This window comes from Phyllopteryx taeniolatus, chromosome 10, assembly GCF_024500385.1.
Source record: "Phyllopteryx taeniolatus isolate TA_2022b chromosome 10, UOR_Ptae_1.2, whole genome shotgun sequence".
Lineage (NCBI taxonomy): Eukaryota > Metazoa > Chordata > Actinopteri > Syngnathiformes > Syngnathidae > Phyllopteryx > Phyllopteryx taeniolatus.
Window position 1 is genome coordinate 2,427,489 of NC_084511.1, and position 72,089 is coordinate 2,499,577.

The following is a 72,089-nucleotide window of genomic DNA, read 5'->3' on the forward strand; positions in this document are numbered from 1 at the left end:
ATTCCTTGGTTTTGCTCTCATACTATCGGCCATTATTCTGCTAATGGTTTGTGTTATTTGGAGACTCCAGTGCATACTTTTTCAAAACTTTTTGACTTGTGACAGAGATTAGTGTCAAGTGGAGGTCAAACATAATAGCTTCTATTTCAAAAGAAAAGAAAGATATGATAATTCTGCACTTGCTCTCTGTACGTTTGTCCTCAATCTGGACGGTGCAGCTCTGATTGCTGTGCCCTCATTAGGCAGTGACAAAAGGGCTTAGGCTGCCGGTTCACGGAGCTGCTCCGTGCTAGTTTCCAAACATCAGAAGCTGAAAACCCATCCATCCATTTCTGTAACGCTTCTCCTCAGTGGGGTCGCGGGCGTGCTGGAGCCCGTCCCAGCTATCTTCGGGCGAGACCTGAACCGGTCGCCAGCCAATCGCGGATTTTAGTTACATTTGTTACAAAATAGCCTCAAAAGATCGGACTTCCTCCTTCTAAAGCCGACGCTTGTGATTGACTCTCTCTGGTCAGGTGCCATTCTGCCGTAGTCTCAAACATGACATATTTTTACAAATATGCCACCTTGTGGTGCAATCTATTAGTTTGTCTGAGATTTGGAAAATGTTTGACTCACAGTTGCACTTTTAAACACATAAAAGAAGATTGAGTTTTGAACAGTTTCCTCTTGATAATTACGGACTTTCTTTATGGAACATTAACTTATCTGGGTTGTCATATGAAGCGACACTGTGTAAACTGTGCACATTTGATATGCTGTACACACGCTGTAAAATGGAAAGAACCCTATGTTCTTAACCCTATGTAAACATTTCATCATGTTTTCTTATCAGTTTGTCATTTGTGTAAAGAAAAAATATGAGGTTAATTCCCCCCAAAATGATCTTTGCTTTCCATCGACTTTTTTAGAGGAAACATCCATGGGTCCTGTTGATGCATTCATTCCAAATTAAGTAATCTAAATGTAATTAGTTATATTACTTTGAGAGGGTAATTGAAATAGTTACACTGCTATTACCTTTTCAACAGGGTAACTTGCAATTGTAACCAACTACATTTCCAAAGTACTCTTCTCATCACTGCCTTTAATTATACAGTCTGTTATTGTTAGCAAATAATGCTATACGTTGATGTGAAGACTGATCATGTTAAAGGTAGGAAACAGATAAATATCAATATTCAACACTTTTTTAAAAAATAAATCTCTGCGAGTTTACATTTTCAAATGATCACTTCTGCAACATTCATAGGAAATCACAATGTCCCATCACTGGTGAGCTATTTTCAGAAGAGGCCCACGGGCTACTCGCGCGGTCCTCAGGAGCTACCTAGTGCCCACGGTCACTGTGTTGGTGAACTTCGAGCTCCTATCGGATATCACGCATTATTAGTTTATCACTATCTGTTAATACCATAATCTACTAGCACAACGTCCATTTCAGACAGATAAAAACACATGATCCCCTAAATCCACAAAACTTGTAAAAAGGAATGAGAGGATTACGGAGTGTGTCAACAGGACAGACGAGACAGCGGAGGACACGAAAGCAGATTTTCTTGATTTGTAATATTCATACCGGCTCTATTGAGGTCACACTTCTCATTATCATATGTTTCTTATAATCATCACCGCAGCTCATTTGAAAGTCACACTAAGCATCTGAAAATCTTGAGTTATCCACAAGGATTGTTTTCTGCTTGAAATAAAAGCAACAATGCACAAAGTTGAGACTATAAAACAAATGCTTCTTCTAGGCCTGGAAAAAAAGACCATAAATAGATTTATCTTTCTGGTTCGGTGAGAAAAGGGCTACAGCTACACCCAGTGAGTGACACAATTCAGATTATTTACTGCACGTCGCAATTTGAATATTCATCATGGGAGCGTGAGAAAAGCAAAACTGCATGTGGTACGAGTACCACTGGTTGTATGCTGGCTCCCTGAAGTGGTACGGGAAGGCACGCCGCATTTAATGTTCATACTGCATAATGTTACAGTGGATTGCATTTTTAGTCTAATATATTTGTTAACTGGTTAGAGTGTCTGCCTCACAGTTCAATCCCCGGCCCCGCCTGTGTGGAGTTTGCACGTTCTCCCCGTGCCTGCGTGGCATTTCTCCGGGTACTCCGGTTTCCTCCCACGTCCCAAAAACATGCACGGTAGGTTAATTGGAGACTCTAAATTGCCCGTAGGTGTGAATGTGAGCGCGAATGGTTGTTTGTTTATGTGTGCCCTGCGATTGGCTGGCGACCAGTTCAGGGTGTACCCCACCTCTCGCCCGAAGATTGCTGGGACAGGCTCCAGCAGGCCCGCGACCCGCGTGAGGAGAAGCGGCTCAGAAAATGGATGGATGGATGGATATTTGTTAAGTACAGTTCAGTTGTATTTAACTTGTAAGTACACTTGCATTTATTCTTTTCAGTCTGTTTGTTTTCAAACATTTCTTGGGGTAAATTGTTTTTAACTTCTATTATATTTCAATTAATATTATCGTGCACTTTTGTATTTTTGTATATTTAAGCACAGTGTTGAAGTTCAAACTCTGCATTACATTACATTGGCTTACAGTAATATTAAGTACAATTGAGTCCCAAGATAAACATGTCTGGGAACAATGAGGCCCAGCCCTGGAACAATTTATCATCAGGGAAGACTGATAGAGTAATCCTCTGCTATTTCACGGCTCTTGCTTCACGGTCCCGCTATATTGCACATTTTTATTCCAGTTACTCTTTTTTTGGTACTGTTTGTGCAATTTTTTCGTGTAATCCATTGCTCTTGCTGTCTCTCAATATATTGGGTTTCGGCCTGCCATGCTAGCAACATTTTTAGGACACTATAAGATTTTCCTAAAAAAATATCACGATAAAGGATAGTGTCGTTGATGTTTTTTTTATGCCACTGGTGTAATGATTCATTCATTCATTCATTCATTCATCTTCCGTACCGCGTATCCTCACTAGGGTCGCTAGGGTGTGCTGGAGCCCATCCCAGCTGTCTCTGAGTGAGAAGCGGGGTACACCCTGAACTGGTCACCAGTGTTGGAGTGATCGGCGTTATAGCCTATGCAAGTTCCCAAGGCCCCAGATTACAAATGAATAAACTACCATCACACTCGCCAGTCTCTGCGTCTTCCTTTTCTCTCAGCAAAGGTAAAACCAATCGAAAACACACACAGATAGTATTTTGAGTCGCAGGCGGAGAGGAAATGGCGCGTCTTTCCCTGGTCGCCCCGCAATTTGTATATTAATTACAACACAAGTAATGGAATCGGATGGCACGGCGACCGACTGGTTACCACAGCCACTTCACAGTTGTGAGGACTGGGGTTCAAATCCCGGCCCCGCCTGTGTGGGTTTTCTCCGGGCACTCCGGTTTCCTCCCACATCCCAAAAACATGCGTGGCAGGTTGATTGACGACTCTAAATTGTCCGTAGGTGTGAATGTGTGCCCTGTGTGTTTGTTTCTATGTACCCTGCGATTGGCTGGCGACCAGTTGAGCGTGTACCCCGCCTCTCGCCCGAAGTTAGCTGGGATAGGCTCCAGCACACCCGCGACCCTAATGAGGAGAAGCGGAACGGAAAATGAATGAATGAATGAATGAATAATGGAAGCGGCGACGTCTTCCAGCAGCTGGGAAGCTTCAGTTGAGTTATGACGAGTATCACACCAGCCAATCGCAAACAATCGTTCGCACTCACAGTCACACCTACGGGCAATTTCAATCAACCTAGCATGCATGTTTTTGGGATGTGGGAGGAAACCGGAGTGCCCGGAGAAAAGCCACGCAGGCACGGGGAGAACATGCAAACTCCACACAGGCGGGGCCGGGGATTGAACCCGGGTCCTCAGAACTGTGAGACAGACGTGCTAACCAGTCGCTCACCGTATCGCCTCGGTGTAATGATAATAGAGCATAATAGTTCAAGTAGATCCATATTAAGAAACAAACAATGGGCAAGGTAATGTAGAACTATAAAACTATATTTTAAGATTTGTGAATGTGAGTGCGAATGGTTGTTTGTTTCTATGTGCCCTGTGATTGGCTGGCGACCAGTTCAGGGTGTACCCCGCCTCTCGCCAGAAGAGAGCTGGGATAGGCTCCGGCACGCCCGCGAACCGAGTGAGGTGAAGCGGCTCAGAAAATGGATAAATAATAAAAAATATTAATAAAACAGACTGGGGCTCTGTTCACAAAAATTGCACTTAAATAAATATTTAACATTTGACACAAAGCCTGCCATATTTGAATGGTTTAAAAATAATAATAATAATAATAATAATAATTCACCATGTCTGTAAAATAAGACCCGGCCTTAAGCTGCAGGTTGGCGAGACCTTCACCCGTGTGTTGGCATCAAATACGTTCGCTGTCGTCAACTACTGGCTGACTATTGATAACGGGAGCTGCTGCTTGTGGTTAATAAACAGTTCATGTTCCCGTGTGTGTGTTTGCGTGCGCGTGTGTTAAATGGCGCACACACACACACACATAGCGCTGATATTTGAAACGATGTCGCCGAGGTCAAGTGAGCTGTTAAGCTCCTGTTAGCTCGTTAGTGGGGCAATAAACAGTTCTCTTTCCCTTACGTGTCGAACGCAAATGAAAAGAGTCCTTTGAGCCATGCTCAGTTTGCGTCCATGGATGAAGATTGATTCTACTTTGTGTCACTGCTCATTTTTGGGTTTCAGACGCGGGAGATCCCTCTGAAAATACCTTTCAGGATCAAAGCCTCCGTCTCATTTTGGCTGAACACTTGGGCCTACTATGCTGCATGATGGTGGTACTTAAAAGGCTCAGTCTTTTTTTTTATGTGGTGCTTTTAAGGTCAAACGCTCGAGAACCACTGGTATGCAACATGACAGAAAAGGAAGCCATAGAATCTATACCTTCATTTTGTCATATGTTGAGTGAACACACACACACACACACACACTCTCCCTTCAATATGGTATGAAATCCTGCTGATTACTGTAATTGTTTCATAATGCAGAACCTGACATAAATGAATAATTATTGACGTGCGGAATTTTGATCTTCGCTCTAAATAACGAACATGAAAAAGAAAAGTACGTAAGATGTTTCCTTGATCGTGTTTCAGTTTATTGTTGACTTATTCGTGTTTCTGTGGTTGTGATGTGTGTAGAAAGAGAACAGCATTGTGTACAGCACATTTAGCATCCCTCTTCTGTTACTTTATAAAATAACCATTTCATCAAAGTTTTGATTACAATGACACAGAATGAACATGAATTTTAATGTCAACTATTATCTCCTTTTTATACACATTTTTTTTTGGATCATATCTAAAAGTGGAAAACAAGTTATGAAATTTGCTAAGGCCATTCAGTCGCTCTCTTTGCGTCTCCCTCTGGGTTGCACAAGCCTTCAGCAGGGGCACTTCAAAAAAAAGTCAAAGCTGAATTCCGAACCGAGGGAACAGATAACATAGCTCCATAAGTAAATACAGATTTATATATAGTTTCATATTGAGCTTGAAAGTTTTTAAGAGTACAGTAAACACTTCTCACACGTGATAGAAACTACTTGATGCTTCGAGAACACAAAAGTGGTGGTGAAAAACAGAGATCCATTTTGTAAACTTTTTTTTTTATCCTCATTAGGTTATCTCGCTCAAAGTCAGCTGTTGAAAACCAACATAAAAGTAATACAAACAACAGCAATAAAAAAACATAAAGATAAAGAATATTCTGGCACCAATATTTTCTGACAAGTTTGAAGCAGATTGGAAGAAAGACCACAAAAACAAAATTGAAAAATTGAAAACAATGGCATTGCATTAAGAAATGCACAAGGAACTTCCTGTACAGTTTGGCGTCTCCGAGTACAATCGCCTCAAGGGCTCAGTGGTGGCCGTCCTTCTTTTGTCTGCTAATGTCTGACTTGAGTTTCCTCCAAGACACACTGTGCATCAGTGCTGTAAACAGGCTCACACAAAATGAAAAAAAATAGATCGATGTCCAATTTTCATCTCTCCACACTGTTGCTATCAGTTTATGTTCAGCTTCTCAGTCCTGCTGAGACAATGAGGTCCTCCCAGTAAGGCCATTCATCAACACTGCCTGCAGCCATTCGTTCAACCCGTCTCGCCTCCTCCGTGTCTTCTTAGCCAAAGGGTGAGTGAGGTTCCCCTGAAGCCTTTTCTCCAATGAATTCCAGGAGATGAAGGGGATGAGAGGGTCATTTAGTCAACCATCCTAATTTGTGTGTGCGCGCGCGTGTGTTCTTTGTTTTCTGGAGGATAGTCTTCATTTGTTGAGTGGATGATTGTGCAAATTCATGCAGTCTCCGGAATGTCGACACGAAAAGAACTAGTAAACCCTTTTCCTCTCTGGAAGAAGCAAAGAAAAACACAAGTCAGGTTAGCTTTGTGCTAGTGGGAGTGTGTTGTGGGGAGGAAGGGGAGTTGCTGTTTAAAGTTAAGGTCTCTTGATACTCGCGCGCCGACCGACTTGCAGGTTTGAAAACTCAAGTCAGACATTAGCAGACTGCACGCGTGTGGGTTGCGCTCGAGTATAAAGGCAAACTACGTGCGGGACGCCGTCCGCGCGAGTATAAAGAAGCCTTTAGTCTGAGGAAGATGAGGGAAAACCAAAAAAAGGAAGAAAAACATGGCCTCATTCACACGGCCCACATGCACAATGAGTGATAGGATTTCTCACATTCCATGATCCTCAGATGGGCTTTTTCAATTCTTGTGAAATGGTTCTTTGATAATAAGTACGCAACTATGCAACGTGACTGGTGTCGGCAAGTGGGGGGGTGGGGGGGGGGGTCTCTGTTAAGGGTACAGTGGCTGGTGAATATTGCATGGCATTTATTTAGGACGCCTACAAAAGAGCTGGGCTCATCTCCCGCAAAGTTGAAAAAGTCTCTTTCACGCCCCCTTCTCCCCACACACCCACCCCCCGCCTCCACGTTGTCTGAATTTTCTGATCGTAATCTCCAAACCCTGTTGACCCCACCCTTAACCAAATCCAGGCCCAGGCGTGCATCTCCCAGCACAAAAGAGTCTGTGTATCACTGACTTGATCAGATTAGAGGGATTCGTTGTCTCGTTATCATCATTCTATCCCTTCCTCCACTCCTCTTCTTGCCTCCCTCCGCCTTCCCCCTCCCTTCCCACTCACCAACGACCGCTGTTGCCTCTTAACCGCGCCACCCACCCACTCTTCCACGACCACACTCATTTGCATAAGGGCTTCTGTGAACCAGTTTGAGAGGGGAATGAGTGGCGGTGTTCGTGGGAAATGTGGCCCTTTGCGGTATTTGCATAAAACGGACATTTCAGCCATTTAAAAAGGAAGAATCGACATGTAATTAATTATATGGCATGGGATTGAAGCACAGGACACTGTTTGCAGTCATCTCTGTGTCTTGTATATGGGTCATTTTCATAGAATTTGATCAATCACGGTTAAGACATGGCCCACTGAATTTCCTTTTGAAAATCAAATCATTTTACTGATAAGACGATTTGAATTATTGCCAGTCGTTATCCATCAAAATGTCAAAGTTGATTTCGAAGAAAAAACAATTCGGAAGAAATAATTTTTCAAACGTTTAATGCCAAAATGTCTTCAACGCTAAATGAAGTTTTATGATTTGCAACATGTTTCCTGAAGTCGCTAATGACATTTTTGGCTCCCATTGCTTAATATCAAAACTAACACAAATGCATCTTAGTGTCCTCTGACTTCCTTTTTTGGGTTATTTTACATGATGTCCTTCTTTGTCACTCAAGCAGTATTTACCGTTAATGCCAGTGGAGAAAGCTTTGTTTATTTATTTGATATTATTATGTTTTTGCAATACACCAGAGACATCTGTGATTTGAAGTGCCAGGATGAGGCAGGCAGTTTGCATTCACACAGTAGCGGGCAGCAAAATAAATTGTTATTTCTGAGATAGGAATAAATAGGGGGGCGGCACGGTGGGCGACCGGTTAGCACATTTGCCGCACAGTTCTGAGGACCGGGGTTCAATACCTGGCCCCGCCTGAGTGGAGTTTGCATGTTCTCCCCGTGCCTGCGTGGGTTTTCTCCGGGCGCTCCGGTTTCTTCCCACATCCCGAAAACATGCCAGCTAGGTAAATAAAAACTTTACAGTCATTTGCCCGTAGGTGTGACTGTGAGTGTGAATGGTTGTTTGTTTGTTTGTTTGTGCCCTGCAATTGGCTGGCGACCGGTTCAGGGTGTACCCCGCCTCTCATCCAGAGTCAGCTGGGATAGGCTACAGCGACCCTAGTGAGGATAAGCAGTGTAAAAAAATGCATGGATGGATGAATTAATATGTATGAATTTGTGAACGTGTCGGAACTATTGCATGTCTTTACCGTTATTATGATTGTATAAAGACAAGTGAAATGGTTTTCATGAGTACTTAGGATAATTTGTGCACTGTATCCGGAGAGTTTGAAAGGCAAAATGTAAATTGTGCAACGCACCATTTTTTTGAAACTGTTTCTGTCTTTACCGTTATGCACTTTTGTTACTGTTATAATAAGAAGTGGGCCACCACCTTTTGCTCTGTAAATAAAGATTGCCTTTACTATGAATACCCATTCTCAACATCTCTTATTCAGTTAAGGGTCGCGGGGTGCTAGAACCTATCCAGCTGACTTCGTGCGAAAAGCGGACTACACCCTGAACTGCTTGCCAGTCAGACGCAGGGTAACTGTGAATACCTAAAATTTTTAGGTGGCATAAACAAAATTGCTCAATTATATATACTGTATATATTTTTGGGAAGTGTCTTTACAGTTATTGATCAACGTACACGAACGAAGCCTAAACATAAGATGTTGTCATCTTCGGTAGCTGTTGAAGACATCTTGTGTTAAAAAAAAAGACGCTGTAGACCTTTAAAGTTCCTATGAGTGATTTGGTCTCCTGCCGTAGGGCTCCGCCATTTAAGGAAGTGCTTCGAACTGTTTTGACGAATGAGAAAGGGGGTTGCGCATAACCCCTGTTGAAGCACAGGACACTGCAGTAATCTGTCTGTCTTGCTATACAGGGTTAAAGTTCCTCATGAAAAACTGTAGTTTATGACTGTTTGCCAACCTCATCATCCATCCATCCAACACTAACAACCGAGGCTCAACATACAGTAGCTCCCCTCGAAGAAAGTCTGAAGTCTCGTAGTCGAGATCTCTTACTTCAACAATACTTCCTTGACACCAATTACTATTTATCTATTAGCCATTTATCTATTAGCCATAGCTTTTGGACCATCTTGTGGAATCTTAGAATGTTAAAGAAAGAGCACAAAAATATGAAAATAGGTGAGCTTTTTCAAGAATCGCTGAGGATAGGTTCAGCAGAAAAAAAAAACAGTAATACTGTCGGTGAATAGACAACCATGAATAGATGGGGGTTCGCTGTATGCACTTATCATCATCACCCATCACACAGTTGATAAAAAAAAGTATATTGTGCTGTGAAAAAGTGTTTGTCCCCTTCCTTATTTCCTTGTTTGTCACACTTAAATGTTTCCCATCATCAAACAAATTTAAATATTAGTCAAAGACAACACAAGTAAACACAAAATGCAGTTTTTAAATGAAGGTCTTTATTAGTAACAGAGAGAAAAATCCAAACCTACATGGCTCTGGGTGAAAAAGTGATGGAAGTGAATGAAGACTTTGGAGTGGCCAAGTCTCCATCCTGACCTGAATCCTATTGAGATGCTGTGCTAAAAAGGCGGTTGATGCTCAAAAATCCTCCAGTGAGGCTGAATTACAACAATTCTGCAAAATTCCTCCACAGGGCTGTAATAGACTCATTGCAAGTTATCGCAAACCCTTGATTGCGTTGTTGCTGCTACGGGTGGCCCAACCTGTTATTAGATGTAGGGTGCAATCACTTATTCACACGAGGGCCATGGAGGTTTGAAGTTTTTCCTCCCTTAACAATAAAAACATCTATTTCATTTTTGTGTACACTTGTGTGGTCTTTGACGAATATTTTAATTTGTTTGATGATGGGAACCAATTAAGTGTGACAAACATGCAAAAAAATAAGAAAAACAAATAAGGGGGCAAACACTTTCACACCATATATATATATATATATATATATATATATAGGGGTCGCCACAGCGTGTCATCCTTTTCCATCTAATCTCCTGCATCCTCCTCTCGAACACCAACTGCCCTCACGTCTTCCCTCACGACATCCATCAACCTTCTCTTTGGTCTTCCTCTCGCTCTCTTGCCTGGCAGCTCCATCCTCATCATCCTTCTACCAATATACTCACTATTTCTCCTCTGGACGTGTCCAAACCATCCAAGTCTGCTCTCTCTAACTTTGTCTCCTCTGATGAGCTCATTTCTAATCCTATCCAACCGGGTCACTTCGAGAGCGAACCTCAACATCTTCATTCCGCCACCTCCAACTCTGCTTCTTGTTGCCTCTTCAGTGCCACTGTCTCTAATCCGTACATCATGGCTGGCCTCACCACTGTTTTATAAACTTTTGCCCTTCATCCGAGCAGAGACTCTTCTGTCACATAACACACCTGACGCCTTCCTCCACCCGTTCCAACCTGCTTGGACCCGTTTCTTCACTTCCTGACCTCACTCACCATTGCTCTGCCCCAAGTATTTAAAGTCCTCCACCCTTACTATCTCTTCTCCCTGTAGCCTCACTCTTCCCCCACCACCCCTCTCATTCATGCACATATATTCTGTCTTACTTCGGCTAATCTTCATTCCTCTGCTTTCCAGTGCATGCCTCCATCTTTCTAACTCTTCCTCCACCTGCTCCCTGCTTTCACTGCAAATCACAATATCATCTGCAAACATCATGGTCCACGGGGATTCCAGTCTAACCTATACGTCAGCCTATCCCTCACCACTGCCAGACTTCCGCATGCAGTACCACAGTTCCTCTCTGGGTACTCTGTCATAGGCTTTCTCTAGATCTACAAAGACACAAGGTAGCTCCTTCTCACTTTCTCTGTACCTTTCCATCAACATCCTCAAGGCAAATAATGCATCTATGGTACTCTTTCTAGGCATGAAACCATATTGTTGTTCGCAAATACTCTCTTCTGTCCTGAGTCTAGCCTCCACTACTCTTTCCCATAACTTCATTGTGTGTGTGGCTCATCAACTTTATTCTTCTGTAATTCCCACAGCTTTGCACATCACCCTTGTTCTTCAAAATGGCCACCAGCACACTTTTCCTCCATTCCTCAGGCATCTTCTCACGCGCTAGAATTCTATTGAACAAGCTGGTCAAAAACTCCACAGCCACCTCTCCTAGATGCTTCCATACCTCCACAGGAATGTCATCAGGACCAACTGCCTTTCCATTTTTCATCCTCTTTAATGCCTTTCTAACTTCCCCCTTACCAATCATTGCCACTTCCTGGTCCACCACACTTGCCTCTTCTACTCTTCCTTTTCTCTCATGTTCCTCATTCATCAACTCCTCAAAGTATTCTTTCCATCTTCTGGAAGCTCCTCCTTTCCACCGAGAGCCTATCTCACCTCTTCCCGAAAAGCCGCACAACACTCTTCCTTTCTCAGCTTCCACCACACAGTTCTCTGCTCTGCCTTTGTGTTCTTAATCTTCTTCCCCACCACCAGAGTCTAGCAACACTCTCCCCTACCACTACCTTACAGTCGGTAACCTCCTTCAGATAAGATGTAATCCACCTGTGTGCTTCTACCTCCGCTCTTGTAGGTCATCCTATGTTCCTGCCTCTTCTGGAAAAAAGTGTTCACTACAGCCATTTGCATCCTTTTTGCAAAGTCTACCACCATCTGTCCATCTAAGTTCCTTTACTGGATGCCGTACGTACCCATCACTTCTTCGTCACCCCTATTTCCTTCACCAACATGTCCATTACAATCTGCACCAATTACAACTCTCTCTCTGTCTGGGATGATCAGAACTACTTCGTCTAGCTCCTTCCAGAATTACTCTTTCACCTCTAGGTCACATCCTACCTGTGGGGCATAGCCACTAATCACATTACACATAACACCCTCAATTTCAAGTTTCAGCCTCATCACTCGATCTGATACTCTTTTACAGACACTCTTCCTTTAAAATAACCCCGACTCCATTTCTCTTCCCATTTACACCATGGTAAAATAATTTAAACCCTGCCCCTAAACTTCTAGCCTTACTGCCTTTCCACCTGGTCTCCTGGACACACAATATATCAACCTTTCTCCTCATCATCATTTCAACCAACTCCCGAGATTTTCCTGTCATAGTCCCAACATTCAAAGTCCTCACATTCAGTTCTAGGCTTTCCTCTTCTCTTTCTGCCAAAGAACCCGCTTTCCACCTCTCCTTCGTCTTCAACCCACAGTGGGTGAATTTTCACCAGCGCCCTGCAGGTTAACAGTGCCGGGGGCGGACGTTGTTAACCAGGGCCACGACCAATCCGGAATTCTTTAGATGAACGCTCATATTTGCTTTTTTTTAAGATTTCCCGACGCATTTCCGGGCTTGGGAGCCGCCTACAGTTTGCACTGGCCTGTGCCCTCCATAGGGCTGCATTTTATATCCATCCATCCATCCATTTTCTGAACCGCTTCTCCTCACCCGCGTCACGGGCGTGCTGGAGCCTATCCCAGCTGTCATCGGGCAGGAGGCGGGGTACACCCTGAACTGGTTGCCAGCCAATCGCAGGGCACATAGAAACAAACAACCATTCGCACTCACAGTCATGCCTACGGGCAATTTAGAGTCTCCAATTAATGCATGTTTTTGGGATGTGGGAGGAAACCAGAGTGCCCGGAGAAAACCCACGCAGGCACGGGGAGAACATGCAAACTCCACACAGGCGGGGCCGGGGATTGAACCCCGCACCTCAGAACTGTGAGGCTGACGCTCTAATGCATTATATATATATATATATCTGCGATTGGCTGGCAACCAGTTCAGGGTGTACCCCGCCTCTTGCCCGAAGGTAGCTGGGATAGGCTCCAGCACGCCCACGACCCTTGTGAGGATAAAGCGGTACGGTAAATATCATGGATGATAAATATGATGGATGGATATATATATATATATATATATATATATATATATATATATATATATATATATATATATATATATATATATATATATATATATATTCTAAGTTTTTGATCCAGGATGGAAAATGGCAGGGAAAGTATAGATCGTGGCTAAAGCATTAATTAAAAGAAATCAGGAAAACATTTTCTGTGCTGTTCTTAACAGCATGCTGTGGTTTTAAATGATAGCACTGGGGAACCAGTGTGGCTCTGACAGTTTTATAATTCCAGCTAACTGTGTCTGCTGATGAGAGAGGGCGGGCTCTTCAGTCACTGCTTGAAAAAATTATAATTAAGCATTATCACCAAATTGCAGTGATTGAGGCTGTATCTCTTTGTGGCCTTATAATGACAGTTTAGAAACAGCAATTCCATAGGAAATGTGCCATTTACTCACCTTTTTTCTCCCCTCAATCATCTTAAAAATATTTTTTTAATTTATTTTTTCCCTTAGCTCCAGAGACGACCACTGAATGACAATGAGATTCTTCAACACTTTTTAAACAGCAATTATTCCTGTCTGGTCTTGCTGACAGTGTGTGTTACATTTACTGCAGCCATTTTCCCAAACGACACAGTGACATATTTAGTTTGAAAATGACTAGCAGCCTCAAAGTACTGCATATAGAATATATTGGAGAGGTCAGGAAGGATGACATCATTAAAGTGGGAGATAACAGAGATACTTTAGGAAGAGGGAAGAGTTAGTTAAACACTTTGACAAGAAGCCAGGACATTGGTCAGAAATTAATTTCACGCTTCCTTCCACCAGCCAATTCAGGGAGAAAATTGAATTTGAATTACTCTCCTTTTCCCCTAATTGGATGGCCAGATCAGAGAGTAGAGGACAAGCACTCAGGCCACAGAAAAATAGGATACTCACTTAAATACCCTGAGGTATAAGCTGATTTGGAGCTAGGCAGAAATGCTTCCAACTCTTTCCTCTCTAGAGTGCCATGATGGTGGTGGCTGAGGTGATGGTTGTGGAGAAGGTGATGATGAAGATGTTTGTATTGGTGACTGACAGGGGTCCCCTTGCCGAATGTGGAGAATGACTTATCGGCCATTTGCTCAGAACTTTGAAATACCTCTATGTCCGGAACTGAGTCCATACCGGGCACATGGAGATTGCTGCGGTAGTCTGGACCCTGCCGCCCATCAGTGGGCATGAGGCTTGGCATCCAGCAGCGATCGGAGTGGCCCAGGGCCTTGCACTCCTCTGTGCAGTTAGAGAACAGATCAGTTCCCCCTAGGCAAGGAGAGCGTGTGCAAAAGTAGAAGGAATGGGAAGAAAAACGTGTTTAGGTTCGTTTGTAAGGAGTATTAACAATGAAATACATGTATCAAAGCTCCCGTGCCTGTGACGGCCATGTTGAATGTGGCAATATTTCCAGGCCATCCATGTCGGCAGGAGTTCTGTCTATTATAGTAGCATTTCTATACTGTTAGACATTACTCTAAATTCTACACTTATTTACCACATACCTTACAGCAAAATACAAAAGTGATTTTACAGTAATTAACTACAGTTGCCACTCCATCATGGTATTTTGGTTGATGTCACACAAAGAGTTACTGTATTTAGCATGTACCAGAATTGTGAAGTTGTATGCTCCCAGCATGCATTACGTCATAAAATGTTGAACTGTTGCCGTAATAAAGACGTTAATCCTTAATGTTCATGAATGATAAAGATTAACGATCGTGTGTTACCTATAGTTAATTTTGGGTTATATGTATTTTGCACTTTTTTTTTCATGAAACCCTGACTGTGGGTTGTGTGCAAGTGACATCCTGGTCAGTCCTGTTGTTTGCTAAGTGAAGCTAAGATAAGTGTTACCTGGCCTACTTCTTTTGCAAGCCAAAAGCGCTCCCATTTACCTTTTGTAACACATCAACCCCACAATGAATAGATAGATTGATTTGACACTGTTCTCAGGAAGTTACTGCAATTCAAGTTTCCAGAAACATACTGGCAAGACTGTAAAAACCCATGTCTCACAGTGCAGCATAGTGCTCTGCGCAGAGAGAAGGCACATGGCTGAGGTGTTAACTTAAAGATGAATACGACACACAAGTCTCTGGAGTTTGCAACGTGCTATTTTTGATATAGTAACGTTTTTTTTTTTTTCTGTCAAGCCGTTCGTGTACTCTATGATTTGGAAGTAGGAAGGACACTAATTCCTCACGTCTCATGAAAGCGACCCGCCTTGACTCGCCTATGATGAGTACGTCAACAATGCCTACATCAAGCACACCAAAGTGGATAAAATGTAAAACCTTTCAAACATTTTCCGGCGTTTTTATATTGATTTACAATAATTTTGTAGTGTCACTGATAACATTCGCCCGACTTTGGTGCGGGCAGCGCGGGTTCAGTTCCCACTCAGTGACAGTGTGAATGTGAGTGCGAATGGTTGTCCGTGTCTATATGTGCCATGGGACTGACTGGCGACCATTTCAGGGTGTAGTCCGCCTTTCGCCCAAAGTCAGATGGGATAGGCTCCAGGGCCCCGCGACCCTAACCGGGATAAGCGGTAGTGAGAATGGATGGATGGCTGGATGAATAATTGTGTACTCTACTGGGGGGTTTAAGGCCACGAAAAAAGTACAAAACAATATTTTTGTACTGTACCGCAATATGGGTGCATATGGCCACAAAAAACAGTGCTTGAATGTAACGGACAGTAACCCCCCCACCCCTATTAGTCTGTTATATCGAGGTTCTACTGTATGTATCTACCGTGTGTGTGTGTGTATGCAGTGGTGCCTTGAGATATGAGTTTAATTTGTTTTATGACCATGCTGTTATTTCAAACCACTTGTATCTCAAAACATATTTCTCCATTAAAATGAATGGAAATGCAATGAATCTGTCCCCCCAAAATATGCCACATAAAAAGACAAGTTGAAGTATATTGTAAATTTTAGTCCTGAAAAAAATTTCAAGATATTAACTGGTGTTATGAAGCGTAATCAAGCCAAAAATCTCACACACGCACACACACTGAGGTTTCATCTGTGTGCTGTGTGTGTCTCTCTCTCTCTCTCTCTCTCTCACACTCTCTCCCTCCCTCTCTCCCCACACTTGCTCAACCCCCGTCCCGCACCCTCTTCTGCGCCTCTTGAGCAGGAAGTGTCAGTGCCTCTCATCAGTGGCCCAAAAACTTGTTTAACATATCTTTTAATAAAGAATGAAAAAAAAAATACTTGCACTCCTCTAAATTGCCCGTGAGTGTGAGTGCGTATGGTTGTTTGTTTCTGTGTTCCCTGTGATTGGCTGGCGACCAGTTAAGGGTTTACCCTGCCTCTCGCCCGAGTGAGGAGAAGCGGTAAAGAAAACTGATGGATGGATGGCTGGATGGAATACTCAACAGTGTGGCATTGTGTGCACACAGTAACAACATTTACATTCAATCGATTGGCCAGTCTGACCAACTGTTGACTCGAAGGTCCCAGGATTTTCCTATTCCCATTCCATCTCAGCTGCGGAGCGCCTGTCCATTCGTCCCCGGTGAGTGTCAGTTTTCTGTCGTTATTAATTGGTGAGTTATATTAATACTCCCAATATCTCGGAATGGATTGATAAAAAGCACAGCATGAATGAAGTCCGGATCGATCAGATTGTCTTGCTCTCTCAACAGTCACACACACACATAATAGTACAACCACCAGCAACACGTTTTATGTATTTTTTATGTATTGTATTCAATTTATTTATGATGCACGGTCATGATGTAGTTTCAACTTCCATCCATCCATCCATTTTCTGAGCCGCTTCTCCTCACTTGGGTTGCGGGCGCGCCGGAGCCTATCCCAGCTATCATCGGGCAGGAGGTGGGGTACACCCTGAACTGGTCGCCAGCCAATCGCAGGGTACACAGAAGCAAACAACCATTCGCACTCACATTCACACCTACGGGCAATTTAGAGTTGTCAATTAACCTACCATGCATGTTTTGGGGATGTGGGAGGAAACCGGAGTGCCCGGAGAAAAGCCACGCAGGCACGGGGAGAACATGCAAACTGTGAGGCAGACGCTCTAACCAGTCGTCCACCGTCCACCATTTCAACTTCATTTTGACTATATAACAAGACATAAAGTACACTTCTTTTTTTTTCCGCTGAATCCTGATTGTCTGACATGAAAAGACTCACCTGTTCCTGTTACAGGTCAATGAGGATTTACAAAACTATTTCGATTTGCTCAAGGCCGGAATAACATATATATATTTACAGTGGGTATGGAAAGTATTCAGACCCCCTTAAATGTTTCACTCTTTGTTATATTGCAGCCATTTGCTAAAAACCTTCAAGTTCATTTCAGTTCCTCATTAATGTACACATAATGTACCCCATATTGACGGAAAAAATGGAATTGTTAAAATATTTGCAGATTTATTAAAAAAAGAAAAACTGAATTATCTCACAGCCATAAGAATTCAGACCCATATATTTAACTCGGGTGCTGTCCATTTCTTCTGATCATCCTTGAGACGGTTCTACACCTTCATTGGAGTCCAGCTGTGTTTGATCATACTGATTGGACTTGATTAGGAAAGCCACACCCCTGTCTATATAAGACCTTACAGCTCACAGTGCATCTCAGAGCAAATGAGAATCATGAGGTCAAAGGAACTGCCTGAAGAGCTCAGAGACAGAATTGAGGCAATGCACAGATCTGTCCAAGGTTACAAAAAATATTCTGCTGCACTTAAGGTTCCTAAGAGCACCGAAACCTCCATAATACTGAGATGGAAGACGTTTGGGACAACCAGAACCCTTCCTAGAGCTGGCCCTCCGGCCAAACTGAGCAATCGGTGGAGAAGAGCCTTGGTGTGAGAGGTCAAGAAGAATCCAAAGATCACTGTGGCTGAGCTCCAGAGATGCAGTCGGGAGATGGGAGAAAGTTCTAGAAAGTCAACCATCACTGCAGCCCTCCACCAGTCGGGGCTTTATGGCAGAGTGGCCCGACGGAAGCCTCTCCTCAGTGCAAGACACGTGAAAGCCTGCATGGAGTTTGCTAAAATCCTGGACAAAAACCTTCTCCAGAGTGCTCAGGACCTCAGACTGGGTCGAAGGTTCAACTTCCAACAAGAAATTGACCGTAAGCACACCACTAAAATAACAAAGGAGTGGCTTCAGAACAACTCCGTGACTGTTCTTGAATGGCCCAGCCAGAGCCCTGACTTAAACCCAATTGAGCATCTCTGGAGAGACCTGAAAATGGCTGTTCACCAACTTTCACCATCCAAACTGACAGAACTGCAGAGGATCCCCAAATCCAGGTGTGAAAAACACATGATTCATGCATGATTCCCAAAAAGACTCATGGCTGTATTAGCTCAAAGGGGTGTTTCGACTAAATACTGAGCAAAGGGTCTGAATACTTATGGCTTAAATATCATTTTTTATTTTTTCATCAATCTGCAAAAATGTCAACAATTCTGTCTGTTTTTTTCTGGCAATATGGGGTGCTTTGTGTACATTAATGAGGATAAAAAATGAACTTAAATGATTTTAGCAAATGGCTGCAATATAAAAAAGAGCGAACATTGTAAGGGGGTCTGAATACTTTGCGTACCAATTGTATGTGTTATGTACTTTATTTAGACTACTCCACTATCTTGAACATAGCTCTGGTAAGGTTAACATTTTTGGTGGATGAATTTATGGCTGTGCCCACCACAGGAGTGGAGGAAAATTGCTGAGAGGTTTGAGAGTGCTGGAATTTTCCTCTTTTCTGTGGAGCACCGGATGGTAAGCACGTTGTCCTCAAAGCTCTCGATCCAAGTTCTACAACTGAATAGCCACCCACGCATACTTCAAAATTCCTGCAATATGACTTTATCAGCACCAAAAATATTGTACCTGTTTGCCCGCCAGTCCGCTCCACTTCCACCATATCAAACGCGTCATACACACAGCACGGCACGGAGTCGCGTCTATTCAAGCAAACTGCATTGACTTTCTACAGTATGTAATCACGTCGCATGAAACACCCAAAACGCATCCAGTGTGAAGCAGCATAAAACATTTGCGCATTCCGTATACTGTGGCGGCCATTTGCTGACTTCCATTTAACATGAGTTTGAATGTGAGTGCTTAATTGTGAACAAAGCCACATCCCCATTTACAAGAGGGTGTGTGCTTTTTTAATTATCTCGGTCTCATTTTTGTACGTCATGTGCTGCGTTTTGGTTGCATGTTGGGTCATGTCTTCCTTTTTCTGCCTGCAGCGTTGCCTAGGAGATGTGGGCGGCGCCACCTGGCGGCAATTTGCTCTTGGGTGTATTTGAGGATGGTGCCGGAGTGTTACTTTTGCTGTAGTTTGCTTATCTTCCATACTTGAGGCTCCTGCTTTGTTCCTGTCGTGTCTAGTCTCGCAGTTTCTCGTGGTACTCAGTCCTACTGTAATTTTGTGATTCTGTTTTGTCAAGTAAATTCAGCGTACTAGAAGTATTAAAAAAAAAATGCGTTTAAGTACTTCGTGGTTTTGAGTTTGGCATTTATGTATCATTAGATCTTAGTTTTTCCTGTTTTTTTTTTGTACCTTCCTCCAATTGTGGCTCTGTCCACCGCTTTTTGTTAGAGATTTTTTAGTCTCGGAACCTGTACTCTGTTGTTGGCACTTTTTGCCTTCATTGTTTTCTGTTTTATGTTAGATTACTCCCACAATCAGGTGTGGTTTTTGTTTTGTAGTGTAGAGTAAGTTTTTCCGCGACAACAGTAGTCATCGTTGTTTTTTGTCTGCCGGGTTCCTGTTAAGAGTTTGTGCTTGAATAAAACTTGCGCAAACTGTTTCAGTCTTCTGCGTGAAGGCCAATAATGACTGTATACAACAAAAACCTGCCATTGGTAGGATTGTATATACCTTTTATATCCAGTATAGCTTCCCTTCATCTCTTTTGTTAATAGTTTTATTGACTGTCTTGATTGTGTTCAAAGAAACAAATGCATAAGTCAAATATCGACTAATGTTTTTTGATAATATTATGAATAACAGGCGATGGTTACCTTTTATTTAGCTTGAACACCTGTCCCCAAAAATGTCTGTGCATGTGCCTGATACAATACTGTATATATTCCATACTGAGCAACTGTTTTGTGTGTTAGTGTGTGTGTTTGTGTGTGTGTGCGAATAACCAACAAAAACTAATAAGCAGAGAAGACAAAACAAATCACACACTATTCTAGTTGTCATCCTATTGTCTTGAAAGGAAGGTTGACTGTTGGTTCAAAATAAATCGTATTTTAGGGCATTTGCTGGTCTGAAGGCAATAATACAAAAATGTTTTCATTACCCCATATATTTTTGGGCCGAGAACCTGTGTATGCATTTTTTCTAAATCCTAAATCCGCTTGGTTTGTACTTGTCTGAGTCCCTGTTTATGGCAAAAACTGAACTGTACAGTTCAAGCTCTCTGCAGCTAATCCCCCCGTATACAGTCTGATTAAGATAAAACCACTGCCATCCCAGTAAGTTGTGTGTGTGTGTGTGTGTGTCTGTCTGCATTCGTCTGTGCGTGTTGTCTTATGTGTGTCAGTAGCGGTCAGCAAAGGGGGAATTTGCTTTGTTACAAAGCGGATTAATTTGGCTTGCCGTCACTAACAGCTTGGAAAAGTGCCCAGGCTCCTCACAAGAAGGGTTCCTTATTAAATATTAACCAACATGCCATAAATACAACATCACATTACAATTTAATATGGCTCCTTACACAGGGAGGAAACAGCTGTACAGACCCTTTCCCCAAAAATGTTATATCATGGAAAAGTTTATTTATTTCCATAATTCCATTCAAAAAGTTAAACTTTCATAGATTATAGATTCGGGGCTCACAATTGAAACAATTTCAAGTATTTATTTGTTTATTTTTACATAATTTGGGCTTCCAGGTCATCAAGCCCACAAACTCAGGAATTCAAAAAATGAAGAATACTGTGAAGAAATCACCATTTACTAATTTACTAATTAGGGTCACATTAAAGGAATCAAAATATGGTACTTTCAAAACAATATGTTAATCTTCAATACTTGGTTGGGAATCCCTTTGCTCGAATCACTGCTTCGGTGGCATTGAGCCAATCATCGCGTGGCATTGCCTGGGAGTTATGGAAGCCCCGATTTCCTTGATGCTTGTTGTCAGTTCTTCTTTGTTTTTGGGTCTGGTGCCCCTCATTTTCCTCTTGATAATACCTCATAGATTATCAATGGGGTTTAGATCCGGCGAGTTGGCTGGCCAGTCAACTGTGATGGCATGGGCATCAAACCAGGTTTTGGTGCTTTTGGCGGTATGGGCAGGGACCGAGTCGTGCTGGAAGATCTGTACGGCGATGCAGATCCTCAGCAGAAGGAATCATGAAAAACATTCTGGGAGACTGTTGCGGTGACCTTGGTTTTAAGAAAGTTTACCAACACCTGCACTGGACATTGCACCCCAAATCATGACTGACTGTGGATATTTCACACTGGACCTCAAGCAACTTGGGTTCTGTTCTTCACCCGTCTTCCTCCAAACCCTTGGACCTTGATTCACAAATTAAAGGCACTCTTTACTTTCATCAGAAAAAAGGACCTTGGACCACTGGGCAACAGTCCAGTCCTTCTTCTTCTTGGCCCAGTTAAGACGCTTCCTATGTTAGCTCAGGCTCAAAAGTGGCTTGACCCGAGGAACCCGACAGTTGTAGCCCATCTCCCGGATGCATCTGAATGTGGTGGTTTTTGAAGCTGTGACTCCCGCCTCATTCCACTCTTTCTGGATCTCTGCTAGATTCTTTAATCTTCTCTGCTTGATAATCCGCTGAAGCCCACGGTCATCTCTTTTTCTGGTGCATGTTCTCCTGCCACATTCTGTCCTTCCACTAGACTTTCCATTGATAAGCTTGGACACAGCACTCTGTGAACAGCCAGCCTCCTTGGCTATGAACTTTTGTGGCTTAACCATCCTATGGAGGGTATCAATGATGGTCTTCTGGCCTGTTGTCAAGTCTGCAGTCGTCCCCATATTGAACCCAACTGAGACAATTGAACCAAACTGAAGCAATTTAATGACACCTGGAGAAACCTGTGCAGGTGCTTTGAGTTTAGTAGATGATTAGTGTGTGACACATTTATGGCCTGCAAAATTTGTGCTGATTTCTTCACAGTATTAAAATTTTTTGAAATCCCGATTCCGTGGGTTTTATGAGCTAGAAGCCCAAATGATGTAAAAATAAACAAATAAATACTTGAAAATACTTGTTTAAATTGTGGGCCCTGAATCTACAACCCCAATGACTGCGGAATCTGAGATGATAAGCAATGTTCTTCAGATGCGCCACCTCAACAGTCACACTACTGATGATTTCACCAAAGGTCTGACAGAAGCTGTGAAGATTAGTGCGGCCAAATGTACAGGTACATCTCAATAAATTAGAATATGGTAGAAAAGTCCATTTATTTCAGTACTCATACGTTATATACAGTCAATAAACACTTAGGAAAATGTCTAATTTCTACATCAAAAATAATTTTTTGTTGTTCCTTGACTGTTTGTTATGTAATATTCTAGTTTCTAGAGATGGTGAATTTTGGGTTTTCGTTTGCTCTAAGCTCTAACCGTCCAAATTATACAGATATATAAAATATATATATAAAAATATATATATTTTTTTTTTTTTTTTTCCCACTCTGAGTGTGTGTAGTGCATCTCTATAATATGAGTTTCACTTTTTGAATTGAACTACTTAACTAAGCTTTTGACACCATTCAAATTTCTTGAGATGTACCTGTAACTATCCCTGTGACCACTGACAATGCCAGCAATATCGATTATGCTGTCACGGCTGCTGAGCGACTTACGTTATAACTTTTATTTTCCAAGGAGCTATTGTAAAATATAATCTGTTGCTAAGACTGCACCACAGAAGATGGGTGATTTCTCCATCAGATACATTTATTTTGTATTCATATTTTTACGGTGGTAATTTCAATAAAATTCGTTAAAAAAGGCAAAGAGTTTTTTGGTATATATATATATGTATGTATCAAACAACACAGTTAAAACAACACAGGCATCACTATATTGTGTGGAACAAATTTAAAACAATCAGCACATATCTTACTCTGTTACTAAAATAGATAGCATGTTCATGGAAAGAGGATCTACAGTATACTAACTTAAAGAAGGGTGCATGCACACGTGCGCGCGCACACACACACACAAACACACACACTCAGCTCGATGAAGCCTTCTTGATATTTCTTGACATTTTGGTAAAATTGCAAAAGGCACACCAGACAGTTTCAAGCGAATCAGGAGGATGAAACTATTATAAAGCTGAAGTGCTTGAAAAATCCATCAAACTTTTGGGTTTTGCCCTTCTCTCGGAATTAAATAGTTCAACTATTTTCTCAAGGCAGACAGTCGGAGGGACCTATCAAGCACTGGCTGCCAACAATGGCGTCTATCCTGTGATTCTGCAGGAAAAGAGTATGAATTGTGTCAACATGTTTCCCACTAAGTACTTAGTAGAAGCAGAGGGGTCAATGCAATAACAGCAAAAAGGGGGCATGCTGACCCTCCTTTAGTCTAATATTTGATTTCATCTTTGAGCCTTCCACATGGTGTCAGTGCAGGGCAAATGCAAAGCCCTGATAATAACCTTCATTTGGTAATTGGTATGCAGAGGTCTGAAAAATGAATTACTGATCAGTGAGCTGCTGCCACAGCGATAACGTGGACTGCAGCGCTAAAGAGTCATTCGGAATGGCAGCAAGGAGAGATGGGAGAGGGAAGTGTTGGCTGTTGTAAAAAGTAGATAAGTGTCTTAACTCAATTTCACCAAGTGCATGACATTGACAACACTGATGTGCTTGATCCATCTAGCAGGACTGGAAGGTAGCTCTCCAAGAGGGAAACAAGTGTCCCTTCAATGGTCTTGTGGCATCCAACAGCTAATGAGAAGCACTTGAATTGCACTGTGGACTTCATTGACCCTTACCTTAGAAGTTCAATGTCGCAGTACAGTAGATAAAATCAGCTTTAAATCATATATGTACTCACATACAATTTGAGTTCATTATAAAGTTTTAAACAGAAACATGTAGTTCTTTGAGTATATGAATATTCTGGCTTTTGAATGCTGCCTATTTTGACTTTTTTTTAAAAGTAGAGTTCTCAGGAAAACTGAGCAGAAGTTGTTGCAAATGATCATTGTATGCTATGGTCTTTTTAGTAGAGCACAATCTATTTGTCTCAAAGACCATCCAACAACAAAGAGTGCTTCATAGCGGACTATTCTATTTCAGTGAGGCCTGATAGTTTACCATTTTGAACACGAATTACAATTTTCAGACTAAATTCATGACCCAAATTTGAATCGGTCCACTGGGACTCTCTGAGAAGTCGGAAATTAATCAAGTAAAACATTCAACCGCTTAAAATATCTTCTTACTGGTTCTGGAATGCAAATACCTTACTACATTCTTGACATACTGTATATCACAAAATTATAATGGGCATTATTTGTTTTCATCTTTGGTAAAACTGGAATTTAAAGTTGAATAATGAATAATCATAATAATGACTGTATATTTTAGCATTCAAATATAATTTTAGTCCAAGTGCCTCTGTTACAGTCTGTCATTATATTCTCCATTTACTTGTTTGTCATTCCCTTTGCTCCTATGACATCTGCGGATGATTATTTGTAGGAACTAATTGTTAACTAGAAGGGTTCCACCTGACGCCGTCGAAATAAATGGAGCATTCGTCAACCAGCACGCACTCAGCTGACCACTTTGTTAGGCCTACGCAGCATTAAATATATATACAAACTAAGATAATGCCAAAGAAGTAATAATTATTGACTACAAAGAAGAAAGAAATGCAAAAACTTAAGACTAAGAAGACTATTTTAGCCCCTTGTGGATGTGAAAAAACCTGGCCCAGAAGCCACTCCAAGATCTATTGCCGCCAACTTTCTACAATTCGACACCAAAGACATGATCTTACAAAAGGTATGGTGCAAAGAACAGAAAACGGTAAAGATAGGAAACAATACGTCTTCTTCGATCGTGATTATGCGACCGAAGTCCTTCAGAAACGGCAAACGAAAAACATATGCGCGTATTAAAAGAAGAAAATGGAAAACAATATCAAAATTCTATCGCTAAACGTAAACGGCTTGAGTACGCCAACAAAGAGAGGAAAGGTTATGATGAAATTGAGAAAAGAAAAAGCACAAATTAACATTTATCCCAATTGGAACATGAGAAACTTCGGAAATTTGGCTTCAAGAATCTATTCTGTAGCACGTACAAAGGATGCCACAAAAGAGGAGTTTTGCTGGCGAACTCAATCCAATTTGACTGTGAAAAGGAAATTAAAGATAAAGCGGGAAGGTTTGTTGTAGTGAAGGGGAGAGTAGACATTGGTTAATGTATATGCACCACCTGAAAGTGACAAGCATTTTTTAAAATGCTTATTTGATGTCATCGCTGTGGGATCAAAAGGATTTATAATCTGCGGGGGAGATATAAATGTACTTGTAGCACTATGCCACAGTAGGGATACAACAACAAGTCTAAATAGAACCAGGAAACAACTGTCACGATATATCAATATGTCATTTGAGGAGATGGGTCTGATAGATGTGTGGAGACACGTACATCCATTCGAGAGGGAATATATACGTTATTCAGTTGCTCATAAAGTACATTCAAGGATAGATTATTTCTTTATGAGTGGAGGAGAGTGCCATCTTGTTGATGAGTGTAATATTGGAGCGGCAGACCACGACCCACTGTATTTCAACATTGACAAAACGACAAACAATATGGGCAATCTGACAATACTTTGGGATGTAATGAAGGTACTCATTAGGGGCAAACTAATTGAGGAAGCAGCACGAATAAAAAAGAACAAATTGGAGTCGTACGGGAAATACGTTAAAAAAAATTAAGGGAACTGGGGAAAAGAAACATTGCAAAACACAAAAGACCCAAATATTTACGAAGAAAGGAAAGATTTTCAAAACAAAATAAACATAATACTGACAGGAGAAATAGAGAAAAAGAGCTAATTCCTCAAAGAGAATTATTACGAAATAGGTCCAAGGGCTACCAATTTATTGGCAAGGCACATACAAAAACAGCGCGCGATTAATAGCATCCATAAAACAAGAGATCCACATACACAGGGACTGGTGCGCTCGCCAGACGATATTCCGAACATACTATAGTAAATTGTATGGACAACCAGCAGGAGAGGATGAGATGGAGGAGTTTTTTAAATCACTGGACCTGCCTGCGATTGGCTCGTCACAAAATAGAAAACGAACTGCTGAGATTACAGAGAAGGAGGTGACGGATGCATTCAAAAAATTGAAAAACAAAAAAAGTCCAGGGAGCGATGCAGAATGGTATAAAGTATTCAGGGAAGAATTAATGCCTTTACTTTTGGCATCATTTAATTGGACACTAAAGGAAAATAAAATGCCTCCCTCGTGGGATGAACCAATAATTTCTGTACTACCAAAACCTGGGAAGGACAAATAACATTGCGGAAATTATAGACCAATCTCATTATTAAATGTAGACTATAAAATATATACGTCCATTATCTCAGATAGACTCAACAAATTTGTAATAGACTTAATTGATGAAGATCAGACAGGATTTATGAAAAACCTCCAAGCGCAGGATAACATCAGAAGAACACTGCATATAATAGACCAAGCTCAAAAGGAAAAACAGGACACCCTGTTGATAAATGTGCATGCTGAGAAAGCTTTTGACTCAGTAAATTGGAAATTTGTATATAAGGTACTGGAAAGATTTGGTTTCAATAGTAAATCCGTGCAATGTATTAAAACACACTATACCATCAACCCAATGCCAGAATTAAAATTAATGGTAGCCTGTCAGACAGGATAAACCTTCAAAGATCGACTAGACAGGGTTGGTGTCTCTCACATGCCCAGTGGACTCTCTACCCGCATTAATGAGACTGTGCCCAACTCTCAGGATAGAAGATAAATATACTAAAAACACAGGTACTGACAATTCACTACACTCCATTGAGGTTTATACAATAATTGTTTAATTTCAATTGGAACCAGAAAACAATAAAATATTTAGGTGTGCATGTGCCCAAAGATCGATCTGATCTGTACAGGTGAATGATGATAATATAAATCGAGAAATTCAAATAGAGAGATGGTCCACTCTAACAGTGGATTTTAGTACACGGATTGAGAATTGAGGATGAATATATTGCCTTGGTCTTCTGTACATGTCCCAATCCTTACCAGTAGATGTCCCACAAACAGAGTTTATAAAATGGGACAGAACAATATCAAGACTCATTTGGGGAGGCAAACACCCCAGAGTGAGATATGTAACTTTACAATTGCCAAAAGAGCAAGGAGGTATGGGTCTCCCGAATCTGAACGCAGCTCAATTCAGGTATACACTGTAGTTTGTTGGTGCACTCCAGAATATTCAGCGAAGAGAGTTTGATGGATATCCGCTTCAGAGTTTAGTTGGAGACAAAGTCATGTATGAGAAGATGGGGGAAAATCTAGACTCCATTACCTTATTCACTCTGGAACTATGGTTCACAGTTATTCAAAAAAGCAAAGTTGACGATATAAATCAATTAAAATGGGTGGCATTTGATAAAAACTTCAAACCAAACGAATATGACACGGGTTTTAAGTGGTGGACAAATAAGCGAATAACAGCATGGTGTACCTAGCTTCCAAGATGTGAGAAATTAGTATGATCGAGAGAATTATGACTTTCATAGATATTTAAAAGCAAGAGATTATTATAGGAAGATCAAAACAGACCTCTCTGACAGACCTGTGGGTGCGGGACTTTCTTCACTCCTTCCCAATCTCACTGAGGTGACCTCCCGGGGAGTATTGGTGGTGTGATGGTGACTCACCCATGTTCCGTGGGTGCTGGAGCAGTGCCAGGTGGCGCTCGCCTGGGTTCCCCGCTCTGGCTGCCGATGGGGGCGGTGGGGCCTCCCTGTCGCTCCTCAGGCCAGCTTCCTCCTCTTCTCTCTGTTCCTTGTGGCCCACTGCGGTCACATCTTCCTCTTCCTGTGGGGGAGCCGGGTGGTCTCCTGCGGGCTGTGGGGCCTGCTGTGGGGTTTTTGTCCCTGCCTGGCTTGGGGAGGGTCCAGCTCCCGCACTCGGGGGCGGGTAGTGGGTGCTGGCAGGAATGTGTGTGTGTGGGGGGGGGGGGGGGGCTGGGTGGGGACTGGCTGCATCGCAGGCCCTACAGGTTGGGGGTTGGGGCGTCTGGCTCTCCTGGGGGTGGAGGGGAGGTGGCAGGACTTGTGGGGGAGTGGGGGGCTGGTGGTGGTCTTGGCTGGGGTGGTGGCATTGGGTCCCTGCGACCCCCTCCAGGTGGCTAGTTTTCGGGGTCCCTCGGTGTGGGACGTTTCCCGTCCACCGGGCTGCTCTCGGGTGGACCCCTGGGCCCGATCCTGCCCCTCGATTGATTGGGTGAGGTCCTCAGCCTCCGCGGTGCGGGTGCAGCAATTAAAAGACACTTCTGTCAGTCTTTGTGCATGTAAAACGGTGTCAATTCACTTGCATGTGTCCGCAGGCACACACCCCTGGGACTCTTTCACTGGGTGTGGGGCCAGTCACTTATTGCGACAAATAACTCATGAATATGCGACTTGCTTGTGTATCCCCTCACTCATACTCTCGTCCTATAAACTTTTATAATTTACATAGTCAATCCCACCACACTTCAGTTGTACAGCCGGGTTCACGACCCTTGCCCTGCATGCTTCATCTCCTGTCCTTGTCCTGTTCTATCTTGTCCTGTCCTTCCCTCACAAGGTGTAGCACGACAGCCCCATACAACACCCATATTTAATGGTTCATTGTTGTAGATAATGTAATGACTTACTTTTCTCATCCTGTTTACAATTAGTGCTTTGTCTTTTGTCTTCGTTTCTCTCTCCCCTCAAGAAACTTTGTTCTGTTCGATTCTGATTCTCAATAAACTTCAATTATAATACTAAGAAACCACAGCGGAAGCTTAAAAACTCCACTTTGACACTGTTAAACTGTTCCAGCATAAAAGGGATACAGATCCTCCAATCTGCTTCACCTAACAGCCAAACAGGACAAAAAAGAAGAAAAAAAAAGAACAGACCTCTCTAGGGATATGTGGAGTGTAACTCAACTTTTAATCAGGTCATGCAAGGGTAATTTGTTTAGAATTATATCTGCACTGTACAAATCCCTGACAGCAAATTGACTATATACAATAATTTAAATAGCGATTGACACGAGAAGAAGAGAATTGATGACTGAAATGCCTGGAAATGTGACTCCCCCTATCGTTATGTGTTTTATTATATGTACATATACAGTATCTCTGTATATGTATATCTTTTTGTATGTATATGTATATCTTTTTTTCCAATTGGACTAATGCGTGTAACAAGTGAAAGTTGTCTCCAGCAGACCATACCTATATGTTTTGGTCCTGTCCGAGGCTTGCCACATTTTCGTCAGACATTTTCATTACACTTAGCACAGCATATAGAGTTGATATCTCCTTTTTTGGCTTTGTTCGACGCCCCCTTGGATCCAGTGGCTTCAAAACCTTTCCGGATAGTTATTGCCTTTTCCACCTTGTTGGCAAGACAACTCATACTCCTTAACTGGAAACTTCCTCGACCTCCTTCTCACAATCGGTGGATAAAGGAGCTACTACTCTCCATCAAACTTGAGAAAGTTCAGTTTTCCCTCAAGGGTTCCATGACCGCTTTTGATGTGACGCGGATGCCTCTTCTAGAAGCTTTAACGACTCTGCCGGATTGTGACGACTGACCTGGCTACTTTTTATTTATTTATTTATCTATTTACTTATACTTTTTTGTATTTGTTTTTTTCTCAGTAGTGGTGTTTTGCAGTTATTGTCTTATTTTTCCATTGATGTTTTGTGTTTTTACATTCTGTGTTGTGAAGGTCCTTGTGGAAGTGTTTGGGGAGGGATGTAAAGGGTAGAAAGAAAAAATTCTCTGGAAGCAAGGCTTTATTGCACTGTTGAAGTCACTTGTGAAATGTCTTCCAATAAAGAAAGTTATCAAAAGATTATGTGGTCTCTGAAGAAAATCCGGCAGACCATGCGTCAAGAGGCCTCACAGCTGAACAGCTCATAACATCAAACTGGTTAACAGGCCCTGACCTTCTCTGGCAGAAAGTTGTATCCAGTGGTGAACTCAAGGTTTAGTGACCCAGAAGTCAAAAGGGTTCAAGTCCTAACTACGCAAGCTAATCAACGAAGGTCCCTTCAAAATCGCCTGCAAAAGTTCTCAGACTGGTCAAGAATGACCAAAGCTGTTGCCAGACTCAAGCGCTATATGAGCGAGAGAAAGAATCACAAAGAAAAATCAAGTCAAATTAGCACGCTTGAAGAGAGAAAAGAAGCAGAGATGACAATCATAAAAATGGTCAAAGAAACAGCATTTTCATGTTATGGAATCTCTGAAACATTCTAAGACAATGCAGACCAAAGACAAAGCCAACAAGCTGCGCAAGTTACGCCCATTCAAAGACGACCAAGGTATTCTTCAAATTGGAGGACGTCTCACACATACTACCTTGGATCCCAACGTTAAACATCCAATGGTGTGATCAAGGCACAAACTTCATCGGTGCAAAAAAATTGTTTATTGAGGCTCTCAAAAACATGAATAAAACCCAATTGGAAAAACTGGAATCGGAGTTTCTCATGAACTCCCCAGCATCAAGTCACATGGGTGGTGTTTGGGAAAGACAAATTCGAACCATAAGAAGTGTGCTAATGTCGATCCTTCAACAATCAGCCAAACAACTTGATAACTCTTCGCTACGAACATTCCTGTATGAGGTTATGACAGTCGTCAACAGTAGACCACTTAAAACTGACGATCTGTGTGACCCATCTTGCCCAGAACCCTTGACACCAAACCACATACCATGAAATCCACAATCATTGACCCACCTCCACGAAAGTTTGCTCTCTTTTCAAAGGAGAATAAAGCCCTCCAAACTCACTCGTTGTCATTAGAATGTTTGTTCCCTATCATCTAAAATAATTCATAATATATAAGAGTTGCCGACTGTATTTGTCCTTTAAAAATCACAGGTGATTGGTGGGAGTTTTACAGTCTCACATCTATCACGTCAAGTTTTTGAACAAAGTGGAACAAGGAAAATACATACCTATGTAAATCAAACACTAAGATGGCATAGATACAAACTTTGAAAATAAAAAAGCAGCATAAAATGAAATAGAATTTACAACGGTATGCCCATGGTTACAAGGTTAAGAGAAAATCCAGCATAAATCCTCTTAATTTCTATTATGCTATCTTTCTGTTGGCAAATATTGATAGTAGCTGCACACACCTCGCACCGCACTGTCTCATTTGTGACTGCACAAACAAGTTGTCACGTAGTCCAATCGTAGTCAGCTGGCAAATCTTACTCCAGCTAATCAGGGGAATTTTGCTTATCTGGAGGGTAAGCTGTGGAGAAAAAGTTGATGTGCTAGAAAAAAAACTGAGTGCAATTTTGGAATCAGCATGCCAATTTTAGTTTTAATCAGCATAAAAATCTAGCTCAACAGAATGGTTTTTTTTTTCAAATTGTTCCCCAGTTGACTACAAAGAAGAAAGAAGAGGACAAACTTACACTAAGAAGGCTATGTTAGCCCCTTGTGGAGGTGAGCCCGGGAGGTTTGTGTACCTTTTATTTGATTCCTTTATCTTTCAAAATGTTCCTTTTCTTGTTTCAGAAGGGCAGCATGTACTGTATTTATTTGCTTTATGTTTGTGACCAGTTCTCAAGGGTTGTCAAGATCAAGAATAAACCCTGTTGTTTTGCTAAACCTCGTGTCGTGCTGATGCTTCATCCGGAGGGCGTTGCACCTGGACGGTGGTCAAATACATTTGTTAAGCCACTATGTAAAGCCGACCTAAAACTCACTAAGCAGCCATGTCAGCATCCCTATATGTCTGCACATGCTTTCGTGACGAACAAACATACTTTTCTGGCCTTTCGCCAACTCTCTGGCAACTAATCTTTGAGTTTGTTTCCAATATCAAACAAAGCATACAGCACTTATTTTTTATTTGTTCACAAATAAATACAAAAAAAAAAAGTCATACACCAAGAAAACAAATGTGATATGCGTACGGTATATCTGTGACTCCTTAAGTGTGTCATTGATGAAATAAAACTAAATGAATTGCCCACAGGGAATAATGGAGCACACAGCTTATGTTGCTGTTTTCCAGAATTCTTCGCGGTGCTCTTTTTAACTACAGGTTGTAAAAAATCCATCTAAATGTTGTTCTTTACTTGCATTTGTTCCTGTCCAGTGTCCATATTGTTGCGAGTGTGTATTAGCGATACAACGGGTTGAGGTTGATATTTGTGAATTTATTTCATTTCAGTGTAAATGTCTTACTGACTAAAGTGTTAAGATGGGGGAAAAGTATACTGCTAAATGTTGGAATGTGGCCCAATCTGTAATTGCAGATGCACTTCAAGTTTGCGAAATGAATGTCTTCTTTGCTCGGCTCAAAAGGTTCAACGTTTACCATAGAATGTCACATGATAGTGGCACCGAGCCACTGATTTTGTGAATTTTACGGGCTTCTGATTTCCACTTTGACTAAAACATAACTGACACGCTTATACTGTAAAATTCTTATTTTTTAAATTGATTACATTAAAGAATATTAAAATATGCGGCGATAGTACTTCAAGGATGAATCATTTCTGTTCAGGGCTGTAATGTTTTACAGCAAAAAGGAAGCAATAAGACCGATATTATCAAAACTGTCTGTCTGAAGAAATTGTCTGTTTAGACTCATAATGTATAATCAGATTCAGTCTTACTGATTTGTGAAAGCCTTCAAAATGTACTCTATTAATTCAGGTTCTTGTATTGATGTACATGCTTACAAACATGTCGTGGTGAGCTCCTCTTTTGTTAAACAAAAGAACTGAATGAAGACATAAAATAGCATTCATCACTCTGGGGGGGCCTTTTGTACAAGCTCAAGGGGGTTGCTTCAGGAACGGAACCCAAAAATAAGATGAGCATTAGCTCAGAGTATTGGCAAAAAGTGCACGCTGAGTACATTTGAAGGCTAAAGCTACAATAACCACATAACTATAACTATAACTAACCTAATGAGCGAATGAAGCAACTGCTTTGTTTGCAAAGGCTAAATACTCTGCGCACTTGACGCAGTCTCATTAAAAGGCACGTCACATCCAGTCGAGTAGTCCCCAGCGCCTAATGATTGAGCTTATATGGAGCAGTCTCATCGTTAACGCCGCTGCGTATATATACAAACAACCGACATTAATACAACACGTCGTCATGAAAAAAGTGGTGGCACAGACCGAACGTGATAAAATCCTGATTTGGATCGGGAAATATGCCATACTGTCGTCGATAACAACCTCGTGCATATGTTTGAAATTTCTCATTAGAATGCATGTATTATACACTGAGAAATCAATCAAAACCTGAGAAAAACAAATCTCATGCGCTTCATTATCTTATTGTGCACCAAAATGAATTGCGTTGTGCTCCTTGCCCCATGTTTCACCTCGCCACAAATTTTAAGAAAGTTAAAAACGACAAATAACAGGAATAAAACAAAACCGCCTTTTGCAAAGCAATCAATTTCCCCATCTATCGTGAACATGCAGAGGAGATCCAAAGCGACAGGCAACCAAGCTCCACCATTTCCTATGTTCTTCTTCTTCACTGAAAAAATGCAAAATCTTACCCAGTGAATGGATCTAATTTCTCGTGAAAACATGTTACTGTGCTTATTTTAAGACAGATCTTATTTTAAGAATCATATCGAGTCAATTGATACTAGTTCCATTGGTAGATTTTTTTCCCACTTTTTTTTGAAGGAAGATATCTTGTTTTAAGTGAAAGAAATCTGCCAGTGGAACTAGTATGAATGGACCGTCTTAAAATAAGATCTCGTATGTTTTCACTCGAAATAAGATACATTCACTAGGTACGATCTTGCATTTTTGCCGTGTTGCTATTCGTAATCGACAAATGAGAACTCATGAACCACCACCGCAAATACAATGTCCAAATGTGGGGAACCCTGAGTACAAAAAAATGATTGTTGGCTAGATTGCGATGCTCCACATGATGCTGGCGCCGAGCTTTTCTGATTACAACCAGCTCCCAATAAAATATGCCCCTGGACCCACTATGAATAGAAGCCACATGCTCATGAGCAAAATGTCAACTGTGGTCTGTGCGAAGCGAGACAAATCTCTATTTTGCAAATGATGGCAGTGGATCTTTGTCATTAACGAGATAAGAGAAGAATAAATATTTTCCTACCAGAGGAAAGGCCTCTATTTGTGGCATCGTGGTCACTGTCTCCCTGCTCACTGTCTCCATGGCCGCTGTCTTTGGAGCTGACTAGATCTGCCTCCTGGAATGCCGAGCTGTAACCAGGCAGAAGGTTCATTTACTTTCTGGTTTTCCATTAACATAGCGTATCTAAACAGCAGAGGTGTAATCTATCTGATCCCATCTCATCATCCAGAGTGCCACTGAAGAGTTAACGGCGATTGCAGCCAGTCGATAAGCGCTTCATTCCAGGCGGATGTGCTACAGTGAGCAACAGAAAGGCGGAGAGGAGGTCTTTCTCCATATTTACCTATTTACACGTCTTGGCCTGTCAACCATGTAGCTTAGCTCTGCTCGCTGGTGTTTAGCCTGAAAGAAAGGTAAAGCGTATCATTCCAAAAGTGTATTAGATGAAAAGCAATGGGAGGAAAAAAAAGACACATTCAAATCACATAGCACCGTGTTGAAGTCCATCCATCCATCCATCCATCCATCCATTGTCAATAGCGCTTATCCCTTTCAGGGTCGCAGGGTGCCGGAGCCTATCCCGGCCGACATTGGGCGAAAAGGAAGACTTTACGCCCCGAACTGGTCGCCAGTCAGCCGCAGGGCACATATAGACACGGACGACCGCTCACGTTCACGCCGGCACTGAGTGGGAACTGAACCCACGCTGCCCGCACCAAACGTACCACGACACCATCAGGGACTCATGTCGATGTTGTGTGAGGAAATGAACGACGCGCAACCACGATATGTGTTACTCGTTCAACGAGGCAAGTGTGCTTGTCTCTTGCGACGACTTTTTCCTACAGCTCGATGGCCAGTATGAAGGAGCATCCAAACACGCCGAGACATGTTGAGTCAGTGTTAAGTCTATAACATTGGGACTGGAATACATAATGGGAACATTACTCTTCCAGGTAAGTGTGACTTTGTCTCTTTCTCACACACGCACACACACACTAATTTGTAGTCTTTTTAGTTGAATTATTCAGTAAAAACAAAACAAAACAAAACTTTTGCGTAGTCATGAAATTGTACGTATTAGAACACAATGGCTGCTGCATGAGGCTCTATTGACATCCTGAACCTGTCACGCTAAATTGAGGGAAAGCACTTCAGAAATGCTCTTTTATTGACGGGACAAAATATTATTGACGCACGAACGGTTAAGATGAAGTGAAACGGACAGGCTGCAAGGGGGACATCCTCTGACGGAAACCCGTATGGAAGGAGAAGTACATACTAAGGGCACGAGAGGGTTCCTTACCTCGTTCGATAGTATACTGCCGTTTGATATGAGGTCGGGCTGCTGGTCCGCGTATCCTGTCACTATGGCTCCGCATAGGTTGCGGTCGGCGTCCGCGCTCCTAGACGGACTACACGGCTTTAGGAACATGAGGTCGGTTTTGGCAGACTCAGGAGTCAGACATACCTGGTAACAATAGTTCTGATTTTGACGGTGCGAGCCAAAGCTCCCTGATTCCTCCACAGGGACTTGAGCCGTACCTGTCCCGGTGCCGTTCGCAGCACTTTGGACCAACATGATATCAGACTTGCTGAGCTTTTTCTTGCGGGCGCGCCCTTGTCGTGAGCAACAGGAGCTGCAGCCCGGGCAGCAGTCGCTGGTCAGGCAGGTGTAAATGTTGAGCTTTTTCCCCTTTTGGCAACGCACGGCCAGTACGATCATGACCAGGAGGAATAGAAAAGAGACAGAGCCCAGGGCGATGATGAGGATGAGCGTGAGGTCCAGACCGCTTTCTGCGGCTTGAGCGGCACCTCCTCGGTCTCCGTCGCCGCGACCCTCTGTCACGCTGTCCACCAACGCCACCAGTACGCTGGCACTGGAGGACAGCGGAGGTTGACCGTGGTCTCTCACCTCGATCAGCAGGTCGTACGAGCGAAGAGGGTCTCGTTTAGCCGACACCCGCCTCGCCGTCCGGAGTTCGCCTGTCCTCCAATCCATCCTGAACATCCCGTTCTCATTGCCTCTCCGAATGCTGTAGGAGAGCCTGGCACTCTCGCCGTCATCGGCGTCCATCGCCACGATGCGCGTCACCAGGTAACCGGGCTCGGCCGAGCGGGGCAGAGGCTCCTTCGCCGTGCCGTTCTTCCCCACGGGGGCTAACACCAGGGGGGCGTTGTCATTCTGGTCCACAACGACAACTTTGACAGTGGCGTTTGTCAAGAGCTCTGGGGTGCCCGCATCTTTGGCCTGGACCACGAACGTGAAGTCCTTCAGTTGCTCATAGTCAAAGGACCTGAGTGCGTATAAGTAGCCTGTCTCCTCGTTGATTGACACGTAGGTTTTGACCGACATGCCCTGGATCTCACACTCTAATATGGAATAACCCACGAGCGCATTGCGCCCAATGTCCGGATCCGAAGCGCTCACTGCGTGTATATACGCCCCCGGCACATTATTCTCGGTCACGTACACATCATATAGGGCTTGTGTAAAGGCGGGGGCGTTGTCGTTCTCATCTGACACTTGGACTCGAATGGACTTGCTGGTGGCAAGGGCAGGGGAGCCTTTGTCCCTCGCGACCACAGTCACCGAATAGGAGTCTGCCTGCTCCCTGTTCAACGGGCCGTCGGTCACGATGGTGAAATAATTCCTGAAGGATGACTTTAATTTGAAGGGGACCTCGCCGAGGAGCTCCACGTCCATTTGTCCGTTTTCTTCCGCGTCCAGGTCTGTGACGCTCAGCAAGGCGATGACGGTGCCGGGAGCCGCCTTTTCACTCACAGACTCCGTAACGGTGCTGAAGGTGATCTCCGGCGCGTTGTCATTCACGTCCGTGACCGTGACGAGGACCTTGCAGTGCGCGGGCACGGCGTTCGGGCCCATGTCCTTGGCTTGGACAAAGATCTGATACAGAGCGCTCTCCTCGAAGTCCACCTCCCCGCGCACCTCGATGCGCCCGGCGCGCGGCTCGATGCTGAAAAGGTCTTTGACGCGGCTGGAGATGTGGTTGCTGAACGAGTAGCCGATCTCCCCGTTGAGTCCCTCGTCCGCGTCGGTGGCGTTGAGTTGCAGGAGCAGCGTGCCCGCCGGCGCGTTCTCCGGCAGGGTTACCGCGTAAACTGGCCGCTCGAATACAGGCACGTTGTCGTTGGAGTCCAGCACTTTGACCACCAGCAGCGCGGTGCCCGTCCGCGGAGGCCGGCCGCCGTCCACCGCGGTCAGCACGTACCTGTGAGCCGCCTGCTGCTCTCGGTCCAGCGGCTTCTCCAGCACCAGCTCGGCGAACTTGCCGCCGTCCGTTTGGCTCTGCACGTCCAGGTAAAAGTAGTTGTTGGCGGTGATCTCGTACGTGCGTAAAGAGTTGGTGCCCGCGTCGCGGTCGAACGCGCTCTCCAGCGGGAAGCGGGTGCCGGGAGTGGCGCTTTCGGAGATCTCCACCGTTATGTCCGTTTCGGGGAAGCTGGGCGGGTTGTCGTTAATGTCCACCACCTCGATCTCCACCCGAAAGAGCTCCAAAGGGTTCTCCAGGAACACCTCCATGTTGAGCTGGCAGCTCGCGCTCTGCTTGCAAATCTGCTCCCTGTCTATTTTGTCCTTGACAAACAGGACGCCGCTGTCCGTGTTCACTTCCAAATAAGGAGTGCGCGAGCTGGGCACGACTTGGAAGCGGCGCGATGCCAGTTTGCTGAGGTCCAGGCCCAGGTCCTCGGCGATGTTCCCCACCAAGGTGCCGTGGTCCGCCTCCTCCGGCACAGAGTAGCTGATCTGGGCGAGCGCTCCATCCGCGACGCTCAGGGCAATCAAAAGCACAATCATCGCCGGAGGGAGGAGGGGGGGTGGGGGGGGGTTTACAAATAACAAATTTGCAAAGATTAAGAGTCCCTTTAACTGGGCAAAATGCTCATTTCCATCACCCGTTTCAGTCCAACGGAAAAGGTTTCTAAAATGCGCAACACTTTCTGGAAATGGGCAACCCTTTTTCAATTCTCAGAGTAGCTGTTCAAACACATCTTAACTCCCCGCCCGCCCCCCCCAAAAAAGGTCCGATTTCTTCGTGTCTTTTCGGATGGAACGACTAGAGTGCGCATTCCAGTAAAACGCAGCGACGGCAGGAAATTGGCTGCGTTTCCAAATACATTCCTAATCCACTGACGAAAAGTCAAAGTGAGTTATTTCCCCGCATCGTCGCCAACTCGCCCTTACTTTCCTGGCTCCGTGTGTGCCCAACGTTGGCACGCCGCGTCCCCTTCCGAGCTGCTCTGCGCGGATGCCGGCCGCTCAACTATTTGCACACGCCAACACTCGCGCATCCATCCCGCCTCCCCTTCGGCCGCTGCGGTTGCGCAGCACCCCGAGAGCTCTCCTCATTGGCCGGCTTGTTTTTCTCGCCACGCCGGCACCGCCCACTTATTTCTCTTCCAACTGTGGCCGGCCTTCAAATACACGAGCAATCAAAAGAATTGTGGATATGGTCCAGTATGACTTCAAACTATTTATTTTATTTAACACCCTTAATGTTTGACTCATGTCATAACAATAATAATAATAATAATAACAATAATGGCGGCACATCTGCCTCGCAGTTCTGAGGACCGGGGTTCAAATCCCGGCCCCGCCTGTGTGCCGTTTGCATGTTCTCCCCGTGCCTGCGTGGCTTTTCTCCGGTTTCCTCCCACATGCCAAAAACATGCGTGCTCGGTTGATTGAAGACTCTGAATTGCCCGTAGGTGTGAATGGTCGTTTGTTTCGATGTGCCCTGCGATTGGCTGGCGACCGGTTCAGGGTGTCCCCCGCCTCTCGCCTGAAGATGGCTGGATAATAATAATACATCGTGTCCAACTCATGGCCCGGGGGCAGGATCCGGCCTGCCGCATCATTTTATGTGGCCCGCGAAAGCAAATCATGTACGTCAAATGAATGTTTGTTGCCAAAACACCAAAATTACAGATTGTCTTCCCTTTTAATCACATTGATATGTGACAAAAATTTCTTTGTTAGCAATCTCCTTTTTGAAATCAATAGATTAGTTGAACAAACCTTTTTTTTACTGGCTTCTGATTATCCAGCAATTGGTTCCGTACATGTAATATTATTAGCCGACTGCACATTTATATAGGCTCACAGTTGGAATGTTCGCTAGCACGTTTTGTAGGCCGATACGAGTACGGCTATTCCCTCTTGAGTGCTCACCGATACCGACACCGAGTACTTAGTATCGATACCGCAAGTACGTTTTGACACTTCCTGACACACATGATGATTCGCGGATGTGTCTACTAACGAGCCGATATATATATATATATATATATATATATATATATATGTGTGTGTGTGTGTGTGTGTGTGTGTGTGTGTGTGTTGCGAGTGGCAAAGTTTGTGGAAAAAATGTCTTAAGGAATTCGGTGTCTTCATTTTCATCTTGTGTATGTGACATTTTAGTTGAGTTAGTCTGGTTTAATAAACGCCCAGCCACAAACTTACTGTGTGATTATGTCACATCCGAAAATGCTCAAATGAAGTCGCACAACAAGCTTCTTATGGCTTTTTTTGTAATGAACGCATCATGTGTTTTTGTGAAGAGAAGATGCTCAGTTTAAACTGAAATTGATTTGCTTTCTTGCCTCACTGAAAATATTTGCAGAAAAGAAAATAGTTTGCTGCTCAATGTGAATTGAAAGAAATAAAACCGTTGGTTGTTCATTTTTTAATTGAAATGGCTTTTTTTGGGTGTGTATTTGTAATTGGTCTTTAACCAAGCAAAAATAAAATTTATCCGTATACTCGATTGCTTGATCAAATGTTTAGTAGGTTACTCGAATGCTAAAATATTCAATAGCTGCAGCCCTTAATACACACACACACACACACACACACACACACACACACATACATACATACATATATATATATATATATATATATATATATACAGATATCCATCCATTTTGTGTACCACTACTCCTCACAAGGGCCGGCGTGCTGGAGCCAATCCCAGCTCGAGGCGGGGTTCACCCTGAACCGGTCGCCAGCCAATCGCAGGGCACATCTCAACAACCGACCATTCGCGCCTACGGGCAATTTCGAATCTTCAATTAAGCTGCCGTGCATGTTTTTGGGATGTGGGAGGAAACCGGAGTGCCCGGAGAAAACCCACTGTGCCGCCTATATATATATATATATATATATATATTTATATATATTTAAATTCAGGGCGATTCATTTTGAAAAAGAAAAGGTATAATGTCTTCATAACAGCACTATTCAGAGCTCAATGGATTTGTCGATAGACCGAGATACTGAGGACAGGTGGGTGATGTGCTGCATGTCGGGGGGGGAAAACTGCTCTCTCTGTTCCCTAGACAGGCAGACAACGATTCCGTTCCAAAGGTGCTACACTTGGCCCTGAAGTCTCTTTGTGATAAACACACATTTCAGCACTAAAAATAGATTTCATTATATTATACCATAGCATGATGAGATAGCTCAACCGAATTTTATCCCCCAATATGCAACGCGGATGCCATGAACAAAGAGGCTGACACTTTAAAATGGAGTCTTTATCCGTCCGTCCGTCCATCCGATCTATCTATCTATCTATCTATCTATCTATCTATCTATCTATCTATCTATCTATCTATCTATCTATCTATCTATCTATCTATCTATCTATCTATCTATCTATCTATCTATCTATCTATCTATCTATCTATCTATCTATCTATCTATCTATCTATCTATCTATCTATCAAGAATCTTTGTGAATCCACAGGCTTTTTTTGCAGACAATTTCACATGAGCGCATCTAAAGGAGGGTACCAACTCAACCTGAACTGCCAGCAGACTCAACCTAGACCAAGTGCTCCCCCTAGTGAAGCCCTAAAACACTACACCATGTCAAATAAACGGGAATGGCGCAAGCTTGAACAATTTCGCCATTTCTCTCCGGTGTCCTGTCTGCTGGTGTCCTCTGTGTGCACACATCACACCCTGACAAGGATAGGCTGCGTGTATGATTCACAAGGCACGTGATCAGAACAACACAGGAGAGCCCACTGGAGGAGAAACATCGGAAACAGATTCGCTAAATCAAGTCCCATCAGGACAGCGGTGCAGTCAGATGTCACCGTTTACGCAGAAAAACATGGAGACGGAGGGGGTGGCAGACCTTTGCTCAGCAGTTGGACTGAATTTATATTTACATGCACAAACAATAATTGTCAATAATCGAATCTCATATTATATATGATATTATTCTGATATATACAATATATTACATATAATCAATTAGATTATATGACCGTGAGACACAAACACGTGTATGACAGCATTCATCGTAGTATGGCCTGTCACGCAGTCATCTTTTTTAGGGGCTGACAGTGAAAAAAATGTTTTTTCACATTGTAGCGGGCACACAGAAGAGCGTAAAAGGTGCCCGAAAGCAAATCAACCGTGCAATAATTGGAGCAAAAGAAACAGCATGTAATCATCGGCTATTACGAGGCTACAGGGAGCAGAGTGCATCGAACTCAAGCGGTGCCTCTCCCTCCTGTTAGCTTGAACGGGCACACACTATCAATTAATGCAGAAGTGGAGTCTCATCCTGTGTGGCGCTCTTGCGTTGATTGAGCGTGACCTCGTGTGGAGAAGCCGCCAGTGGCCACGTAAGACAAAGAATATATCAATCCCAGCACAAGCATGGATGCAAAATTTGATAAATGTCATAAAGCAAGATTTTCAAAAATCCTTTATGAAATATCAGTTATGACCACGAGCAACCACTGCAATTCTACACTCAGGCCCACAACAGTAAGTACACCTGCTCGAGCCAATGAGAGCCAATACACGACAGGCACTTGTCATATTTGGCCGCTTCCAACTGGTGAGCAAATGAATTTATGACATATCGGAATTTCTCGTGTTTAATACGCATTCATATATATTTATACAGTGGGTACGGAAAGTATTCAGACCCCCTTAAATTTTTCACTCTTTGTTATATTGCAACCATTTGCGAAAATCATTTAAGTTCATTTTTTTTCCTCATTAATGTACACACAGCACCCAATGTTGACAGAAAAAAAGCGTAATTGTTGAAATTTTTGCAGATTTATTAAAAAAGAAAAACTGAAATATCACACAGCCATAAGTATTCAGACACTTTGCTGTGACACTCATATATTTAACTCGGATGCTGTCAATTTCTTTTGCTCGTCCTTGAGATGGTTCTCCACCTTCATTGGAGTCCAGCTGTGTTTGATTATACTGATTGGACTTGAGTAGGAAAGCCACACACCTGTCTAAATAAGACCTAACAGCTCACAGTGCAGGTCAGAGCAAATGAGTATCTTGAGGTCAAAGGAACTGCCTGAAGAGCTCAGAGACAGAATTGTGGCAAGGTTACAAAAAATATATAATCTGCTGCACTTCAGGTTCCTAAAAGCACAGTGGCCTCCATAATCCTTAAATTGAAGCCGTTTGGGTCGACCAGAACCCTTCCTCGAGCTTGCCGTCTGGCCAAACTGAGCCATCGGGGGAGAAGAGCCTTGGTGAGAGAGGTAAAGAAGAACCCAAAGATCACTGAGGCTGAGCTCCAGAGATGCAGTCGTGAGATGCGAGAAAGTTCTAAAAAGTCAATCATCACTGCAGCCCTCCACCAGTCGGGGCTTGATGGCAGAATGGCCCGACGGAAGTCTTTATTCAGTGCAAGACGTGAAAGCCCGCATGGAGTTTGCTAAAAAACACCTGAAGGACTACAAGAAGGTGAGAAATAAGATTCTCTGGTCTGATGAGACCAAGATAGAAATTGTTGGCCTTAATTCTAAGCGGTATATGTGGAGAAAACCAAGCAGTGCTCATCACCTGTCCAATACAGTCCCAACAGTGAAGCATGGTGGTGGTGGGGGTGTTTTTTAGCTGCAGGGACAGGACGAAGCAAGGAAAGCTCGAAGGAAAGATGAATGCGGCCAAGTACAGGGATATCTTGGAAGAAAACCTTCTCCAGAGCGCTCAGAACCTCAGACTGGGCCGAAGGTTTACCTTCCAACAAGACAATGACCATAAGCACGCAGCTAAAATACCGAAGCCAAGTAGCAGCTGTACAACAGAAAAAGAGAGTGGCCGCTGGCTCCATGTGACGATATGTCAGAAGCATGTCTTTGTATACAGTCATGGCATTGAAATATTGGCACCCCAGGGTGCATAGTAGTTTAGTGCATAGTAACCATAATAGAGTCGTAGGTATATACAAGGAAATCCTCACCTCTTGTCTGCGCCGCTTAGCCGTGGCGGCTGCGAGATTTAGTTCTCTTGCTGGCGGTTGGGGTCCCGATGGCCGTAAGAAAAATAGTTGGCACCGCAGCTGGTTTCAGCCTCTCCCTCTGTATCCAATCCTTCCTCAAAACACGCCAGTTCGAAGTGATCATCACAGTTTGGAATGCTTGCTAGGCACCCATAGCTGACCACGTTTCTTCCCCTGCCGATTGACTTTGCCTATCCACTGGTCACGTATTCCTTTTTCACTTGGAAAGCCCTCCCCAAACCATTTGCACAACCAAATGCCACACATTAAACCATCATGACAACGCTAAATCATATGACAACAAATGGTAAATGGACTGCACTTATATAGCACTTTAGCTACACCATCACAGTGCCCAAAGCGCTTTACAAAGCCTCACATTCATGCAAGGCGCTGCCAGTCCCACTGGGAGCAAATTAAGGTTCAGTGTCTTGCCCAAGGACACTTGGGCATTCAGACAGTCGTAGCCAGCGACCTTTCATTCACTGCTCGACCCGCTCTACCTACTGAGCCACAGCCGCCCAATACAATACCCATACAAGGACGGGAACAACAGCACACAACGCCGAATGAACGGGCTGTTTGGCTCGTGTGACGCCACAGAGCCGAAGACCGAAAGGCGCTGGACGCAAAAAGCATCATATTGATCCATTGAACTGCTGTATATCTGCCATATAATCACTTCCAAATGGCAGATGTGGTTTGTAAAGGGGTTCTAGTTATCAAGAAAAAAATTAACTTTAATCTTCGTCCTCTGACCTTTAAATAAATACTCCATAGGTTCGTGTGTGTGAGTGCGTGCGTGCGCCACGCTCAGCCGACGGCGCACATTAAACACTTTAATGTCCATAAAATCCGCAATATTGGAGCAATCATTCTGATATTTTCAGAGGTTGAAGTGGGCACATGTAGAGGTGTCCATATAAATGTTGGTGACGATGGCTCGCAGTTTTGTGGTTTTTCTCTGCGGTGAGCATAGAGAGGAGTCGCCAAAACGTCTCCAATGAAATGGAACGATTTCACCGCGACTGCCTGCTGAGCCGGCTCGTCTCCAGGAAACGTCACAGAGACGTCTCCACATTAAGCGGCGATTTACGTCTCCATCAGGCCGCTGACTAGTTTCCAGGCCAGTGACACGGGGGTCTTACCCACAACCTTCAGCTGGAATTATCACCCTAACCAAATCTCTACTACGACGTCCCCATGAAGTTCACCTGCTCTGTTCCCATTTCCGTGGCCGTCACTTTGGATTTATATGCGTCAACATATTGGAAACAAACACAAATTGCAGATCAAGTGGAACTTTGCATCATCCAGTCAATTATTCGCGTTGTGTCAGCTTGTGCCAAAGCGCTCAGAAGCAGTGCTCCCAATTCAATTTCACAGTCTGCATGAGGCACACAAAATACAGAGGTGCTTTCATTTTTAATCATCATAGAAATACTATGACTTATTTTTAACAATAACAGTAGCCACATTTAATTATTGTCCTAAAATGCTGAAAAAACACAGCGCCAACATTGATTTGCTGAACCTTTAATGATGAGGCTTCTCTATACTTGGTGGATCCGGTGTCCCTTTATTGTCCTGTTGGGTCGCTGCCTTTGACTTACTGTCCCTCACAAGATTAAAAACTAAAGGTGATCGGGCCTCTCCCCCATATTGTTGAACGCATTTCCGTTGGCGCTAAGCGCTGGCTCTTCAGATGTGTTTAAGGCAGGCGTTCTCCTTGGACTTGATTGCTTTGATTTGATTTTTTGGATAAACTGTGTTATGTTTGAGTAATTTGCAGTTTAAAAAAAACAAAAAAAAGAAACTTTTTTTGTCATATACAGTATGTTAAAACTGTTTTTATGTATGACCCGACAGTAGAATATTATTAAAAGGATCTTTTGAAAACACCTCTCTGGCCCCATCTATAATGCCTCTAATTTCATTTTAATTATTATTTTACAAGGCACCACGGTGGATTGTTTATATGTGCCCTGCGATTGGCTGGTGATCCGTTCAGGATGTATGAACTACGTTTCGTTTTGGAGCTTCTACATCCCACAATGTTTTATGAAGCAACATTTCTAATTACTGAAAGCGAGCAACTGTCAACTGGTGCAGACATGCTTTCTGAGGTAAAGTCTTCCTAATGAATTATAATAAGAGTGCAATGTGTGAACAAGATAAATCTTTCAAGAGATTCAACATGAATGCCTCATCTCAACCAACCTAATAAATAAACAATTAAAAACCACGCCATCACTATAACTCTATACAAATAACATAACAATAATTGAAATATATAGTTTCTTCCAATTATGAAAAGGTTAAATATCAGTACTACGTTATCTGCCTTTTTATGTTTTTGACAATTTTATGTTTATAATTAGTACTAGACTAGTATCCTATCTACTAGTATCCTTTGTCATTTCCTGGATGTAATCTTTTTATGGTTATAAAACAGCAAAGTAAAGGCTTGCATGTCAAATTTGTCTTCAAATTTATTAAGAGTCGACTTGTGCATACAGGTGTGCTTCGATAATCCTGACTGACTTTCAGGAATGAGTCATGGCCGGATTGGATCGTCAGGGCTGAGATAGAGAGGGTGGCGGTTGCTGAAAACTTCCATCTGTGAGGCAAGCCACTAAATTTAATTTTCATTTGCTAGATGAGGTTTAGGTTTATAAAGAGAAGAACATCTTATTGAAGAGTGGAGAGAAGCGCGGGAGGAGGCTGTCCATCACACGGTGTGAAAGGTAAATGATAAATGGAACAAAATATTTTCTCAACCACAAGTAATACAAAATCCACGTGGCGAGAATATGTTAAATACGTTGGAGGGAAAGTGGAGCGCTGCACGGAGAACTTAATTGGTATCAAGTTGTGAATAATAGATAAGTTATGTCATAGCACATTTTCATCTCCATGTTTTTGTAGAAATTACTTTTTGTTCTGTGCAAATGTTGAAACATTCTTTTCTGCTTTTACTTTCCTCTGGTGTAACTCTCGACATGCACAGTTCTTTTTTTTCCTTCCCTGTGTTCCATTTGTCCTCTGATACAATTCTAGGTGGCCTCACTTGATCTAGTTCTTTCAGGGCACGAGGGGAGGGTAGAAATGTCCTCCTTTAATTGAGTTACCTTCCATATCTATTCCCTATTCCCACCGACCCAATCTCATAATCCACTCACCATTTTCTGTCACTCCTTAACATAATCATTTGGGCATGTCAGCAAACGTGAAGGTGAAGCTGCCTTCTGGAGTCCACATTTTTATCTCCAATCTAATTTATCGAGAAAGGGTTCCATTTTTATTCGCAGCACATTGTCACTTCGGTCAGCGCCGCTACCTGTGTAACGATACATGACACGATGACAGCATCTAAATGAAAATGTGATGTGGAAATGTAGATTTTGGATTGGGCAGGAGGCGGGGTACACCCTGAACTGGTTGCCGGCCAATCGCGGGGCACAAGTAGCGGACACGCCCATGGTCCGGTTGTCAAAGGAACCCCAAGAACTGATAAACTTCTGCATTCCTGCTTCCAGAACCTCAACCAGCCGCATGGGGGAGAAGGTGGGGTGGGGGGGGGTTGCAGACTTTTTCTTTGTCCTTTTGTTGCCACCACGTGTGCAAGCGACGGTGGACCGTGACAGCGGCGCTGGCCGATCAAAGAAAGCGGCCATGTGACTTCAATTGTTTTTTTCCCAGCCTTGATCTGTTCGCGGAGCTCCGGGAAACAATTACCGGCAGCCATACTTGTTATGCCCGCAGTTGAGGCCAAGAGCAACAAGTTCAAGTTCAAACGTAGGCCTATTTTCCTCTCTATTACCATTATTATCATTTTCTTTTTGTAGTCAAGCCCCTCTGCATTGTTTTCCCTGCAGTTTCCCTTCGAGATTTAATGAAATTTCCTATAAAATTCCACTTCCTGTTATGTGTTTGTTTAATAGTGTAACCGCTGTAATCTAGAACTCGTATTTCATTCATGTAACAGCCTTCGAAATGACTGAGATTGATCGAGTTTTTTCGTCACTTTTCCTAAATTTTACAAACATATAAAGAGATGTGCCCCTTTACGAGACAAAGATAGTTTGATTCTAACGTTAAACATAAGTCCAACTAAACCGGAAGTAAACGCAGGTGTTTCTTTTCCAAAATTAATGTATCCAAAACTAATATATGCTACACACATATAAACAAACAACCCATTCGTGTTCACATTCATACTTACGGACAATTTAGAGCAGGGGTGTCAAAGTCATTTTTATTGCGGGCCACATGGTAGTTGCAGTTTCTCTCAGAGGGCCATTAAGACTATAAAACCATCGAAATGTTTCATCGCTCCCTCATATTATTACATATTATCCTTGAACTGTGAAAACTAGTTATCCATCAATTTGCTGTGTAATTGATGGATAACTGGTTTTCAGCTATGTTCAGCTATTGTTCAAATTACTGTAAAAGAGGGGTTGGCTTGAAAATGCTTGAAATTTTGGTGCAGAGTTTAAAATCATGGAAGTTGCACCTGATTTGCTTTCGCGGGCCACATAAAATCAGGTGGCGGGCCTTGAGTTGGACACCTGTGATTTAGAGTCTTCAATTAACCTAACATGCATGATTTTTGGGATGTGGGAGGAAACCCGAGTACCCAGAGAAAAGCCACGCAGGCACAGGGAGAACATGCAAACTCCACACTGGCGAGGCCAGATTTGAACCCAGGTCCTCAGACCTGTGAGGCGGATGTGCCTCAAACTCAAACCCCAAACCAGAAATTGTGGGAAGCGGTGTATCAGCGATGGGTTGTTAGGATTCCCACATAGTCTCTAGGCAGGACACACCCCACTGCACACGACTGGCTCTTGCGTCGCGGGAGGGGCAGGCTAGGCAGATGTAACGAGATAACCATCCCAAACATGTATCACATTTGTACGAAATAAAAACAAAGACGTTGCTTATGGTTAGGGTTAGGGCTAGCTAGGGTTGGGGAAGGCAGTTTACGATGGGTTAAGGTTAGGATTAGCGTGGGTTAGCGTTTGTGGGAAACATATTAATGCCGCCACACTTAAGTCCCATATTTCCCCATCTGGAAGCAGTAGGGCATGTTCTACAGGGACACCAACAGCCAATCATCGTAGCCAGTAATATTGGAGCAGGGCGTGTCCTGCCTAGAAACTGTGGGAATCCGAATAACGCTTCAGAGATACGTCTTTGTCCTGAATGCTTGAGTGCAATAACCATCTACCAATGGTAAGGCCTAAAACCCGAGCAGATTTTCATCTGTCTCAGCTAATAGTCACTCACCGTCTGGACAACAAGACTGAGCTCATGCTTGTAATAATAATAGCTGGCAGTAGATGTATGTATGCCTTTCAAGACAGCCAAAGACACATCGCTGAATTAGCAGCTCTACATTAGCACCAAACACTGCTAACGCCATTTTGTAAAGGGTAAATATTATGGAAAACTATAAATTGCTTGTATATGTAAAGTAAATTGTATTGACATTTTACCGAGCACCCCTGCTGACATGCCACCTGCACCAGGTGATTTTATTGTTCATAATTGTAACACAAAAACTGAAGTCGACTTTGGACTCAGTGGCTCCACTTTTAACTAAAACGATAAAAATAAAACCTACAGCACCACGGGGAAATGGCACAATCAATAAATGAAGAAGGAAATTGCAGCAGTGCGCAGAGGAGGTGGAGGAAAAAAAATTGACAGTTCACTATGAAATATTCTGTGGAAAAACCTGTACTCAAAACCTACAATAACGCAGTCAGACAGGCAAGAATTTTCTATTTAAAAAACGTATGACAGACAACAAAAACAATCCCAAATACGTTTTCTCCACCTCTGACCTTTTAACCAACACCAATTTTTAAAAAAAACTGTCCAATATTCTAGTCTCAGTAAGTGCCTAAAACTGGAGTAGAAATAGGTTCATAGGTATCGTGAGGCACAACTGGTTTGCTGTCAATAAATAATACTAAATTGTTCATCAAGCTGTTATGGCCTGTACTGCAAATCCAACAATTGCTCGAGATACTATGGAAATAAAAGGGATTCAGGCCAGCTATTAGTTTGTTTCTGTTGTCCTGGAATGTGCTAGAAAGTAAAGCAATTACTATAGTATGACATTAAAGGTCTTGAGTTTACAAAACAATATTTTAAAAGCTTTAATAGCAAACTCGATTTTTTTAGTTTTTTTGTGTGTCTTATTGTTCATTGCACTTAGGTGTTTGTGTATGTCGCAGTTGAAGGGAGAATACATATATTTGAAGGAATTAAGTTACAGTATTTAAGATCATACCTATTCGGTGACCAAAATCGTAGAAAAGTAAAACATTACTTACTATGTCAACTATATGTATTCAATTCAAATATGATTAATTAAGACAAATGATTTGCAAAGCCTCTAATTAATTCAATTAATTTTCTCAATCAAGCTCCACTTCTTGGTATGATTATTATGATATTATTATAGGTACTTTAATGGTAGTGAAAACATATATATACTTTTTTTTTTTTTTTTCACTAAATACTGTACTAAATGTAAACCTGACTAAAATCATTGACTGCACAGTTAACAAATGTTTTATGATGTTAACAATTTGACCCTAGAACAAATCAATGCAAAACCTCATTTAACAAGCAGTCTGAATTAATTTTATATGTATATATATACATATATATATATATATATATATATATAATGATGCCCACCTTTTGATGTGGGCAGCTTGAACGTCAGAGTCAGCAGCATTCATGGGTGTGATAACAGATGTGGTGAGCGGGCGGTGAGTGGCGTTTAGACAAATCCATTGACATCAATTAGTAGGCATACCGCAGACCACAACAGTTACAACACTCACCAGCGATGTCAGGATTAGAAATACTGTATATCTCTTGTCAATCCAGCCTTATTTATATCATTTTTCTCCCAATTCAGTGTAATTATCAACACATTTAACATTTATCTTAATTACCCGCACATCTCTTACCACCACTGTCTTAATTAATTGACTCAATAATCCATTTAAATATCTCCTTTTAATTATTAATTATTTAGAACATAATTAATGCAGCATTGCTGCTAATTATCCATGCTAATTAGCATAATGTCTCTGTGTCTCCACTGTGAGTGTCACAGATCAAATTTGTATATTTTGATTTGTGTTTACAGAGGCATCATTGTCGGCTCCTGACACAACTCTGGAATTTTCAGTTTTACTCACCCCTGTGTATTTATTTGTATGCGATAAACATGAAATGTTGCTGTGTTGGATACTTTCTACAACTTTCTTTTCTGTTATTCGAATTTCTTCCTGTCATCAACAATCAGTTAATTTTTGGGGGTCTCATTGTATCATTCATTTTCTTTTTCAAGATCTTGCACTTCTCTTAGACACTGCTGGTTTTCTGTCTTCTTGACATTTGACTGACAGACTGACGACGGACATGCCAGTATAGCATTTGACTTGTGCTACTACTTAGATCAAACCAACCAAAATCTGTCAGTTCTTACAGTTTGAAGAACAACAACTGAAAATCTTGATTAAAAGAAAGGCGACATCTTCAGCCATGTCGAGTCTGATAGCATTCAAAATCAATCAGGATATGATATAATTACTCAGCAACTCCATACACCAGTTGACTACCATGGATGTGATATAGTGTTCATTCACTAATAAGTTCGATAGACACTCTACAGGCTTTAATTGCTTGTGCTGGGACCACTAATAACAACACAGGTTATACTAACATATCCACTCACAGGTTCTTACAGGTGTTTAGACACTAAAAAGAATCCCACCGCACCACACCGCCCTTTTCTGTCCGCTCTCGTTCTCTTGGTTAGTTATTGCATGTCCTCACCGGGTGCCCCCATCCACAAATAAGAACACGATTTGACTGTTGTAACGCTACTTGTGCTCAAATATCTAGACTGTCTAACTATTGTTCTGCTGTGGTTCACACCCCTATTCACCTTGTCCAGTCTGTCTCCTAAAATCCTTTTCTGTCCGGCTGCATTTTCAATAAACATCAGAATAATTAAAAAAAATGAAAATATAATCGGAGGGAGTATTTCAAAGTCCCCTGTTGCACAGCAAAACTGTTCCAGCATAAAGGCATACAGATCCACCATTCTGCAAGACAATGCAGCTGAACAGGTTTAAAAATTAAAAAATAAAATAAAATAAGAATAAGAATACTAACATGAAGTCACTGATGGTGTAGTGATACACTCGCTTGACTTCGGTGCAGGCAGCGTGGGTTCCGTTCCCACTCAGTGACGGTGTGACTGCAAATGGTTCTCCGTGTCTATGTGCGCCCTGTGACTGACTGGCGACCAGGGTGTAGTCCACCTTTCGCCGGGAGTCAGCTGGGGTAGGCTGCAGCGCCCCGTGACCCTAACCGGGATACGCGGTGTTGAAAATGGATGGATGGATGAATAATAACATGGAGAACAATTATTGTACATCTCATGGTAACTGACACTAATTTAATAAGTCAGTCATTTGTTTGGTGTTCCTACCCTTCAGTCTCATTAGAAAAAAAGCTTTCAGAGGGACAAGGAGCTGTTTCCACCACTAATTTTCTCCAACCCTCCTTGGAAATAAATTGCAGCTTAACAAATTGAATAAGGTCAGGAGTTACTAGCACATTCGCAGTACGCCTTTTGTCATGAGGAACCATCGTTTTTGAAAATCTTTTTTATATGAACATATTTTCAAAGAGTTTGCTCATGCACTGTAAAAAACGATTTTGGAGAGTGTTAAATATAATCCATGAAAACCATCTCAAATTTACATTATTTTAGATAATAATGGGTAATGTACTCTAAAATATATGGTGAATATTACCTGCACTACCTATTTGACAACAGTAAAAAGTGTTACCGAAAAGCCATTGGCAGTACAATATGCATCACATGACGTGCCATCAGCGTATGTCGTACTAGCATGGTTGTCTCCCGAGTCCCAACCTGGAAGTTGTGGGATCGCTTAAAATGAGTAATTCGTTTTGTATGCCACCTCTCACCCGAAGTCAGCTGAGCACAGCCGCGAACCCAGTGAGGATAAGCGGTTCCGAAAATTGATGGATAGATGGATAGTTGTGGACACGGCGGCAAAACGGCTTGTGGAGTGGGGGGGCACAGTACAAAGAAAGCCTGTGCAGGTTTTTTTTTAGCAGTAAATTAATGAGGCATCGTCGGTTGGCAGTTTTCACAAATGGCTCGCACATAACATCCGCTGTGTTTTCGCTAGATTCAATATGCAAAAGGGAGTCGCCCATCGGTGACAATTGATCACTCTGATTGGTTGCTAGCTAGTGAACCAGCACAAAAACAAACAATTGACAAAGAAAAAGGCACTATATGATAAAACAAGCTTAGCTAAACGTTGAACATTACATAGATTTATTCATGCTTGTATTATGAGTGTGTCGGATCAAGTTAGTAGGCTATATGTGCATTTCATTTCATAAAGCCGTGTCTGTGGATTGTATGGAAAACAATGATTTCTCGGCCATGTGAAAAATGTGGAAGTTGTCTCGTTGGCTAGTTGAGTCTTTCGTCTTTCGTCTGAGTCTTTAGACACTGCCAAAATAGGCAGACTTGCAGTACCTCAGTGAAAGAAACACTGTGAGAGAACACTGATGGGTGATTCCCACGAATTGGATTCATCACATGTCATGAAGCATTTTTTATGATAAAAGTTGATGCTATCAAAATAATAAGGATAACGTTATAAACACATCTTTATTTACTGTTCTGCTCATGATATCAAATAACCATCATGAATACACATTTCTTCTTCTTTTTTTCAGTTTTAACGTGAAATTTCTCATTACCGCAACGTGTCCATAGCTAAATTTTGTTCTATGAGATCAATATACTATTAATTAAGAAAGATAATGTTATAGTATAAACAGTGACGGTGAAGAAACAGTATTTAGTGATCATTGGCAAATGTAGTGAAAATAATAAGAAATAGAAATGTCTCCAAGACCAATTTTATCCTTTCAATCATTGTTTAAGTCCTGAAGAAACTTACATTAGCAAGGAATTTTGTTGGGTGGGACAGTATTGACTGTAACACTCAAGATGGCTACCAGGTAAGTAGTTCATTTCTTATCTCTCCACACACACACAAAATTTTGATCATAGGCTAATGTTTTGAAACGTGAATTCTAGGACTGACATAAATACATTGACTTTTTCCTCTTCTCCAGGTATCGAAAACGTAAGAAAACTGAAAACAACACAAGATCTGTCTAGTAGACAGCATGAAAAAAGAAAAAAACAATGGAGTCAGATTTCAGCAAAGTATTACAAAAAGAAAAAGCAAGAGCAGTTACTTCTGGATTTAACATCAGAATCTTGTGTAAGTGAGAAAGAGAATTGTGAGAATGAAGAAATAGAAAGATGGGAACTGGATAGAAATCTGACCAAAACACCAACCAGAACACCAGAAGAAAGCTTAGAAAAGACTTTGGAAAGAACCAGGCCAATGGAGGCTTCCACCCCCCAGAGAACACTCGGAGAAAAAAATAGAGCAGTCATCAAAGCTTTGATGACTTTGATGACTGTGTTCATTTTGGTTTTTGAATTCCATCCTAACACCTGACATCAACAAAACCAGGAGTCATCAATACACGAGCGGTGTCTCGCTTTTGTGGGAAAAACTGCATGTGCTATCCTTCAGTGTGCCATGTGCTCTCTAAGGGAGGAGAAGAGGAACCCGACAACACCAAGGCCACCATTGAGGTTGGACAATGGGTCCTGGGCGAGTCACGCAGGTGAATTACATTTCAAGATTTCTGTTAATATGTCTCTCCAGGTACATTATTATATGCTGTTCAGACACAATTTGTAGAAACTATAAAAATATTTCTTAAAACAGATTGCCAAAGAGCAGTACGGTTGACACCATGACTCGTATTGGGGAAAACCGCTTCTACGTCCCGAGCATCAGATATGCAGGAGAGGTCTGGTACGATCGTCAGGACATACAGGACCTAATCCCAGAACCCCTTCCTGCCTCCCCTGCGAGACATTTCTGCGTCCTACCAGACATATGGGCAAAACACAGAAAAATGCTAAATGAGTTACAGGTGGGAAGGAAAGGTGATTGGTAAAAGCAGCTGTTCCACTTAATGTTTAAGTTGTTTGACTAACTTGGTCATAAATATTGTAGTTGCTGCTATTCAAATTGTTCAAATGAAATCATTCTCAGGTGTTTGATAGAATGTCAGGACAAGTGCTACAGTGTAGACTACAAGACATCATTGTTTATTAATTAAGATTGTATGTTGTACTGTGATGTTTATGAGAAATCTGAAAATTAAATACTCTTTATGAAATAAATACTCTTCTAAAAATGGTATGTAATTACAAAAAATAATAAATGTGAAAAATGTATCTCTACAGAGTTATGCATAGCTTTGAGCATGAGTAATAAGGCTATACTTCAATATTGCCAAAAAAATGACATTTTTAACCATATATTTCATTGAATGCAATGTTGTGCTAATGAGATTTTTTTACAGACTTTATAGAAAAAATAGAAAAGATACAGGGAATATTCAAAACATCTAGAAATATGTTTTATAGTTAGTTCAGACCCTAATTGTGAAAGTACAAAAGCAAAATTTTATTGAAGGTGATTTAAAAAATCCTCATGCCGGACACCTTCTAAATCTGGATTTTGTGAGAATCACCCAGATGTTGAGGAACACAAAGTATACAAGCTATAATCTTAATGTCAACACAGCTTTAGGGCCTGGTCTGAAGTTTTCAACTTAAGTGACTGGAGGTACCTGCTGACATTTAGAGTCCTTCTTGGGTCAAAAAACAACTAGGGACCTCAGTTTTTTCAGGCACATCCACTTGGTATTTTGTTCCATTCATTGATCAGAGCTTGTATAGACCACCTGGGGAACATTAAAATTATAGAGCTGTGTGTCATCTGCAAAGTTATGGTCATTTATTACGTTGACTTCTATGATCTGAGCATGCGGATATTAAACAGAAGAGGTCCCAAATAAAACAGATAAAATCTAAATGACCCATTTCAATAGCCTTTTTGAGGATCTCTGAAATATGTGGACCAAAGAGGCCCTCGTTTTTATGAATACTAATGTGATAGGATGGTAGGCGAGAGAAATTAAAGAACAGTTACCAAGCAGGGGGAAAAGGGAAACACTGACTGCAGACCAGTAAAATGGCAAATTGAACAGAGATGTTATATACTAGAATACTCAAAGCAATTATTCCATTTTGCATAAAATGGAAATTATGCTCCGATCGTAAAGATTGAAAGTCAGACATGACATCTTCCATCATGCCTCACAACCCTGACAGATGTGGCTGCTTAAGCACTCTGATTAAAGCAGGCCTGGACGAGTGGAGCAGGAGGAGAACAAGAGAGCAGAGAAACGGGAGTGGGAACAACTAACTTTTTACAAATGTTTGGGGAACATTCTGTGTTGGTAAATGTATTTTGCCCTGGTATGCCTCCACTGCACTGATGTGTGTATGGTATATATCCATCCATCCATTTTCTGAGCCGCTTCTCCTCACAAGGGGATATATATATATATATATATATATATATACACACACACACACACACACACACACACACACACACACACACATATTCATCCATCCATTTTCTGAGCCGCTTCTCCTCACTAGGTTCGCGGGCGTGCTGGAGGCTATCCCAGCTATCATCGGGCAGGAGGCGGGGCACACCCTGAACTGGTTGCCAGTCAATCGCAGAGCACATATAAAAACAAACAACCATTCACACTCACACCTACGGGAAATTTAGAGTTGTCTATTAACCTACCATACATGTTTTTGGGATGTGGGAGGAAACCGGAATTTCCATTCGTCCCCGGGGTCTCCTCCCGGTGGGACGTGCCCAGAAAACCTCACCAGGGAGGCGTCCGGGAGGCATCCGAATAAGATGCCCCAGCCACCTCATCTGGCTCCTCTAGATGTGGAGGAGCAGCGACTCTACTCTGGGATCCTCCCGGATGACCAAGCTTCTCACTCTTATCTCTAAGGGAGAGCCCGGACACACTGCGGAGGACACTCATTTCGGCCGCTTGTATCCGGGATCTTGTTCTTTCGGTTACGACCCACAGCTCGTGACCATAGGTGAGGGTAGGACCGTAGATCGACCGGTAAATTGAGAGCTTTGCCTTTCGGCTTAGCTCCTTCTTTACCACAAAGTCAGCATCACTGCAGACGCTTCACCGATCTGCCTGTCGATCTCCCGTTCCATTCTTCCCTCACTCGTGAACAGGACCCCAAGATACTTGAACTCCTCTACTTGGGGCAGGATCTCATCCCCGACCTCGAGAGGGCACGCCACCCTTTTCCGACTGAGGACCATGGTCTCAGATTTGAAGGTGCTGATTCTCATCCCAGCCGCTTCACACTCGGCTGCGAACTGCTCCAGTGAGAGTTGGAGGTCACGGCTTGATGAAGCCAACAGAACCACATCGTCTGCAAAAAGCAGAGATCCAATACTGAGGCCACCAAACTGGACCCCCTCTACGCCTCGGCTGTGCCTTGAAATTCTGTCCATAAAAGTTATGAACAGAAACGGTGACAAAGGACAGCCTTGGCGGAGTCCAACCCTCACCGGAAACGAGTCCGACTTACTGCCGGATATGCGGACCAAACTCTGACTCCTATCAGGGGGTTCAGTACCCCTCCACAGGACTCCCCTAGGGACACGGTCGAACGCCTTCTCCAAGTCCACAAAACACATGTAGACTGGTTGTCATGAACGGAACAGAGGATAGGACCCAAAAATGCACGACTCCAAAACAAATTGACAGTTTCCAAAAAGAGAGGTTTAATAGACGGGCATAGGTCGGTACACAGGCAGGCAATCCAAGAGAGGCAACAGTATCCAAAAACATGAGGCAAAGAGACAAGGTCGATAATCGGAACAGGGTCAGGTCTTACTGTGAATCTATGACGTGGAAACAAGGAATGCTGGAACGCGACGACAAGGTACAACGAACTGGCAACGAGAGGAAATGAGACACGAGGTTATATACAAGGGGTAATTAGGGTGAACGAGGCACAGGTGATGAAGATGCTCACATGAGCAGGTATGTGTGAAACAGGGGGGGAAGACAAAACCCGGAACACACACACATATGACAGTACCCCCCCCCCTTAACGGCCGGCCCCAGACGGCCCTGGGGCCCCTGGATGTGCAACGTGGAAGTCCCGAATGAGCGAATCATCCACGATAAACGCACACGGTACCCAGGAACGCTCCTCAGGCCCATAGCCCTCCCAGTCCACCAGATATTGAAACCCCCTGCCCCTCCGACGAGATGACAACAGCCGCTTCACAGAGAAGACAGGGCCCCCATCCACAAACCGGGGGGGAGGAGGGGGCCTGGAAGGCGGGACCAGAGGGGACTCCCAGGCTGGCTTGAGTAGGCTGACGTGAAAAGTAGGGTGGACCCGCATAGACCTTGGGAGCCTCAGCTTCACGGTGACAGGGTTGATTATTTTTGTGATGGGGAAGGGCCCAACGAACCTGGGAGCGAGCTTCTTGGACTCCACCCGGAGTGGAATATGTTTGGTCGAAAGCCAAACTCGCTGACCCACTTTGTAGTTCGGGGCCGGTGTCCTCCGACGGTCAGCAGCGGCTTTGTAGGACCGTCCCTGGCGCAGCAGCATCTGGCGGGCTCGCTCCCAGGTCCTCCTACAGCGTCTCACCAAGGTTAATGCCGCTGGAACTGTGGATTCTGGGGCTATGGCAGGAAACAGAGATGGTTGGTAACCATGCACAACGTGAAAAGGCGATAGACCAGTGGATGCAGAGGGGAGGGAATTCTGGGAGAATTCGACCCAAACCAGTTTCTGAGACCAGGATCGCGGCTCCTGTGAAGCGAGACATCGAAGCCCCGTCTCCACGTCCTGGTTCAGCCTCTCGGTTTGGCCGTTGGTTTCAGGATGAAACCCGGATGACAGACAGACGGTAGCACCTATGAGTTTACAAAACTCCTTCCAAAATTGCGAAATGAATTGGGGACCCCTATCAGACACCACATTCTTGGGGAAACCATGGAACTTAAAAACCTGATTAATCATTAGCTCGGCAGTGTCTTTAGCTGAGGGGAGTTTTGGAAGTGCAATGAAGTGCGCCATCTTAGAGAACCTGTCAACAACTGTAAGAATGGTGGTATTGCCTTTAGAGGCCGGTAATCCTGTAACAAAGTCTACGGAAATGTCTGACCAAGGACGTTGTGGTATTGGCAGGGGTCGCAACTCCCCAGAAGGACGTTGATGAGAGGCCTTGTTAGCAGCACATACCTGGCAAGCATTGACGTAATCGCTAACATCCCTCCTAACATTAGGCCACCAAAAGCGCTGTTCGACCACTGATAGCGTCTTGGAAATGCCTGGGTGACATACCGTTCGGTTCGTGTGAGCCCAGTGGATGACTTTTCCCCTTAATGTCGGAACCACGTAAAGCCTGTTCTCGGGGCAATCTTCAGGGCTAGGAGTGTCTTTCCGAGCCCCTTCAACCGCAGTCTCAATGTCCCAAATAAAAGCGGAAATGAAGCATGACTTAGGCAAAATAGTCTTAGGGTCGGACAAAGAACTCTCCTCGGAGAAAATGCGTGACAAAGCATCTGGCTTACCATTTTTAGAACCCGGTCGGTATGATAACGTAAAATTAAATCTAGAGAAGAAAAGAGCCCATCTAGCCTGCCTCGGATTTAATATAGTCAAGGTTCTTGTGATCTGTCCATACTAAAAACGGAGTATGTGCCCCCTCTAGCCAGTGCCTCCACTCCATCAAAGCCACCTTGACTGCCAACAGTTCACGGTCGCCAATGTCATAATTTTTTTCAGCTGGGGTCAATTTTTTTGGAGAGAAACGCACAAGGATGTAACTTCTCATCCTTGAGAGACTTCTGGGAGAGCACTGCTCCTATTCCGGCATCAGACGCATCGACTTCTACCACAAACTGCTGTTTGAGATCTGGCAAAGTAAGGATGGGAGCGGAGGTAAAGCTCGACTTAAGTTTTTGAAAAGCTGCATTACAAAGCGGGTTCCATACAAAAGGTTTGTGTGGCGAGGTAAGATCATGCAAAGGAGAGGCTATAGAACTGAAATTCCTGATGAATTTCCTGTAGAAGTTTGCGAACCCTAAGAACCTTTGTACATCTTTGCGTGACGTGGGAGTAGGCCAATTAATAACGGCATCGACTTTGCAAGGGTCCATCTTGACTTCACCTTGAGCCAGGACGAAACCCAGAAAAGAAACGGACGCCTGGTGGAACTCACATTTCTCAGCCTTGACATAGAGTTGATTCTGCAGTAACTGCTGCAAAACAGAGCGGACATGAATAATGTGAGTCTCCTCATCCGGGGAGAATATCAGAATATCATCTAAATAAACAAAAACATAAACATTCAACATGTCGCGCAGGACATCGTTGACAAGGTTCTGGAAAACAGCTGGAGCGTTAGTAAGCCCAAAAGGCATTACCAAATATTAATAATGTCCCGTTGGTGTGTTAAATGCTGTTTTCCATTCATCCCCCTCCCTTATCCTGACTAGATGATATGCATTTCTTAAGTCCAGTTTTGTGAAAATCTTGGCTCCCTCCAGGAACTCAAAGGCGGTGGAGATGAGAGGAAGAGGGTACCTGTTTTTTACCGTGATCTCATTGAGACCCCGGTAATCGATACAGGGTCGCAGGGTCTTGTCTTTCTTGTCCACAAAGAAAAATCCTGCTCCCGCAGGGGATGAAGATGGGCGAATGATCCCGGCTGCCAGTGATTCTTCTACGTATTCCTTCATGGCCTTGTGTTCCGGCCCTGAAAGAGAGAACAACCTCGCTCGTGGGGGTGTGGTTCCAGGCAGCAAGTCAATAGCACAGTCATAAGGTCTGTGGGGTGGAAGGGATTTGGCCTTGGACTTGGAAAAAACATCTTTAATATCCTGATAACAGGTGGGCACTTGAGATAAATCAGGAGAGCATAGTGTCACTTTAGGAAGAACCCGTGTAGGGTCTTCCTTAATGAAATTCAGACTCACCTCTCCCGTGCCCTCCCGGAGGTGGCAGGTGGCTGCATGGTGACTACTTCACACGGAAATACCGTGGCAGTACTGGGTGTGGTGCCCACTGGTTCCTTCTCTTGAAAAAATTTCAAAAGAAGTTCAAACTGCGAGGCCACCTGTCTCATCATATTTCTCTGATTCCTTGACAGTCCCTCTAGATGAAGGTGGAGGGCGGCAATCTGCTCATCCTGCTTCGCGAGGCGTTGACCCTGCGCTTGAAGGGCTTTGCGCACCGGGTCTGAGTCTGCTGGGTCCATGTTCTGGCCAGTTCGTTCTGTCATGAACGGAACAGAGGATAGGACCCAAAAATGCACGACTCCAAAACAAATTGACAGTTTCCAAAAAGAGAGGTTTAATAGACGGGCATAGGTCGGTACACAGGCAGGCAATCCAAGAGAGGCAACAGTATCCAAAAACATGAGGCAAAGAGACAAGGTCGATAATCGGAACAGGGTCAGGTCTTACTGTGAATCTATGACGTGGAAACAAGGAATGCTGGAACGCGACGACAAGGTACAACGAACTGGCAACGAGAGGAAATGAGACACGAGGTTATATACAAGGGGTAATTAGGGTGAACGAGGCACAGGTGATGAAGATGCTCACATGAGCAGGTGTGTGTGAAACAGGGGGGGGAGACAAAACCCGGAACACACACACATATGACACTGGTTGGCCGAACTCCCATGCACCCTCGAGGACCCTGCCGAGGGTTCGGATTCGACTTCCCGACGGATCCTCCTCTCCAGCAGCCCTGAATAGACCTTACCAGGGAGGCTGAGGAGTGTGATCCCTCTGTAGTTGGAACACACTCTCCACAGTGTTGGTGGTGCACTGCTTCCCTCTCCTGAGACGCCGGATGGTGGACCAGAATTTCCTCGGAGCCGTCCGGAAGTCTTTCTCCTTGGCCTCACCGAATTCCTCCCATACCCGATTTATTGCTTCAGCGACCACCGAAGCTGCATTCCGCTTGGCCAGCCGGTACCCATCAGCTGCCTCAGGAGTCCCACAGTCCAAAAAGGCCCGATAAGACTCCTTCAGCTTGACGGCATCCCTCCCCATTGGTGGGGAGGCGAGTCCGACTATATCTAGTCGGAACTTCTTGACCTCACACACCAGCTCGGGCTCCTTCCCTGCCAGAGAGGTGACATTCCACGTCCCTAGAGCCAGCTTCTGTAGCCGGGGTTTGTATCGCTAAGGTCCCCGCCTTTTGCCACCGCCCAGCTCACACTGCACGCGACCCCTATGGCCCCTCCCACAGGTGGTGAGCCCATGGGAAGGGGGACCCACGGTACCCTTTCGGGCTGTGCCCGGCCGGGCCCCATGAGTGCAGGCCCCACCACCAGGCCTGGCTCCAGTGGGGGGCCCCGGTGACCCGCATCCGGGCAGGGGAAAACCAAGTCCATCGTTTGTCGTCATCATAAGGGGTCTTTGAGCTGTGCTTTGTCTGGTCCCTCACCTAGGACCAGTTTGTCATGGGTGACCCTGCCAGGGGCATAAAGCCCCAGACAACTTAGCTCCTAGGATCATTGGGACACACAAACCCCTCCACCACGATAAGGTGATGGCTCAAGGAGAGGACAATCCAGATTTCGAAATTAACAATATACCCTTTTAGCACAAGGGAACAACATGGAATTGACCACCTACAAAAACTATTTAATGATAATATTTTTAGGACACGTGATGAACTGTTCCAAGAATTTAAAATTACAGGCAAAAACCTTCTTCAATACAATAAATTAAAAGCAGCAATATACAAAAAGAATACCAACACTCCAGAGCACCCTCGAACCACCGGATTTGGCTTCAATTGGTGAAGCTTCTTCCGCGAAGGAAAAAAAATCTCTCAAAAGTTTATAAATTATTTTCATGCACTAAATCAATGTACTTACCAATCACTAAATGGGAAGAAGACCCTTTTATGTCCGCTGACCGTAATTACTGGATACAGATATGTAACAATACGTCTAGAATGCCAGAAAATCACAAATTTACAGTTTATACAAGTGCTCCAGAGAACGTACTTTACTTGATACACTATGCATAAAATGGGCTTCTCTCCATCTAATGTATGCGCGCAATGCACCAAAAATACCCCAGACATAAAAAATGTTGAGGTTGCTGTTGTTGTTTTTTTATTATTCTATTTTTCATTTTTCATTCGGTGCGGCACGGTGGCCGACTGGTTAGAGCGTCAGCCTCACAGTTCTGAGGACCTGGGTTCAATCCCCGGCCCCGCCTGTGTGGAGTTTGCATGTTCTCCCCGTGCCTGCGTGGGTTTTCTCCGGGTACTCCGGTTTCCTCCCACATCCCAAAAACATGCATGAATTGGAGACTCTAAATTGCCCGTAGGCATGACTGTGAGTGCGAATGGTTGTTTGTTCCTATGTGCCCTGCGATTGGCTGGCAACCAGTTCAGGGTGTACCCTGCCTCCTGCCCGATGACAGCTGGGATAGGCTCCAGCACGCCCGCGACCCTAGTGAGGAGAAGCGGCTCAGAAAATGGATGGATGGATGGATATTTTTCATTCGGTTAATTTTTTCTTATTCATTTACTTGTGTACTTGTGTTTTATTTTCACACTTTGGACTGATTTGCATGGTGAAAGAACACATGCAGGCGGCGCGGTGGCCGACTGGTTAGAGCGTCTGCCGCGCAGTTTGCATGTTCTCCCCGTGCCTGCGTGGGTTTTCTCCGGGCTCTGCGGTTTCCTCCCACATCCCAAAAACATGCATTAATTGGAGACTCTAAATTGCCCGTAGGTGTGAATGTGAGTGCGAATGGTTGTTTGCTTGTATGTGCCCTGCGATTGGCTGGCAAGCCTCTCGCTGGAAGATAGTTGGGATTGGCTCCAGCAAGGCCCCGACCCTAGCGAGGATAAGCGGTATGGATGGATGGATGGATGTGTTCATGTTTAGCCCGATACTGTAAGTGATACTGTAAGCCTCATTAAATCCTGTTGCATGGAAACGTTTATCACTTTGTTTCTCCCTCAAACCCCAACCCTCCCACAAACACGCACACACATGCACACACATATCTTTTTGTGATGGACTTTTGACACCACTGCATCATTTTTTGGGGGGACGTGTTACTCTGTGGGGCTTGAAAACAAGAAAAAGCTGCATAAAGGTAACGAGAGCACAATTTAGAAAGTGGCAAGGAATGTCTGCATGCATGGCCGAAGCCAGCCATTTTTTTTTTCCCCCTGATAAAATGTGTCTGTGTGGATTAACCGATAGAGAAATGTGCAATGGAGGCCATCATATAAAAATCTTCTGTATTGGACACTGCTCATCTGTATTCTGATTGCATGTTTGATCATTTTTGCTTTGCAGACATCAGAGAAAAGTACAGTGGTTTTTAAGGGTACATTTTTTTAAAGGCAATTCATAATAAAAGTTAACTTGTGGTTAATTACTGAATCTTGAAACACTTTATATAAACTGTTGCAATACATATACCATATGCAGTGATGTTGACAACCTTATGTTTACCACTACAATGTAGTGGTAAACTGTATACGTATGTAGACTATATTGTATAGATTATAATTTCGAACCAAAATCTAACTTTTCTCCCTTCTATGGAATATTCCTAAAGAAAAATAAGATAGCATTTGTCTTTTCATTTTCTTTACTTATATATATATATATATATATATATATATATATATATAAACGGTCAGGTTCTGACATATAGGAAAAACTGGTAGTACCGGGAAGAATCTGGGAATTGTTAAAACATAAACATAAAACATTGCACTTACACTCCCAAACTATGAGTTCAAACTTTTTTCCACATGGAAACATCTTTGCACCTGTGTGTAAAAGGCTGTGTAACAGTTTCAATCTGCCTGTAAGCAGAGGAACTCCTATGTAAGGTGTAACACGCTGCACCCAAGTTTTCCCTGAGCAGCCTTTTGCTCTGCAGCGCGCTGCATTTTTTTCAAGTTTACCACCTCTGGAAGATGTGCATTAGGCCACCTGCGGACTGAGACATGGGACACTGCTGTCACTGGATGCCTTTTCCTCTGGACCGAAACAACTGGGTCATCTTGCTCTGGAAAGTCAGAATTGTCATTGACATGCTGACTCAAGGTCATGGCCACTTCCATTCAAAATTCAAGGAACTGCATGACGTTCTGCTTTGAAGTGCCAAATACACTGAGTTCTTTACGGGACAGTCACCAGCTGTTGGCTAAAGCCAGAACGGTAAAAGTGCATTCGCATCCACAGTGTCCATTTCTTTATACGGTCATTTATGCGATAGTAACTCATCATTCTATCGGCAAGGTCAACTCCGCCCATCTTGGAGTTGTATTCACAGATAATACTTGGTCGCGAGATGGTCACATATCGTTTCAGTTTCTTGTCCCATCTCTGGCAGGTGTCTTCTGGCTCTCTAGTATGAACAGCAGAGATCATCAATACCGGTTTATTGTCATACCCCTTCACCATGCAAATCATTCCATCCTCAGTGGTAACTTGTGCTGAGGTACCTCGACTGTCTGCTTTCATTTTATTTATTTATTTATTTTTTGTCTGTGGGTAGCTTATGCACTTCACTGCTGCAGCGACCCAATTCTTCATAACTCTTCTGGGACATTGCTGGGACATCATCCTCATCCTGCTGTGCCCGAGAGCGACGCCCAGGAGTGCTGATCTGTCATTGTCACGATCCGAACAATATCCTTCATATCCATCACAGAGACGTTTACGTCCTCTGATAGGCTGAGAGGGCTGTGGAATGGGGTCCTCACACCCACTACTGTCCTCCTTACTGCTGCTTGGTTCCTGTTGTGGGGACTGATAATCAGCACCCCCCATAGGATCATCAATGTCTGACCAATTTTCCTGTACTTGTGACACAGAATAACGCTCTTGAAAAAAAAGGAAAAAAAACTTAATGAGAAAAATCTAATATAAATCCATGTAGGTATATTTCTAAAACATGCCATATCTGCTTGTACTGTAGTAAACTATTTTTCTAAATCATCCCAAAATACAATTTCAAAACTAACTCTCTTTGTCCACATTTGTGGACAGTGTTCAACAAAACTATTCAAATTAAGTACTTCTGTCCACATACGTGTAAATCATGTATAACGGCATGGTAAATCGTTACAGTTACGAACTTTTGGAAAATGTAACTGTAATAACAAACTTTGAACACTTCTACACATATCTGAACAAGAATCAGCCATGAAATGTTTTACCTGTTCGACGTTTGGATCTGGAGTGACCGCCTGAGATTCTAGATGTGTTGTCAGCCATCTTGAATCTTTTTTTTTTTTTTTTTGTCCTGTTCTGCTGTTAGGTCAAGCAGAATGCAAAATCTGTATCCCTTTTATGCCGGAACAGTTTTATTGTGTCACAGTGGTGTTTTTAAGCTTTCGCTGTGGTTTCTTAGTATTATAATTGGGGTTCGTTGAGAATCGAACAGAACAAACCTTCTAGAGGAGAGAGAGAAACAAAGACAAAAGAAAAAGCACTAATTGTATACAGGATGAGAGAAGTACATCATTACATTATCTACAACAATGAAACATTAAATATGAACGTTGCATGGGGCTGGAGTGCTACACCCTGTGAGGGAAGGACAGGGCAAGATAGAACAGGACAAGGACTGGAGAAGAAGCATGGAGGACAAGGGTTGTGAACCCGGCTGTTCAAGTGAAGTGTGGTGGGATTAATTATGTAAATTATAAAAGTCTACAGGACGAGAGTATAAGTGAGGGGATACACAAGCGATTTGGATATTCATGAGTTATTTGTCGCATTAGTGAAAAAAATATATCAGTGAGTGGTGTGAGTGTGTGCTAAGTGAGTGATTAAGAGGCATGGCTCCTGCAGGTCGATTGTGCTTAAGTCGCCAAGTATGCACAATCTTGGGGAAAGTGGAATCCTGCTGTCATGAACGGAACAGAGGATAGGACCCAAAAATACACGACTCCAAAACAAATGGACAGTTTCCAAAAAGAGAGGTTTAATATACGGGCATAGGTCGGTACACAGGCAGGCAATCCAAGAAAGGCAACAGTATCCAAAAACATGAGGCAAAGAGGCCAGGTCGATAATCGGAACAGGGTCACGTCTTACTGTGAGTCTGTGACGTGGAAACAAGGAATGCTGGAACGCGACGACAAGGTACAACGAACTGGCGACGAGGGGGAATGAGACACGAGGTTAAATACAAGGGGTAATTAGGGTAAACGAGGCACAGGTGGTGAAGATGCTCACAAGAGCAGGTGTGTGTGAAACAGGGGGAAGACAAAAACCGGAACACACACCCATGACAGTACCCCCCCTTAACGGCCAGCCCCAGACGGCCCCGGGGCCCCTGGATGCACAACGTGGAAGTCCCGAATGAGCGAGTCATCCATGATAAATGCAGACGGCACCCATGAACGTTCCACAGGCCCATAGCCCTCCCAGTCCACCAGATATTGAAACCCCCTCCCCCTCCGACGAGACGACAACAGCCGCTTCACAGAGAAGACAGGGCCCCCATCCACAAACCAGGGGGGAGGAGGGGGCCTGGATGGCGGAACCAGAGGGGACTCCCACGCTGGCTTGAGTAGGCTGACGTGAAAAGCAGGGTGGACCCGCATTGACTTTGGGAGCCTAAGCTTCACGGTGACAGGGTTGATGATCTTTGTGATGGGGAAGGGCCCAATTAACCTGGGAGCGAGCTTCTTGGACTCCACCCGGAGTGGAATATGTTTGGTCGAGAGCCAAACTCGCCGACCCACTTTGTAGTTCGGGGCCGGTGTCCTCCGACGGTCAGCAGCGGCTTTGTAGGACCGTCCCTGGCGCAGCAGCATCTGGCGGGCTCGCTCCCAGGTCCTCCTGCAGCCTCTCACCAAGGTCAATGCCGCTGGAACTGTGGACTCTGGGGCTATGGCAGGAAACAGAGATGGTTGGTAACCATGCACAACGTGAAAAGGCAGGGTCACCCATGACAAACTGGTCCTAGGTGAGGGACCAGACAAAGTCAGCTGGTTTCTTGCGTGAACCCTATCCCGACTTCAATATGTATCCTCTTTAGCCTGGCGAAGTTGCTTACGTTGGGCAGTGAACCACGGTTTGTTATCGAACGTGCAAAATGACTTTGTTGGTACACACACCTCTTCACAGAAACTGATATCGGATGTGACAGTGTCCGTATATTCATCCAGGCTGCCAGCTGAATTTTCAAAGACACTCCAGTCTGTGCAGTCTTGACAGCTTTAAAGTTCTATCTTTGCTTCATTGGTCCACTTTTTCACTGTTTTCACTGTAGGCTTCGCGCATTTAAGTTCTTGCCTGTATGTTGGTATTAAGTGAATTAAGCAGTGATCAGACAAGCCCAGGGCTGCACGAGGTATGGCAGGATTTGCGATATTTAGCGTAGTATAGCAGTGGTCTAAAAAGTTATTTTCCCTGGTAGGACAGTCGATGTGCTGCTTGTATTTAGGGAGCTCGTGGTTGAGTTTAGCTTTGTTAAAGTGCCCAAGAATAACGAGGGGTGAGTCTGGGTGTTTTTTTTCAATTTCGTTAACTTGTTCAGTGAGTGTTAGCAGTGCGGCGTTCGTGTTAGCTTGAGGCGGAATGTAAACACTGGAAAGAATGAAAGATGCAAACTCACGCGGCGATTAGAATGGCTTACAGTTCAAAAACAGCAACTCCAAATGCGGGCTGCAGTGTGTGCTGATCTCCGTGATGTCCGTACACCATTTTTCATTGATATAGCAGCATATCCCGCCGCCTTTTGTACTCTCCAATAATTCCATGACGCGGTCTGCCCGGTGAAGATGGAAGCCGGGAAGCATAATGGCGCCGTTGGGGACAGCCTCACAAAGCCAAGTCCCCGTAAATGTCCAGTCTTTTCTGGTCTTTATCAGAAAATGAAGCTCGTCCATTTTGTTGGGTCGGGAGCGGGACTTTAGGGTCCACTTGACCTACGCCTGGCGGAAGGGAATCGTTTTAGCTAAAATTCAATGTGTTTAAGGTATGCTGCTGTGTCATGGGAGCCGTGAGTTTTAGGTTCGAACCTCGGAATGTTGCGCGCAATTTTGTATTTTAAAAATACAGCTCATACCTGCAGAGATGCTGGGAAAAGTGACTGACACATGGGAGTCGTTGAGGCGGACTACACAAGGCACGGTAGGCTGTCGAGGCGGTTGGGCCAGGGACAGAGAGGGGCTGTGCGAAGTGGCAGGGGCCTGTGACAGTATCCCAGGGAGGTCTGGACCAAACTCTGGGACAGGTGCGTCAAATCAGGCAGACAGACTGACAGGTGTGCGCTCATTGATTTCATCAGACAGTGTTTGCTGTCGGAAGATTTGCTGATTAATTTGCGGGCTGCCTGTAATTCCCGTCGAACAAGTGTTATTTCGGCTTCCTGTTCTAGCTTTAGCTTTTGAAGACGGCGCATGTCGCATTCTAGTGTTGTCAACTGTGACATGAGTTTACATGAGTACTCGACGCTTTTAGAGCGTTCCTCTTTGAGCATCTCGAGCTGAGTTTCAACATCAACTCGGCGGGCTTGTGTAAGGTTTAAACAAGTTTTGGACTCTGTTAGCTGTGCCGTTAAGTTGAGTTGTTGTTGCTGTTCATCTTATAGTATGAGTTTCATTTGGTTATACTCCCTATCGCTCCATTTCAACTGTGACACTAAGTTTACAACTATGCAGAGTTGTATCTTTTAAGGTTTTGTGCTCAGTGTCACTCATAAATTGTGCCATGTTGCTAGTGAGGACTCCGAGGCTACCATCTTTGACAGATTCTGCATAACCCGGGGCGAGATATTTATTAAGGTTACTTACAAACTGTGTTAATGTGTCGAGATTGTCGTAATGACTGGGACTTTTTAGGAAGTACTGCCACAATTGTGTTGCGTGTGCAGTAGCTGGACGTTTTGATTGCTACTACTTTAAGCTTGTTTAAGCAGTGCGTCTAATTTGGAATAGATGCACAATATAGCGGTGTAATTAATTGTTAAACAATTAAATAGGATTTGCAAACTATGGTGTCAAGGTTAATCACGTAACGTCAAAAATATTTGAGAATGTGCTAGGAGTAGTAATCGAATAGAACAAAATTGTTGACATCAGATTTGTTGCACAAATTAATTTGACCAAATTAAAATTACTGCGTGAGGGTTGCCCATTTAATCTTTGATTTAAAAAAATTGTGCAGGCACTTAGGTGGAGTGAAACGAATCAGCTTGTTAATTTTTAAGTTTCGACTAATTCAACAAATTAATTTATTTAGCTTTGATAAATTAAATTTTGTTATGATTAGTTAAACAAATTAATTTGAGTGTGCTGCAAGTCAATTGAATTTGTGAAGGCAATTTAGGACTTTAGTTAATTCAAATAAGTTTTGGTAAAAAGTTAAATGTACTTATAATTAGGCATGTGAATTAATCAATTGCTTGTATGGCTGCCAATGATGTTGGCTTTGACGGAGGAGGACGGGCAAAACAAAACCAAAAAAAAAAAAATCTTTCCAAAAAAACAATTCTTGAAAAAGATAAAAATGAAAAAAAACAAATCAAATCAACTTTAAAGAAAAGCCCAAAGTGATTACAAGTAAACAAGCAATTAATGAATAAACTCCACTTTGTAAAATAATCCATTAAGTAATTGTGATTACTAGATTAGATTCCACGTGTTTTCCCACACAAAAGAGTTAACACTCTAGTCCGGAGCTCGACTTTGACACAATGGAGAATTCTCGCATTTAACTACGACCAGTGACTTCCCCCCTACCAAACGACAAATGCATGCAATACACAAACAACGGATCGTCAAATAACATTTACAATGCAACAAATTCCCTCTAGTTTTACTGAGAGGCTAATCTTAGTTTTCTCAAGTTTACAAGCACTCACAACGCTCTGTCTATGGTAACAGAGTACAGCTAACCCATAGATTACATCTGGACGTGCTTAAACATCCCAGAACATGCTCCCTCCGAGATGGCGGACGCTGTCTAGATTTTATTGAAAAGATAGTGTATTTTTGTGAGTTTTGAGTTCAACAAAACATATCTGCCTCAAATTGTGACCAGAAGTGTGGTAACAGACAGCCACTTAGCTCAACAAAGAGGACGGATGTGGACTGTGGAAACGGTAATGAACCATCCGGCAGTTCTCCCTGGAATTTACTGGCAGCAAAGCTCAAAGATATGGGACAACATCTAAAAGGGAGGACACAACACCAGCAGATTACCGAGGAATCAGGCTGTCCTGCGTTGCGGGCTGCTTCAACCCCGAGTCAGCGGCCGCGGGCAGTCGCTACAGCGAAGGGCAAGAAAAAAGGACACGAGTCAATGCAAAACTGACAACAGATTTACAAATAGATTTGATCCACTTTTACAAGACGCTGGCCAAGAATGCTCAACCCCCACCACCACTGAAAGGTATGAAACTAAATCATACAAGAATAAAATGGCACCCCAAACGTTAATAGTTGGTGATGGAGCTGTAAAGGATGGGAAACGTCTTTGCAGTGAGAAGAACACCAAAGTACTGTGTTTCACCAATGAAATGGTGTCTGATATCTCTAAAACAAAATCCTGGAGATCACTAATCAGCACCCAACTGTGAAATATGTCATTATTCACACAGGGGCCCTGGATGTACTCAAGCAACAATATACTCAAGCTACTTATGCGAGATTTCATTGATCGCCTAACAAAAGTGCAATGTTTGGATGCTGAGGTTTTTAGAAGTGGACCTTTCCCACATGTACAATTTGGAGATGAAGGTTTCTCTCGGCTCAGTCAATTAAATAAGTGGCTCAAAGGAGTGTGTACTGCGCTATCCGTGAGTTTTATTGACAATTTCTGTCTAAATAGACAAGGGGTTAAGTTATTGGCTGCCAATTTTACTGTGTACGTCATTCAGCGACCCGAAAAGAAAAAAACTGGCCTTGGTGACACGGCTGAAGTACAAAAAGATGCAGTTCTTCCCAAACAATCAGAGTAACAGGAGATAAGGCGACACGAGGCGCAGACGGATTCATCAGCGTCATCCAAACAATCGGAGGAGCGAATGACAGATGAGATGAGCCATCACGTTGAATCTCCCACATTGCCTGCCACATTGGAGCAAAGCCCAACCCAAAACTCACTCTCTACTAACCTGAATTCTCTTCTAGGCATGACGGACAGGATGAAGACTATTGTCAGTATTGGAATCCAACGCACACCACACCAAGCTCTTCCTCCCATC

At 43.3% G+C, this 72,089-nt stretch overlaps 1 protein-coding gene across 3 annotated transcripts; it reads right to left on the reverse strand.

Annotated features, from left to right (window-relative positions):
- Positions 1–5,085: 5,085 nt before the first annotated feature.
- pcdh10b (protocadherin 10b) lies at positions 5,086–38,811 on the reverse strand. 3 transcript variants are annotated; one of them, XM_061787865.1, is made up of 5 exons: positions 35,750–38,805; positions 34,787–34,845; positions 34,465–34,571; positions 14,156–14,316; positions 5,086–6,356 (listed from the first exon to the last, which is right to left on the reverse strand). In XM_061787865.1, the coding sequence occupies exons 1-5, from the start codon at positions 38,261–38,263 to the stop codon at positions 6,303–6,305; spliced, it is 2,895 nt and encodes a 964-aa protein (XP_061643849.1). In that variant the 5' UTR covers positions 38,264–38,805; the 3' UTR covers positions 5,086–6,302. The 3 variants fall into 3 exon arrangements, with proteins under 3 accessions (XP_061643849.1, XP_061643850.1, XP_061643851.1); XM_061787866.1 differs by lacking the exon at positions 14,156–14,316 and having other exon boundaries at positions 35,750–38,811; XM_061787867.1 differs by lacking the exons at positions 34,465–34,571; positions 34,787–34,845 and having other exon boundaries at positions 35,750–38,811.
- Between the last annotated feature and the right edge of the window lie 33,278 nt (positions 38,812–72,089).

What these genes read in the sequence shown, in the direction of transcription:
- pcdh10b (XM_061787865.1), bottom strand. Translation starts at nt 38,263, where the DNA reads ATGATTGTGCTTTTGATTGCCCTGAGCGTCGCGGATGGAGCGCTCGCC. An exon ending in GCAGTATACTATCGAACGAG is followed by an intron (nt 34,846 to 35,749) that starts GTAAGGAACCCT and finishes CCTTTCTTTCAG; the next exon opens with GCTAAACACCAGCGAGCAGA. An exon ending in AGGCCAAGACGTGTAAATAG is followed by an intron (nt 34,572 to 34,786) that starts GTAAATATGGAG and finishes GCCTGGTTACAG; the next exon opens with CTCGGCATTCCAGGAGGCAG.